The sequence below is a fragment of the Columba livia genome, chromosome 2, assembly GCF_036013475.1.
Source record: "Columba livia isolate bColLiv1 breed racing homer chromosome 2, bColLiv1.pat.W.v2, whole genome shotgun sequence".
NCBI classification, from domain to species: Eukaryota; Metazoa; Chordata; class Aves; order Columbiformes; family Columbidae; genus Columba; species Columba livia.
In genome coordinates this window covers 59,800,902-59,872,990 of record NC_088603.1, presented here as the reverse complement: position 1 = coordinate 59,872,990, position 72,089 = coordinate 59,800,902, and the positions used below count along the sequence as shown (strand labels likewise).

Here is a 72,089-nt window from a genome sequence, read left to right as displayed (position 1 = left end):
CCTGTAAATACTCAACCCTGTCATCACCTCATCATGATTGTTATCATGACAATCAAAACACTCCCCTAACATACAGGGCCACCCCACCTCCTTCCTTGCCTGTGCCTTCTGAAGAGTTCATAGCCACCCAGTGCAGCACTCCAGTTGTGGCAGTCATCCCACCATGTTTCCATGGTGGTAACTCTGTCATACTTCTTCTGCTGCGTAATGGCTCCCAGTTCCTCCTGTTTGGTGCCCATGCTGTGTGCATTGGTATAGATTGGTATAGATATTGGCATTTCAGTTTGGCTATTGATCCCACCACCTTTTAGTGGTGAGAAGCCCTAATTCCTTTGCTGCCATTCTCAGGTATTTCCATGGTTTCTAACACATCTATAACCCTTGTATCTCTTCTACCACATGGCTCTCCATTGCTTACCTCCACTGAGACTGCAGACCGAAGGGCCTCACTAGCACCCCATCCCTCAAATCCCAGCATGACACCCATGGGTTTGTCTCTATTGTGCTTAGTTTTCTCCCCTTCCCCTTCAAAACTAGTTTGAAGCTCTTTTAATGAGCCCTGCTAACTCCTGTGCAAGATCCTTTGCCCCCTTTGAAACAGGTGCATCCAATTTGTTGCTAGCAGCGCAAATGTCATGTAAACTGACCCATGATCAAAAAAACCCAAGTTTTGCCAGTGACACCAGTCCCACAGCCAGGTATTGATCTGCTGGGTCTTCCTGTATCTTTCCTCATCATACCCTGCAGCTGGGGCGACAGAGGAGAATGCAACTTGCACTCCTGATCCCTTAACCAGTCATCCCCAAGGCCTTGAAGTCCCTCTTGATTGCCCTTGTATTTCCCATTGCAACCTCATTGCTGCCTACCTGAAAAATTAGTAGAGGATAATAATCTGAGTGCCTTACTAGGGCATGAAGTTTTTTCTTCATGTCTTTAACCCTGGTCCCAGGGAGGCAGCAGACTTCCATAAGAAGTGGGTCTGGTCTGCGTATAGAGCCTTCTGTTCCCTTTAGAAGGGAGTCTCCTATGACCACAACCCACTTTTTTTTTTTTTAATAGCAGCTGTTTTCAGGTAGGGTGCAGATCAACTTTATCCTTTGCAGCACCTCCAACTTAGTTGAACCATCTTCCTCAATATTGTTGTTTGATTCTACTTGCAGAGCCTCATATGAACCTTAGAGTTCATTTTCAGCTCAGTTGCTCTTAAGCATAGCTAGAGAGACAGATAGCTCCTATATATTGTAGGAAAGATCACAGCATGGCTCTTCTGCCAGTTTTGCCATTTCCAAAACTCAGGAGTGTGAATGTTAAGAGGACAGGTACTTAGAATTTTGGCGCTTGCTATTCCAAGAGCAGTGGCTACTACCTCCACACCACATTTTCCCCCTGCCACGGCAGCAAGCCCAACATGTATAGATCTTCAGGAAGTTTGTCCAGGTTTCCATTTCAGCTCTGGTCACTCCCCTTCCCATAACAAGGGCAACCATACCAGAGCTGCACTCTAGTCCAGCATCCTTGCCTCAGAAAAATTTGGTTTTTCTTGCACTGCAGACAAATTTTGAGCAGCCCTTCAACTCATTAGCTTTCTTCCACTTTTGCTATCATATCTCAACACCTGTGGATGCAATGACTTCTTACGCTGGCACATGTGTGCAGGGACAATTGGCTGCCAGGTGCCACAACCTTTGAAATAGGTCTCCCTTTCCCTGAGGACTAGTTCTCAATGCAGGATCTGACTGACTCTAAATATGTCCTGAAAGCATTAACATGGAAATAGTGCTTCCCTTTTTATGTTTTGAAGTTTTAACTTTGGGCAGTTTAAGCATTTGAACCAAGCCAGATATCAAATACTTTCAAATGGAAAGAACCACACCGTTACCTTTGGATCCAAATTTTATGCAGTACAGATGCAACTGTTGTTCTAATTCTCAGACATATTCTAAAAGTATGTTAATGATTTGACTGTGGTGTTCTAATAAGACTGATTCTGGTTTTGAGTGCAATTGCAGAGCATGATTCACTCAATTCTGATACTTCCTAGACTAATCCAGTTATTTGTGCTCATACAAAATTACAGAAACTCTGAAATTTATTAGATTGTGCCTTGAGCAACATACATACATGTGCCCCAGGAGGAAGGTATTAAATGAGAAGTCCTCTTACTAGAGCAAAGGAATAAATTTCTAAAAAATACAGAATCAAGTAGCTGAGAAAATTCTCAGACACAGAAAATTTAGAGGTAGATACATGTATCCACACTATATCTGAAATATTTTTTTTGTTATAGCTAGAATATCAACACCAAATTCTTAAATGACATCATTTGCTTTTCTTGTGGTTTTGTGTTGTGTTTTTTTTTAATAACCCTTCCTTCCTACATAGTTGAAGACTTCATTTTGTATACCTCCATAAACCAAGCCTGAAAAAAGGTAAATAAAATTAGCCAATTAATTTAATCCAAGATTTTTCCTAGACAAATATAATTTTGGGGTACCTACACCATTTGGATACATCCAGGAAATTAACTGAAAGCTTACACTTGAAATGAGGAGTAGAATCACAGAATCACCACGATTGGAAGGTACCTCTGGATACCGTCTAGCCCAACCCTCTTGCTCAAACCTCAATCGTCTAGAGCAGGCTGCCCAGGACCACATACACGTTGTTAGATAACAGTTTAGATGTACTTACTTTAAAGTCTTGGTTGACAATAGATCAGAATTTACAGATAAAAAGCATGATCTTTTCTAAAAAGTTAACTTATTAACTTAAAACACGGACACTGAAAATAGGATTTTACTTTAGTTTTAACAGTCACTACAATTCTTAAATAGAATGCATCTAATGAATGTCCAAGAACTACTAATTAGAAAGCACAAAGTAATTGGTCAAGATTCCTTCCATTTTAAAATTAGGCTTCCATATTAAAATCAGATTCTAATGCAGCCATGCTTTTGTTTTGCCAGGTGCATGAGGCAACTTTGAAGCTGCAAGAAGGAGAGAATTCATACTTATTTTCACTGTCAGGCTTAGGTATTCTTCTTTAATGAGATCACATGCACACACATTTTTTATGTCAAAAAACAGAGATTGTGTTGTATTTCTTACCATATATATCTGGACTATGGCAATAGCATGAGTTCTCTACTTGTGAAGAGAGCTGCATTAAGCACTCTCTATGCACTACTGAAAGTGCAATCATTAATTACAGCAGCTGTTCAACACAGATGTGTGTTCTCTACAGAGGATCAGGAAGACAGTGTTTCTAATTTTAAAGACTGGAAATTTGGAGCAATAAACAATAAATGCAACATGTCTGATCAAATCCTTGAATAGGAGAGGATATGTAATTTAGGACATATGCTTGGATTCAAATAGAAGATACTACTCAGAAAAAGAGGATTTTCCTATGTCAGTTTGATTTCTGTACTAACCTTAAGTAGTAATGATTGTCTAAGATGAGGTTATACAGACAATCTTCCATTCTCTTCAGTGAACAATTCAGATAGAGTCTAAGTAAGAAGGCCTCAAAATAGTCTTGTTTTGAATGTATCATGCAGCTTGATGCAGACAGATGACTTCATGTACTGCTCGAAGGAGACTAATCAGATTTCCACCACAGCACAAAAGCTAAATCAAAAGCCACTACAGACTCTGTGTCATGAGACATCCACGTTTACTGCAAATTCATTTCTCACCTGCAGCAAAGTAATCACTTTATGGTGTCACACTTTTACTGGAAAAAGGAAAATGTGAAAAACAGTTATATGAAATCATGCCACCTAGGTAGAAACATGATAGAAACCTCTAGAGATGTATCTGAAAGTATATGCTTTTTTACTGTAAGAAAGTTAATGGAATGTTTTCTTACACAGTCTGCTCCTCACATAACCCAGAATAAGTTGTCTTGTCCTGAGGGTCTGGGCTAAATTATCAGAGCGTTATTTGGTCTTTTGCATAGATGTCTTTGCTGGTCATCTATAAAATAAACTCAACATAAAAGGAAAGCACTCTTGCTTCTGGTTAGTATTTTCTTTCACTAGTTCTTCCAACACAATTATACCTTATATTTTGCAAGGAGTTTCATTTTGTATTTAAAGAAAAAGAGAGAGATGAATACGTATTTGCACGGCATTGCTTTGCTTCCAGAAGTAACAGCAATAATTATAATTCAGTCACACATTACAGCAGGAATATAGTAATTTCATTACTCTGTATCAGGTGGTGCCTGACTAAGAATTACGTCACCCCGTCTATGACTTAAACATTATTTTAATTCAGAAGACTTTGTTCCTGTTCATATATTTGTTGAAAAAGAACAACAGCACTGCAAATGCTTATTTTGCAGTATTTGTTCAAGAGAACAATGGTCTTGAAGGTAACGTACTATCTATAAAACTTGGTTATACCACAGGGAGCAATAAAAAATAAAGTAGTTGTTTGAGTCTGATAGGGCACTTAATACATTGAAATAATGATTCTTTTGTTTCTGTACTTCCCTGATAACTTCATTAGGACACAAACTTCTCCCTTGTGGTAGAATAGCATAGACACCCATTGGGAGCCCAGTGCCAAGTACAAGTCTGGCTTTTGAGGAGACCACACTATCAGACATACAGAAGAACTGAGTAATTCAAATAGGGGTTCAATCAAATGGAATTTCGATATCCTTATCTGTAGTACTATAGTTAAGACACTGAATAAAACTGAAGTAATTCAATTTTACTGGAGGTTTAATCCCTTTAGAATTGCTTTTTATACTAAAATAGGGGCTTTATTTCTTTTCTGTGTCCTAAAAGAAAACAAGTTTGTTATTAGCCTCTGCAAGTATTGATTTCCTTTTCTTTTTGACAAGTTTTCTTACAGCCACATAGCTGTCCTTTCCATTTTAATGAAACCTATTGGAAATTTTATTGTGGCAATGCCCTGTTGTATCGTTACACGTAAAAATTTTTTGCTGCTTTTGTTCTGAACCTCATGGCATTTATAGGTCAGCTATAAACATTTGTTGTGCAATCTCCACAATCACTCAAGTGACTGAATAACTATGGGATGCTGCTTGTGCATGTGCTGCAGTTAAGTCCATTCAGAAAGTCTGGAAGCTTCACAACGGACATACATATGAACATGTTTCCTTCTTGGAACAAAAATAAACAACTAGACACAAGTTCAGAGGGATCAGAGGTCATCCCTTTTCATCCAGAACCACATATTAACCATGTAATAAAAACTAGGTATTTTGTTGCAACCAAGGTCTTCAGTCATTTAAAAATATTTTGGCAGAATTTGTCCCATTCAGGATCATATAGTCATTGTGAGACTTTTGCATAATCTTCCTGTAAACCACTGAGCAAAGCTGTTACTTCATTTACATTGTAAGCTTCTATAAATTGCAATATTTTCCCTGTCTTCATTAATATATTTTTCCATTGCTTTTACATTGCTACCATATGGTTTTATAATCCACAGTGAGATGGCATGTGCTACATTCTTCATTACCTCTGTAATGTAACAGGTTTGATCTGGATTTCTCTTGGTGTTCTTAACTCAGGCTCTCTCCATTGCTGCTCTCTGACAATGTTGTTTGTATGTGTACTTACTATAATGTAAACACTTATAGCCATACACTTGCAATGCAACCTTGCATTCCCCACTTCTTATAGGTTGCTGAATTCTTTCCCTAATAAACTGTATTCTAAAGTAGAGAGTCAGCAATTTATGACAAGGGTACATAGGTCTGTGGCCTCCTCATCTCTTCTGACTTTATATATACCCATCTCATATTCTCAGCAAACCATGGAGGTAATCAGTTTTGAATACTGGCCTGCAGATTAGATAGTAGTATAGTAACACAGTGAGAAAGCTCGAGCAAAAAGACATTATTCTGGAACATCTGAGTATCACTCAACCAAAAAAACCCTGTGATTTTTAACGACTGATACAATCAGATTTTTTTTCTTCATACAATGACTTGAACTTACTAACCCTTTAGATCCTTTTCCAAGCTTCACTCTGTAAAATGTTGAGTGTGTTTGAATAGATATCAAATAACAGAATGCTATTCTAAAGTCAGATAAAAGTGAGATAACTAATCACTGCACAGAACTGTTTTTTAATACAGATCTTACCCTAAACTGATACTATGATTCCTGCATTCAGCGTTTGACTATGAATTAAAAAATGAAATTAACCCAGTGTACAAGTAATGGTATTTCTTCCTGTTTCTAGAAACTCAGCATGAGATTTGTAAATAAAAATGCAATGTTTCCTCTCCCCATGTGACTACTAAGAACTATGAGTATAGTCAGGTTCTACAGTTCCATTTAAAATGAGCAGAACACAAAGCCATACATAGTGCTTGCATCCATATACTCAGCAACCACAGAAAAGTTTTCCAGAACATTGTATTTTAAGATGTATTTCTCTTTGCAGACTGTGACAGAACTGCAGTTGATCTATACTGCAGAAGTCTGAGTACAGTTATTTAAAGCTTAGCTTTACAGCTAGTTCCGCTCATCTATGAACTGAAAAATAAGACAGCTGTTTTATAGCATTTTCCAAAAGAGAATTGGTTCCAAAGCAGAGATACTGTAAACTCCCTGTGAACAGTGAAATATAGTCAAATTACATTTGGATACAGTTTTTTCCTTACAAATCTCATAGGAAATTATAGTTTGCAGATAGGAAGTAAATGTCTCAATTAGATTTGATCTAAGGGGTCAAGAGCAAGGTTTTTATGCAAAGAGCAACTGAAAAGAATTACTAAGATTATAACTAAGATTTTTTTGTTTTTCTCTTCATTCTTATGTTTCACACACACATTCAAGGTGCTCTAATTCATCAAGTAATCATGACTTTACAGGGTTGTTTTATTTACTATTATACAGAAGAAATGCAGTATTTCTTATTAACATGATATCCTCTGGACATGCTAAATAATATGCTTGTTAATCATATAATGAATCAAAATACGCACATGGAACTGATCTTTTCAAAAATTGCTCAACTGCTGTCTTCACAGATTCAGATAAATCATCTTTTGTCATAAGAGAAGTCACTGTGCACACCCATTCATAGTAGTCAGCCAAGTCATATGCTAGAACCCCTACAACTGAGAAGCTGTCAAACAGTTGCATCAAAAATACCTCAGGATTATTTTAAGTGGAAGACCTCAGAACTCTACAAAAAACTAATCAGAATCTTTCAAATGCTCTTTCTCATGACTACCCTAATTTACTTTGTTTTGGTATCACCAGTGGTTAGAGTGGCAGCAACAGCTTCTCTTTCCTCAACTACATTCTTCAGCTTTCTAATTTCTCAAGACCCCGCTAGACCTACTGTTTACAAACAGAGAAGGGCTGGTGGGAGATGTAGTGGTTGGAGGCCGCCTGGGGCATAGCGACCATGAAATAATAGAATTCTCAATACTCAGAGATGCAGGGAGAACCATTAACAAAACCTCTACGCTGGACTTCCGGAGGGCAGATTTTTGCCTATTCAGAAGTCTAGTTCAAAGCATACCCTGGGAAACAATGCTTAAAAACAAGGGGGCCCAGGAGGGTTGGACATGCTTCAAGCAGGTGGTTTTGAGTGCACAGGAACAGGCTATACCAGTGTGCCAAAAGGCTAGCCGGCGGGGAAGACAACCGGCTTGGCTAAACAGGGAGATTTTGAATGAAATCAGAAATAAAAAGAGACTTTACCGACTGTGGAAAAAAGGGCTGGCTACTTATGAAGAATTTATGGAAATAGCTAGATCATGCAGAAAAAAGATCAGGGAAACAAAAGTGCAGTTTGAAGTTAACTTGGCCAATTCTGTCAGGGATAATAAAAAGTCCTTCTTCAAATATGTTAATAACAAAAGGACAGGCAAGGAAAACCTCCATTCTCTGTTGGACTCTGAAGGAAATATAGTTAACAAAGATGAGGAGAAAGCTGAGGTACTTAATACCTACTTTGCCTCAGTTTTTACCAGTAATACAGGTGGCCCTCAGGACAACTCATCTCTGGAGGTGGTTGGCAGAGATAGAAAGCCAAATAGGCCCCTTGTATTCCAGGAGGAAGTAGTTGGTGATTTACTGAGCCATCTGGATCCTCACAAGTCTATGGGACCAGATGGGATCCATCCTAGGGTGATGAGGGAGCTAGCAGAAGAACTTGCCGAGCCGCTCTCCATCATCTTCCAACAGTCCTGGCTCACTGGGGAGGTCCCATATGATTGGAAATTGGCCAACGTTACCCCAGTCCACAAAAAGGGCTGCAGAGCTGACCCTGGCAACTACAGGCCTGTCAGCCTGACCTCGGTGCCTGGCAGGGTTATGGAGCAGATCATCCTGAATGGAATCACACAGCACCTTCAGGATGGACAAGGGATCAGACCCAGCCAGCATGGGTTTAGGAGGGGCAGGTCCTGTCTGACCAACCTGATCTCCTTTTATGATCAGGTGACTCACCTGGTAGATGAGGGGAAAGCTGTGGATGTGGTCTATCTGGACTTCAGCAAGGCCTTTGACACTGTCTCCCATAACATACTCTTGCAAAAGCTGGTAGCCCATGGCTTGGACAAGTGTACTCTACGCTGGGTTAAGAACTGGCTGGAGGGCCGGGCCCAGAGAGTGCTGGTGAATGGGGCTGCATCCAGCTGGCGGCCAGTCACTAGTGGTGTTCCCCAGGGGTCAGTGTTGGGTCCCATCCTGTTTAACATCTTTATTGATGATTTAGATGAGGGGATTGAGACCATCATCAGCAAATTTGCTGATGACACCAAGCTGGGAGGGAGTGTCAGCCTGCTGGAAGGCAGGAGGGCTCTGCAGAGGGATCTGGATAGACTGGAAAAATGGGCTGATTCCAATGGGATGAAGTTCAATAAGGCCAAATGCCGGGTGCTGCACTTTGGTCACAACAACCCCCTGCAGCGCTACAGGCTGGGCGCAGAGTGGCTGGAGAGCAGTCAGACAGAAAGGGACCTGGGGGTACTAATTGACAGGAAGCTCAACATGAGCCAACAGTGTGCCCAGGTGGCCAAGAAGGCCAACGGTATCCTGTCCTGTATCAAAAACAACGTGGTCAGCAGGACAAAGGAAGTGATCCCTCCCCTGTACTCTGCATTGGTGAGGCCACACCTGGAGTATTGTGTTCAGTTCTGGGCCCCTCAGTTCAGGAAAGACATTGAAGTGCTGGAGCGGGTCCAGAGAAGAGCAACACGACTGGTGAAGGGACTTGAACATAAGACCTATGAGGAGAGGCTGAGGGAGCTGGGGTTGTTTAGTCTAGAGAAGAGGAGGCTTAGAGGTGACCTCATCACTCTCTATAACTACCTGAAGGGAAGTTATAGCCAGGTGGGGATTGGTCTCTTCTCCCAGGCAGTTAGCAATAGGACAAGGGGGCATGGGCTTAAACTCTACCAGGGGAAATTTAGGCTGGATATTAGAAAGAAATTCTTTACAGAGAGAGTGATCAGGCATTGGAATGGCCTGCCCAGGGAGGTAGTGGACTCGCCGTCCCTAGAGGTTTTTAAACTGAGATTGGACATGGCACTTAGTGCCATGATCTAGTAAACGGACTAGAGTTGGACCAAGGGTTGGACTCGATGATCTCTGAGGTCTCTTCCAACCCAGTCGATTCTGTGATTCTGTGATTCTGTGATTCTGTATTAGAATTTAATTTACCAGTTCCACCAAAAGTAATGGTCTGAATAACAAGGAGATGCACTCTTCCTTCACAAATGTCTGTGACAAATGAGATGACAAAACTCTGAGCTGCACAGTAAATACCTACAGTACAACACGCAGTAATTCACCTGCCCTACCATTTACTGTTCTTCATATTTTACTAGGCTGGGCCAACCCTTTACTCATATATTCAAAATTGTTTACAGTATTTCAACAAAAGGGTATCATTTGTAGTCATCCCAACTTTGGCAAGAATAAAGCCTATTGCTTAATGCAGAAAGTACTTAAGACTAGTTAGAGGTCGGAGTAGTTAGAGGTCAAATAAGTAGTAGCTACCCAACTCATCCTATCCCCATTTCTAGGATTTCTGGCACCTCAGTTACTCTGCAAACATATCCAAGCTTTTTGGAAATCACCTGACTTGTAACCTGCTCATTGTGTAGGAATAAATTTCAAACTGGGTTGGCAAAGTGGACTTATATTGTCAGCCTGTGAAGAGCTCAAAACTAGGAAGGTATCTATTCTCCTAATAGACCTTAGCCGGCTACTTCACAGCTGCCTCAAGCTTGTATGTGTCCAGGAGAAATATTTTTTTTTTGCTGTCAGTAGCTTTATCTTTGGAAAAGTAGGGCAATGTTGGAGGTTGTACTTGCTAAAAGCTCTTCTTCCTTTCTCTACTCTTTCCTTTTCCCCTCACAGAAACCACTTTGGATGCTTAGCTCTGGCAACGAGACAAACCAGCTCCTTTAGGAAAAATTTCATTTCCTAATACAATCCTCTCTGCGCTAAATGGTACCTTACTGTTTTCTACTCCAAGATCATACTCAGCAAAGCCAGTACTTCTCCTGAAATGCCTTCTCAATCTCCAGCAGGCAATATGTGGATTCAAGAAACCAAATGAAAGTTGAAAGTTATACATCAAGAACAAGAAGCACACACAAAATCGTCTGTTGGTCCTCCAAAGCCACTCTCTGCAGCAAATATTTATTTAGGTTTCAAGGCAGAAACCTATATGGTCTCCAAATATAACAAGGACTCCTGTATCACAGTATCACAGTATGTTTGGGATTGGAAGGGACCTCAAAAGATCAATCTAGTCCAATCACCCTGCTGGAGCAGGAACGCCTAGGTGAGGTCACACAGGAACATGTCCAGGCGGGTTTTGAATGTCTCCAGAGAAGGAGACTCCACAACCTCCCTGGGCAGCCTGTTCCAGTGCTCTGTCACCCTCACTGAGAAGAAGTTTCTTCTCAAATTTAAGCGGAACCTCTTGTGTTCCAGCTTGATCCCATTACCCCTTGTCCTATCATTGTTTGCCACCGAGAAGAGCCTGGCTCCATCCTCATGGCACTCACCCTTTATATATTTATAAACATTGATAAGGTCCCCCCTTAGTCTCCTCTTCTCCAAACTAAAGCGACCCAGCTCCCACAGCCTTTCTTCATAAGGGAGGTGCTCCACTCCCTTAATCATCTTTGTTGCCCTACGCTGGACCCTCTCCAGCAGTTCCCTGTCCTTCTGGAACTGAGGGGCCCAGAACTGGACACAATATTCCAGATGTGGTCTCACCAGGGCGGAGTAGAGGGGAAGGAGAACCTCCCTCGATCTACTAACCACCCCCCTTCTAATACACCCCAGGATGCCATTGGCCTTCCTGGCCACAAGGGCACAGTGCTGGCTCATGGTCATCCTGTTGTCCACCATGACCCCCAGGTCCCTTTCCCCTACACTGCTCTCTAATATGTAATTTCCCAACTTATACTGGAACCTGGGGTTGTTCCTGCCCAGATGCAGGACTCTACACTTTCCCTTGTTAAATTTCATCAGGTTATTCCCCGCCCAACTCTCCAGCCTGTCCAGGTCCCGCTGGATGGCAGCACAGCCTTCTGGCGTGTCAGCCACCCCTCCCAGCTTAGTGTCATCAGCAAACTTGCTGATAGTACACTCTATTCCCTCGTCTAAATTGTTAATGAATATATTGAATAATATTGGCCCCAGTACTGACCCCTGAGGCACTCCACTAGATACTGGCCTCCAACTAGACTCCGCACCATTGACTACCACTCTCTGGCTTCTCTCCTTAAGCCAGTTTGCAACCCACCTCACTACTCTATTGTCTAGACCACACCTCCTCAACTTAGCTGTGAGGATGCTGTGGGAGACTGTGTCAAAGGCTTTACTGAAGTCAAGGTAGACCACATCCACTCCTCTGCCATCATCCATCCATCTTGTTACATGTATACTTCGATACCACTAATGTTGTTGATTTCCATACAGTAAGTAAATGTTTTTTACCATCACTAGAATCTTGATATCAACAACTTCTTGGGACAGTTCCATAATTTAACCATATTTCATGTGAAGAAATTCACTAGATTAGAATTTTGTATATATTAAATCTATCTAGTATTTCCAACTTACGTGTTGCACACTAGGGAAAATGTGGGTAATAAAAAAATCTAATTGAAAAATCCAAGACTTCTCACAGCACCTACTGTATTTCATACAAAACCTGTGATGTATTCCTTGACACAGTGGTTCAAAAAACTTGGGCACAAATATGAATGGATATCTTCCTACCAACAATGTGAATATACATCCTTCTTACTGAAAGAAACTGTATTTTGAACAAAATTAAGCAAATTACCACTGTTTTAATTACCACCAAATCTACTGTGTGCTTTTGTTTCCGTTCAGTTAAGATTACTGATCTATGACAACCTCAGAATTCATAAGGATCAACTCCCAAAACATATCACTGTATAACTCTCATATTTGATCACTAATAAACATTCCCCAGTAAAATGAATTTATTCTTGGTGTCATTGTACTGTGCACCTGTCTGGTACTCCAGGTTATGTACCTGGGAACTGGCAAAAATCTTGTGCAGATTTTTATTTTAAAATAATAATAATAGGGACACAAATAATTAATTGCCTTTTTTTTTTTGTGCAAATTTCCATCCACTCACAGTTGCATCACCTTGATTCACAAACATCTCATAATTCTCTGGTATTTGTAACTGTGAGTTTGTTGTATATATATACACATACATCTGTAGCGCACCAGAATTCTAATTTCTGGCTGTGGTTTTAGCTAAGTAACAGTAGATCATGCTTCGCAGTAGCCATACCAGTTTACCTGAATGACATGAAAGCAGGCAAGCACGATAAATGTTCTCTGCCCACTTTTTATTTTTTTCCTTTATGTAAGAAAAAATTTTGGAAGAGTAATCAAATATCTTCACAGAGCATCTAAGAGAATTTGTATGCTTCTAATAACACCTGCACTGACGAGTGACTCCCGCTGTCCAGATCTGAAAAGTCAATAGAAAGTGGCAGGCTCCCCATTCAGATTATTTGCCATGGGTGTATAAACTGAGTGTCATTCTTAATATGACACCTTTTTGAGAGAGGATCGACTCACTCTCCCGAGCTTCATCATTATGTTATACACATTAGAGAAAAGTAGCTTTCAGGCACTACAGTGATTAATGGGGCTAACATATCCATCAGGCCAAGCCTCCATCCTGGTCCATATGGACAAACTGGAAACCTGGGGAGTACCTGATTGGCAATTTAATATCAATCCAAAGAGTCAAAACAAGGGTAGAGGCATAGTACATTCACATTAAGCAACAGCGCAGTGATTTGACATTCAGAAGAAATCAACCCGAAAAAGCCTAGGTTTGGGTATGGTCAGAGTGAGTGCTGCTCGGATTCTGCATTTTCTTTGTTCACCCACAAAAATACAAGCCTGCTGAAATAAAATGACCTAACTTTCCTATAAATTACATTATAAGCCAGCTGAAGTAAAAGTGAGCCTACACCACCAAGTCAGGCTCTTATGAAGTGCATTGTCCTTGTCATCTGCTTAGATTACTCATCGTCAAGCTAATGCTAGCCTCAAAATAAGAACATAAATTGAGCAGGGTAGTCACTGCATGCTTCTGATCCACTGCAGCAGCCAGAAACCCCACTAACTCCTAAAGAGAGAAACACATAACTCAATGATAAAAATATTTCCATTTTCTTAATTTCTCAGGCACTTTTTTCACTGCAGAGAGTGGATGTAAGACAGAGGAGGCTGATCATATGACCCTGGGAGTTACTGAAATGATTGCTCTGGTAAGAGGAGTCTCTGGTGGGATCCTCATGAATAATGTGCATCGGTGACATTAGCAGCAGTCATTAACTTTTGGCCTACATCATCAGCCTCAGGAAACATGTGTCTTGCAACAGTCATCATAGTTACTGCTAATTTCAGATTTAAGCAACTATGTGCTAAAAAGCTTCCACTGTTGTCATTCTGCATTCATTGCTACTGAAACTGTCAGACAAAAATTGTGTTTTCCTGCTGCTCCAAGCAGCAGAATGAAAATGACAGAAGACCAATGATAATGTTAATCATAGAGGGGAAATACATTGGCATCTTTCAAATATATGTGGCTGTTCTTTAACAGGCATAGGCTCTTTATTTCTCACTTCTAGTCCATTTACTGTTGTAAAAGATTAACTGCAAAGAAAAGAAAAATAACAGCAAACAATGACCCAAATGGACTGAACCCTGAATGTATTTCCCATTGATTTTTAACTCCCTGTGTTTTTAATTGTTAGGCTGTTGTAAATATGTTCTATGCACTCAATTCTATTTAAGTAACTTGTGATCATTCATGCTTTTATTCTCATAACACCCCTTTGAGATTATTCCCTTTTCAGACAGGGCACAGAAGAACAAAGGACTAAGTTGCTTTGGAACATAATTAATGTTCTCTATCGTTTAGATGTTTACTCTGTAGCTGAGGCTGCAGTGGGACTGTCACTAGGATCATTTGATGGTTTCTGAGAGCATTTCCGACCATTAACCTGACCAAAACCCCATGTCTCCCTTGGAATGTGATGAAAATAAGATTAGAAAGCCTGATTTCATGTAGCTATCTACACACTAGAAATAAAAACTTTCAAAGAAAAAAATACCCCACCCTGAAAGATTCAGACAGAATTCAGATATCTTGTAATGGCAATCTTAAAGAGTAATTCCAGCTACACTGCTGATAGCCCTGAAGGTTCCCAAAAAAAGCCAATAATATGCTTAGTAGTCTTGTCTATACAAATGTACTCTGAAGAAACTCTACATCTTCTCCACTCCCTTGTTTCAAGCTGTCTCCAGCCCAGCAGTCAGGTCCTTGCATTAGTAAGGCTCTACGCACAAGGCAATACAACAAGGCACATCTCTCAAAGACAAATACAGTATTGTATTAATGCGGCTCAAAACACTTTAGAGCACAGTTATCTTTCACAAGTGAGCTTTAAAGCAGATTGGTGCCTGTCTGCTACCTGTGACCACCCTGGATCCAGAAAGATGGTATTTTCCCACCTCCATTCCCTAAGCGTCTTTGCCCAGTTGGTGTTGATATGTCCATTATGCACCATTACTGTTTGCCTCCTTTCCAAATTTTCTGCTGAGAGTTATATGGTAGTAGCCCCAGTGCTCCAGAGCCTCTAGTACTCTCAGTCCTCAGTACCTCAAATTCCCTATTATACAAAAAATCCGCTTTTCTTATCAAATTCACAGAGCTATCTTTGGGTGTCAGCTGATTTTTGCGAAGTTCTGTTAGAGCAGCAGAAACACAGATTCTTTAACTAAAATTCAGTAGCTTGTGCTGTGTCCTGAAGTACTTCTCAGTATTAAGGTAACACTGCATGCTCTTAGGTGTTTCTGTCCAAGCACCTACAGAGGTCTATTCTTATTGTATTCAGAAGCAACGGCACTCGTTAATTGTCCTTATCCTCACAACACATCCATGAGGTAAAAAAACACAACTTTTTGTTTTCCTTGTGGAAATCAGACACTGCAAATTCAATATCTTTCATTCTCTGGGAATGAAGTACCCTCATACCTTTGATGATTACAGCTTAAGCAGAATAATGTCCAGTATTGCAGTGTTACCTACATGTTGTCTTGCTGCCTTTCAAAATTCATACTTTGCATCAGGTTCCAAAAGAGCAAAGAACAACGTATTGGAGCAGGTAGAGACCTGCTGCAAGAATCCAAGGATGACATTTAGACAGGTAGAGGCACCACCTACACCAGCCAAAGAAGGGGATGATCCTGAATCTCATTCCTCAAGGTAGCAAATAAGAATGTCAGGAAGAAGGGGGGTTGGCCACAACTGACCTGCAGAAATTACTAAGCCAGACTCTTCCCAGTTCAAAAACTGTGCAAAGGCTAAAGGCCTGTTTTCAGATCTCCACTTAGCATTACCAGGATTGTAGGTTCCATCTACGGTTCAATCAAGCAATGCTGGATTTTGCATCTGGAATGGAGTCATGCCAGGCAGGAGAGGTGTGGTTGGAGAGTAGCCCTGCAGAAAGCAGCACGGGGGTGCCGGCTGACAGGATGCCCAACACGTCTCAGCAGTGTGTGTCCTGACAGCCAAAAGAGGAAACTGCATTCCCTGGTGCATTAAACACTACATAACCAGCTGGTCCAATCCCACTGATTATCCCACTAATTATTATGCCTTTTCCTTTCCCCTTTGCAAAGGCCTCCCACAAGGCAAACACATGCTGAAGTAATGCATCCTGAAATAATTCACGATAGCTGTACTAATCCTATTTCTGTACAGTGGGGTATCACAGGACAGGAATACAATCCCATAAATCAGGATCTACAATTTAAAAAGGATATCAAGGTATTTGGATGCATCCAGAGGAGGGCAGCAAAGCTGGGCAAGGGAACGGAAGCCTAGCCCTGCGAGGAACAGCTGAGAATTTGGGGTTTGTCTGTTTTGGAGAGAAGGAAGCTGAGGGGCAAACTCACTGCTCTCTCCAGCTTTCTGAGGAAGCGCAGAGAGCAAAATGAGGACTAATACCAACCACAGACAAATGTCGAAGTGTGTGGTAACATGGGGTATGTTCCAAAGAAGGGCACAAAGCAGTGACAAACACACTTTTTGCCTTACAAAACCTGCTCTGGTGTACTTCTTGGCCAGTGATGCAGGACAAGGGTTCTTGTGCCTGCCCTGCGCTTGTGTTGCATGCAGGTAGAGCTGAAAAGTGGCAGCTCCGGATGGTGCAGCCAGCCCTGAGCCCTTCCAAGCACAGGCTATTCTGCAGAAGCAAGAAGCCCTTAGGAAATGGAACCCAGAGAAGAACAGAGCTCACCCCTGCTACAAACTTGAAAGAGAGCCCAAGAGCACTAGTGGAGCCTTCAAGGTGCAAGAGCAGCAGGCAAGAGTGGAGCCGAAAGCATCAAGAGGAGCTCTGACAAGGGGCTGTGCTCAGTGCTGCAGAGGACAAGAAGCAACCCCTGGGAGTCACGCTTGGGGCCCACCCAGAGAGTTTAGAAAGCTTCCTCCCCCACAGATGCAGGGCACGAGGGCTACCTTTGTGGAGTACAAAAAGCAATCACCCACCAAAATGGCCCAAAGGAACCCTGGCAAGGGACTATGCTCTGTGCTGCAGAGGAAGGCAAAAAACCTGCAGAGATGCTTCCTAGCTCACTGTGGTGGACAAAAAGCCTTCTTCCCCCCAGTTGCAGGGCACATGAGGCTGCCTTCACGGTGCATGAGCAGCAGGTAGTAATAAAACTAAATGGGAGCAGAGGAGCCCTGACAAGGGGTCATGCTCAATGCTGCAGAGGAAGGCAAAAAACTCCCAGGGACCAGTGCCAATCTGCCAATTCTTTCCTGACCCCAGCACTGGTAATCAGCTGTTCCCTGGGGACATAAGGAAGACCTGGCTCCTCATCGCCCAGGCTGATCACACTACCCAGGAGATGCCCAAACCCTGTCCTCCCTCAACATGGAGCCATCTCAGGGGCTACAGAGCGACCAACTGCCCCCAGCTTGATCTGTCTTTGGGGAGAGAAGCCTTCCCATACCTGGCAGGACAGCAGTGGCTGCTCCAGATGGGACCCCTAGCAACATCTCTGCATCCCATTACTTACAGCTGGTGCCCGTGGCTCTGCAGGGGATGAGGACAATGAGCTCTGCAGTGCTCCTCTTGCCACTGCTCTCCACCTGAAAAGGATTTCTGTCCCTTAGATGAGGTTTGAAGTTGGCCCTTCCTGGGGAACTGACCTTGCAACAGCGAACTTCCAGCAGCCTTGTCCAGCTTCCTGCAGTCTTCATTCTCAGCCCCCACCAAGTGATTCCACCAGTTCCTCAAGGACTTGCTCTCAGATGTCTTCAGGCTGCCCCCGGGCCAGCTCTGGCAGCGGAGATGGGAAGATGGTCCCTTTTATCCTGTGCCTGGGCATTGTGACTGCTGCGTTGCCGGGTGGTTGCACTGTGACATGGGGGTGACAGGGCCTCCCCAGCACAGCCCTGCCCACCACCAAGCTTCAGAGTTAGGACTTTGGGGTGCTGCCCCCAGACAGCCCCTGTGCTGTCCCTGCCCTAGGTGACCAGGCACTGGGCACAGCTGCTGGGCAGCTCTGTACATTAATCTGTACATTCAGACTGTGCAAAAAAGGGCACTTATACCTTAGACATTCCTTTGGCTGTGGGCATGCCAGAGGTGAGTGAAAGGCATTTGGTTCCCTTTGCATAAACTTTGCAGAGACACAGACAGCATGCAGCATTTTCTCCCAATTCCTTACGGATGCACCAAGGAACATATGCTACTAGCCTGCTTATGGTGAGGTTGTCCTCTTGGAATGAGAACCTGAATTGTTTTGTGTTCTCGACCATCTTCTTCCTTGCGCTTCAGTAGCTCTTCTCCTTCACCCTTGTTATCTTTCTTGAAAGTGATGGCAGCCTTCTCAGCCTTTGTCTTGCTCTTGCTACTAACCATCTTATTTCTTCTGTTAACTCTTTGCTGAAGCTCTTGTAACCCACGGGAATACATACTTTCCCAGTTGTTTCTGAGTGCAAGAAATCCCACAAGTGGCAGCAATTAAGCAATGTCAGCTAACTGCTTAGCAACCCTGTCACTTCTCTCATGGCCTAAGCATATCACTTGGGATCAACTACTGCTCAAATTCTAGGAGGGATTTTCTTTCTATTCGAATCTCTGCCTATTTTCCTCTGAGATCCTGTTGTAAAATAGAATTAATTTGGAAATAGAAAGCAAGCCAGATTCTTCGTCCCAGATGTGATTTTCCTGGCAATTGAAACAGCCTTTGGGGTAAAGACAGCAAGCTCCATGCACTAGACAGTAACAACTAACTCTCACTAACACATAGTACGAGTCAGGTCAAAAGATCCAAGAGTTACCATTCTGGTTCCTTATTAATGCACACAGCTGTTAAGAACCGGACACTGTTCGCTTTCTTCCTTAAACACCCTAAATATTCCTCCAGATTTAGCCACTGGAGCTGCATTAAATTAGCAGCGTTGCTTCCCACGCACTGTTCTCTACCCTTCTATCTAGTACACCAGAAGAATAGTGGAAGATCACACTTTGAATGGAGAAGACGAACAAAACAATATTCAATTTTCACATCCAAAGCACACAGCAGTGACAGAATCCCTCCTCCTTCTGCCACAGCACATGAAGGAAAATCCACTGTCTTTTATTCTTAGAATCTTACATTTCTTAGACTCTTTGAAAAGTTCACACTAGATTTTAATTTCAAATTAAACCAGATCTGGCATTTGTTTAAAGACCACAATGCATATCTAGCAGTATGATGTCATCAGGTGGCAGTTTCTTCTCAGTTTAGTACCTAGGCCAATCTGTTTTATATTGAATTAGGGTGGCTGATATCTCTTGGATCAGATGAACACCGTTTCAAATGAGCAAGAACTGGTCAAGAATTTGCACCAAATATGGCAATTAGATTGAAATAGACGTGCTTTTGAAAAAGTCTAAATTTTTCTATGTGATTTCCAAACCCAAGTTTTGAAATTTGCTTTGAAGCTTGTTTAAATTTAAGTAAAACAACAGAATCACAGAATGTTAGGGATTGGAAGGAACCTCAAAAGATCATCTAGTCCAATCCCCCTGCCAGAACAGGAACACTTAGATGAGGCTGCACAGGAATGTGTCCAGGCGGGTAACACTACATGCAGAAAAGAAAATTATTTGGTTTTGGCCACACAAAATGCTTAACTAAACAATCTTTCGGATAAAATGAATGGGTTGTGTTTTTTTTTTTTTTTTACTTCACCACTGGTTTTGGTGGGCCAAAACATTTTAATGCAGAAAGTAATAGTTAAGTAGAAAACTAAACCAAAATCCTTAGTACTTATGTAAATTCTTTATGAAGAGCAATTTTATGCTAGCATCTAAAGAATGAAAAAGTATCTTTGGAAAAAACATACAGGGAACACCTTAGAAAATTAATTATTCTAACACCAGGATAATGAAAAAACAAGCCAATGCCTTCAACCCTTGTGAAAGGATATGAAAACAAACCAGTACAGCTACAGGTGTTATTTATCTAACTTCATATAAACAATTATTGTAAGGGGAACACTGCTAATTTGATCCAAGCTTAGAAACACTTCACACACAGACAAACCTAAATCTCAAACACTGGGCCAGGATTTTAAAGGAGAAAAATCTAACTAGCAGAGACATGGAACACCATTACTTGGCCATTCAACCTGTATTTTTTTAATGTGCATAAGGTATGAAAAAGAGTCACTTGTAACAGCAATTGCTCACTTGTAATAGAAGAGCATTTGACTGAAATGCATTTTGTAAAATGACAGAAAATAAAGGTGTACAACACAAACATGGACGTTGTTTTACTTTGGGCATATGATATTTATTTAAATTGTTACATAGGAATAGCTTTATACAATAAGATTTCTGAGTAGAATTTTTTCTCTTTCCTCCTGTGTCTGTTCCAATCTTTAATGTTCATACTTTAGTTCCCAAACTCTACATGGGATGAAGAATTATTTATGTACAAACTTGAACTCTGAAAGGCACCTCAATCAGCATGACACCTTTATATTTATTTGTAGGATATCCCTTGCACAAAGAGAAGTGAGAGCGGGGAGTATACAGTGAACGCAAGTCATTTAGAACAGTCATTATAGAATAGGAAAAACAAAAAGTCTGGCATATGAAAGTTCCTTAGTATATTTATAATCAAACATTTTTTTTCTCACATTTTCCTGCTCTGTAAAATAAGACCTGTATATCTTCCCAGAGTTTGTTTGCAAGACATACAATTCCAAATAGCCATGCTTAAAAGCATTTTATAAACTGTTTTATAACGTGGCATGATAATTTCCCTGTGGAGATAGTCACTGGACACATAAATTGTTTCTTTGCCAGGACAATACTTCGAGTTCTTGATAATGTTCCTTATTAGCTTCCAGGAAAAGCTGCCACTTGGTTACATCTATGTTCAGTTCCTTTGCCAGTCATCTATCCAAGCCACAAGGTTCACAGATGAAAACCTCGAGTGTCCTGCACAAAAACCCAATAGATATCATGTCCTCCGCAGTCAGTGTTACACCATGCATACATACACGAGCTGCCTGTGAATTCCGTGATGATGAGGCCTGATGGAAGCAGAGAGCTTTGCACCAGTAATGTTGACAACCAAGCTCAGAAACAGTGACTTTCAGCAGCAGACAGTCTTTGTTCTCAGAAGCCTTGTCTCTGTCTCAGTATCTCACAAGTTCCATTTCAGCAGATTTGAAATACTTATGTTGAGTTTCGCCATTCATCCTCCTTTCTTAAGAGTTTTTGTAAGAAGGAAATGGAGAAAAAGAAAGTCCAGAGGAACAACTTACACCAGGATATCACTTCTCTTGCTACACCATACTACCAGGGTTATCATGGCACATGTCAACATGACTGGGATCAAGATGAGCGTTATGAGAATTTCATCCGGTGGATCTTCCCAGTGAACCTTTTCTGAAGTACAGTTTGAAAAAAACTGTTTATGAATTCCAGTAATAAAGCCTTCTGTGAGGGGATTTGGCCAAAAGCAACTCGCATTCTTGGCTTCATGTTCTGTACACTGAGTAAAGTTGTCATAATACCTAGGAGAAGAAAATGAAGAGAAGTTTAAATAGAACACATGCATAGTACACTTAGAGAGAGCGACACAGGGAGCCATACAAAATCTATAAGAGTGGGTCTATCATGTAGATACTCTGCTGAAGGATCTTTAATGGAGGCTGTGGGTACCAAATCCTGCCCAGTGGAGACAGGATAACTGACTCACACGTACTCATACGACTGAGAGACTTCATGTGAAATACTGAGATCATGGATGGATGGTGGTCAAAACCCGGTATTTTGGATGCTGTTACTATAGCCAGGACCTCCTAATGCTACTTAAGTAGAATAAGAACCTCCTCACTAGAGACATCTACGCTATCTTTAAAAAACATACACACAAATGTGCCAAGAACAAGACATTCTGAGCAAAAGATGGATAATTCGTACCTCATCTGTCATTGGGCATGATGATGTGGCAAAACTGATGATGTGACTCTGGGACTGAGCAACAACATTCATTACTGTGTAACAATTTCAATTCTGTTGTACCCCCAGGCAGCAAGAAGAGAATGGGAAAATAAATACACAGAAAGTTAGCTTTTGACAGTCTTTATCTTCTTCTCATCTCCAGCAAATGCCTAGCAGGAAAAGAAAAAATCCTAATTACACATGTTCGCAATGCTCACGAAAGACTGGAAACCCCTTGTAATTCCTAACACTTCAACACAGCATGTGCTGAAATTTGCCTGTCCAAGGAAAACTTATATTTATGAGAACTGGCCACCCCTCAGGAAAAAAAAAAAAAAAAAGAAAGAAAAAAAAATAAGAAAAAATAAAAGCCTAAATGAGTAATTGCATGGGTTTTGTGGTGTTATCATAAGCCAAGGAAATTCAGGAAGTGAATGGAGCATGGGGGAGGAGATCAGAAATTAAGAAGATGAAGAGTGTCTGGTCAGTACATGAATAGCATAAGACATAAGGAAGCCGAATTATAATCTGCTGCATTTTTAAATATTTTTTTCAGTCCTGCGTGACTCAATAAACTCACTTCAAAGGTAAATTAAATATAGAAATGAGAGAGCAAGAAACCACATGACACCCCAAGGAACAGCATCCTGCTCTATTAGCTAAAGGCCTTTCCTTCCTTTTCAGTACATATAAATACAGTAACTCCTGATGAATGACTCATTCTGATATTAAGTACTACAGGTGACTAATGCTGACTCAATCCTTTGCTGTGAAGTAGTGGAGGAGAGATACTCCATGTCTGGGTCAAGACTGAAGACCATTGTCTATCACCTGCCTTTCAGAGGAAATGCCTGCCTGCCCATGCTACAAGCACATAGGTTGAGAATACAGGCTGCTGCTGAGCATCTGTGTTCTCAGAAGAAGAAAAGGCTTCACACAATGGTCCTTCTGCAACCTCCTCACACTCCTCAAGGAGTCTGAGCTGATGCTGCTTTATTCATAACCAAATACACTGGATGATCTGACAAATCTACACCCAGATACTCTGGCACACAGATGCACATATGCACAATGTATGTATATTTTAAGCAAAGCAGCTAGAAAGGAAGCTTTTGTGACAATGTCAGCAGCTACAGGGAAACAACAGGAAATAAGCTAAAAATAAAATAGAAATCTTAGTGTTTGTTATTTTACTAGGGTCATTCTTCCATGTGACCTAGTAGCATCCATTCTTTGTGTCCTTGGACTAAATTAGAAGCTGAAGATGTCTAGCTGAATATGGGAGCGACAGTCCCTGAGGACCTGAAGAATAATACATCTAAAGGCATGCCCACAAGGTTTAAACAGACTACAATGCAGAGACAGTGGAGCTAGCATCCAGTTGCCCAGACAGGTCAGTGTCCTCTGGCACAGACACCAGGCAGGGCTTCAGAGAGCATCGGACTCCGCTCCAGCCCTGCTCTAGGCCACGCTCTGGTGAGCAAGCTGTTCCCATCAACGGTTGCTTCAGCTCCCTGCTGCTACAGCCACCTCAGTTTGCCCATCTCTTCATCCAGAATGACAAAAACAACAACCTGAGCAGACTTCATGTAAAAGTAATTATATAAAACCTTTCTTTTTTTTTTCCTAGGTGTAAAATCCTATAGGAAGTCCAGTGTTCTTGCAATAATTATGTAGGGTTTTTCATAAATGTTAGATGGTGTAAACAAAAAACATTTCCCACTCATTTTGCATTTCAAGTACAACATAGCTAGAAAAATCTGGTTAAAAGTTGACAAAAGGCCAGATAAAACTAATTAGGGAATTATGTTGTATTGGAAAGCCTGAATCCCTAAGAGCCAAACTAGAATAAAAATGTTGTCTTAATAGTTTGAATTCTTATAATTTTCCCTTAATAGCCTTTCTCTCAAGAAAAAAAAAAAAGCAGCTATCCACACGATAACTGTTTTTTCACACAATTGTGAGAAGGTGGATAAACAAGCCTCAGCTAATTGAGAATTACATGTCTGCCAGTAAAGTTCAATTCAGTTAAATATTTATGTAACTTAGCAATTTAGAGTTTATGCACAGCAACAGAAAGTTCATGTAATGAAAGTCCTCTGCATGGTACTAAGTAACAGCTGCCTTGGAAGGGAGCAACTCATTAATATGGCACAGCCATTTTGCAATTGATCAATTTATTTGCAACTTGTTGGGCTTTTTTAAGACAGAGGTAGGGGTTAATAGTTATTTGTTTCCAATTCAATTCTCCCATGCTTAATTTTCCTATGCCTTACATAATTCTCTTTAATCAAATGGTAAAGGCTAGAGTAGGAAACCTTTTCATTCTGTATAATAAAATTACTATCACAAAGATGCCCTAGCCTGTGACTGGAGGTACTTCAACACAAATGCATAAAAATTACATGCTTTGTGAAAGGAAGGAATAAGAAATGACATTTTCTGCTTACTCCCAGAACAAGTAATGGGAGCACAGTACAGTAGCACAAGCTCCTTCACCTCTCATATTATAAAGAGGTATGGAAAGGTTATTCTCTGTGCTCAGTCACATTTTCATCTCTTTCAGGTTAGCTACAAGGACCATAGTTAGCTAATACTCAGAAAAGGTAAAATCACTGGGAGCAAGGTCAAAAGCTTTCTGAACAGTGGGATGAAGAATTAATGCATCTATGAGTTTCAACTATGTTCAGAAGGCCAGTACCAAACCCAAAAAACTAAGCATATTCTAAGCACCAAAATTCATATAAAGATATGCTTTCTCCTGATATGCTCAGGAGAACCATTTTAAGTTTTATTGAGGAACCACCTACTTGGTTATAGAACCACAGAATATCCTGAGTTGGAAAGGACAGACAAGGACCACCAAATCCAACTCCTGCCCTGCATATGACAACCCCACAGTTCACACCACATGTCTGAGGGTGTTGTCCAGTCTCTTCTTGAACACTGTCAGGCCTGGGACTGTAACACCTCCCTGAGGAGCCTGTTCCAGTGCTCCACAACCCTCTGGGGGAAGAACCTTTTCCTGATGTCCAACCTAAACCTCCCCTGGCACATCTTCCTGCCATTCCCTCGGGTTCTGTCATTGGTCACCAGAGAGAAGAGATCAGCACCTGCCCCTCCTCCTCCCCTTGTGAGGAAGCCATAGCCACCACGAGGTCTCAGTCTCCTCTAGGCTGAACAAACCAAGTGACTTTAGCCACTCCTCATACCACTTCCCCTCCAAACCCTTCACCAACTTTGTAGCCCTCTTCTGGACACTCTCCAGTATCTTTATATCCTTTTCATAGTGTGGCGCCCAGAACTGCACACAGTGCTTCAGGTGAGGCCACACCAGTGCAGAGCAGAGCGGGACAATCACCTCCCTCGCCTGGCTGGCAATGCTGTGCTGGATGCATCCAGGACACGGTTGCCCCTCTTGGCTGCCAGGGCACACTGCTGGCTCATGTTCAAGTTGCCATGGACCAGAACCCCCAGATCCTTCTCCAAGGAGCCGCTTCCCAGCATCTCACCCCCAGTCTGTATGTACAGTCAGGGTTGCCGTGACCCAGGTGCAAAATCAAACACTTGCCCTTGTTGAACTTCACGCGGCTGATGATTGCCCAGTTCTCCAATTTGTCCATATCCCTTTGCAGGGCCTCTCTGCCCTCAAGAGTGTCAACAGCTCCTCCCAATTTTGTGTCATTGGCGAACTTACTTAGTATTCTCTCAAGTCCTGAGTCTAAGTCATTTATGAAGACATTGAAGAGTGCTGGCCCTAAGATGGATCCCTGCAGAACCTGCTAGTGACTGTTTGCCAGCCTGACATAACCCCATTTACTAGAACCCTTTGAGCCCAGCCCGTCAGCAAACTGTTCACCCGCTGCATTTTATGTTTATCCAGATGGCCACATGGCATATTATTGAAAATACTTTCAGAGAACATGAAAAATACTTAATTCATCTTTGGAGCAATCTCTGAGCTGTGACACATTTGTCTTGAAAGACAATTTTCAATATTCTAGAACAATACTTTCAGAGCACAAACATGTTTTCTCCAGTACTTTATGTTTCCACTAAGATAATAACAATCATGTGGTTAGTTTTTCTCAAAAGTGTGGGAAATTTTATTTTGTGATTTATTTTACTCATGAGAAAACACATTTATAGATATTTACCAAGAACCTGGACAACAGGCAGTTATTATTAGGAATACTAATGCACACATTTGCCTTAATGGGACACTGCTTCATGGAGTGTCCCTTCAAACTACTTAGACAGCTGAACGTCTCACCCATCTCAGGGTACTCAGTTGCCTACCACTCAGGCACTGTTCAGTATAAGTGGGGGCTTGAATCTCAACCATAGTTTCCTACAGGAAGGAATGTGATAAATTATTGCTCTTCTTCCACAATAACAATGAACAAAAAAACTGCAGAGATGTCTGGTTTACAAATACACGAAAAAAATACAACTCCCTCCTCCAAGAAAACAAATAGATTGTTTCATTAAGAGTTTCAACAAATTAGAACTTTCTGAAGAAAAATTGTTCTTCCAAAAAATCCCAAACAATTCTCAAAAAGCAGAGTGCTATATGTCATATTACTGAAGACAAACTCTTGAAGACATTCACTGGTTGCAGCCAATAGACCCAGCAGCAGTTCCAGTAGGAGAATTTTGCCACCTCTCCAGAACTCATAGATAGACTACTCCAGAGACACTCTGCACACATGCAGTCAAGGATGTTCAGCCATTGCTTAATGAGATGGGTCATAAATTAAAAAAATAATAATAATAATAATTTAAAAAAATCATTGCACTTTCACTGTCCCATTTTACATAAATCTGCTTCATGTTTAGTGATAAAATTATAGAAGGGTATAGCAGGGTATGTACATTATGAGTTATTTTTTGTTATTTTGAGTTCATTAAGTATTTGGAAAATACAGGGAATATTCTCTCTAGAATAAATGAGTCTTGATGTAAATCAGTTACTATATATTCAAGGGACACTTGCTCCTTCTGCTGCTCTACAAACTTGGACTGGAATCTAGAGGAGCTGTTCCAGGATACTACAAGTTATATGATGTACTTTAATAAAGATGTTTTAAAACTTCCCCCCCCCGCCCCCCCATATGGTTCAACCAAGAAATTTCTTTATACACAGTCATGTATTAAATTAGAGTTCAAAGTGAATGATCATCCTTGCAACCTCTACCCAGTCTGGAACGAGAAATGCAGACATAATAATTATAAATATAATGTGATGAGAAAGGCTCTTTTTACAGCATTTCCAGATGAAGTGGAGGCAGGAAGTACCTCACAAAAAAAACAAGCCTATTCTTGTGTGAAATGCAGCCAGATTTTGTAGAACCGGGTGTAACAGTCTGGATGAACTTCAAATAATGATCCAAACTTTAAGACTATTATCTCCTGAGATTTTACTATCACGTTAAAAGTCAAACTTTAGTTTTATAATCAGCTACGAGCCTACAAATACAGTGGAATCTTTTTGAGCTTTTTTCATTCAACATCTCTCCAATCATACTTGTGGCTGTATCTCACCATTTCTTTAACCCCGTATCTTCTGCCAAGAGGAGTACTCCCACAGACACACTTCTACCACCCTAATCAGATCTGATCTGTTGTACATCTCCAATATAAAATTCAGCCAGAAGAAAATAATGCACTACAAAACATAAGGAAGCAAATGAATATGTGGGGGAGGGAAGGCAAAAAAACCCTTGCTGGCTTAATGACAACATTATTTAGTTCACTCTCATGTCAGTAAATACTAGGCATTGTGACAGATTTACTCACTTAGGTTGAAAATAATAAATACATTCTGGTGTCCTCTGAACTAACTACAGATCACCACCCTTGGCTTCACATCAACAGCTGTCTGAAAAATGAAAAATGTTTGAATAAACCTAACTGAAAACGCTAAAATGCACAACTATTACTAAATTGTTATTAATTTCCTAAAGATACAGCAAGAAAACATAAAGAGCAACTGTAGATGTAAGCAAATAGTTTATATACCCAATAGCCACCTCTGATAAGCAACAAAAACTACTACATTAAGCAAATGTAGAACGAGGGAAATCCAGCCTGACACACAGTGTTATGTTATGAAGATCTGAAATTTAGTAGCACAGGAATTTTACTAAGCCGGAAGCTTCTACTAGCAAGTGAGCTTTGCCTTCCACCATTCCTGAATTATATTTTAACGATTACTCTGTTGCAAACTCAGCCCATTTTTGGGGAACACCAATTCAAAAGGGAAGTGTTCTCTGAAGCCATTATTTACTAGCGTATCATGTCTACAGGAGCCAGTTTCAAAACTCTCTTGAATTAAGACAGAAATCAGAAGAGCAAGCAAAGGCAAATACCACAAAAAATTAAGCAAATGTATCCAACTTCTTATATGCACCACAATTCCTAAAGTAGCCGTTCCCATCAGTGACAATGTGTGGAAAAAGGTGTATTTAATATACTGAAGAAAAGCCTGTGCTGGGTCTCAGAGGCTGTCAGCCACCTCAAAAACTTCCCACCTCTCCAGCCAAGAGAGAAACAGAGATACAGGGAATGTTCTGCAGAGGGCACACGAAAATGCAGGCTGCAAGACCAGCACATGGAACTGGCACCCTGCAATCCAAATACTGAAATGCTCCGCAAATGTCTGGCTTGTAAAGGTTCATTCATATAATGTGTCTTCCAGATAAGAGTTTGGTTTGCTCCTTAGAGATGATTACAACATTTCAGTATTACTCTGCTCTATGCAGTGATCTGGCTCAAGAGATGTGGCTTCCATATAGTTTGTCTAAACCATTATTTACTAGGATATCGCATGAACTATGAATTATCTCAGAATACATTATTTAATCATGAACTCATCAGGGACAAAGTCTCAAATGAAGAAGGTTAACTTCGCCAAATAAATCTTTCCAGAGCTAACTTTCAGAGTAGCAATGAAGAAACACATGCTATCTAAGTGGTGAACATGAATTCTCCTCTAAGTTGCCAAAACTGAGGCAAATCCCTTCCACCAGTTTGACACAACAGATATTAAATTGCTATGTTAATTAACACACATATCAGACACTTTGCATTTCTGGCTTAAAATTGTACATTTCTTAGTCATAAGAATAGGGTCATCTGTAACTGCTTTTAAATCATCACAGCTCAGTTTCTAAAGTTGACTGGAATTACAGCTTTGATGATAGCGCAGCTACCACAGTTACAACCACAGCTCATTTCTGTGTAAGCTCATCAGACATAGTAGGGTTGCTTGTTAACAAGTTCCTTGCAGATGTCGCGGCGTCTGCAGCGGAAACCCCACTATCTCAGTTCAGAGTGATGTTAACATGTAACAGTGCGAACAGAACTGAGGGATTCAGTACTATTTTAGGAAGTCTGATGCCTTCTCTCTGCCCTGGTCCAACACCAGCAGCTATTGTAGTAACACTGACATTTGATGGAATACAGAGAGAAAGGAAAGAAGGGCTATTTTTTATTCACTGAAAGTCAAAAGAAAGCAGGAAAATTTTTAAAACAGACTTTAGTGCTGTGAGCTAAAAAAGACACCTCCAATTCCCAAACCTTGAGAAAAAAGCTTAACCACAAAATGGTACTTGGAAAGAGAATGAGACTATATGTGGAAGAGAAAGAGGATTAATTAAAAATGTACCTTTTTACTATGCTGTACCTTTCATTTTAGAAAACTGTGATATTATAGCTGATGAAGATAACAGTAATTCCAGTGTATTTTCTCACTTTTCCTGTTTTCTTCTGTCTTCTGTGAAGGCTTGTTTGGGACATATTTGTTTATTATTTTGCACATAATTTTATGAGCAGAGCTTAAGTGTGTATTGTGGGTCTGGAGAGGCACAAGCCATTATGAGATCTACAACAATTGTTTACCAACAGGTTTTTAAAACTAGTGAAATCCCTAAAGACAGTCACTAAAAGCCCCTGAAATTGTGTGTAACATTTTGCAGCCAGTAGAAAATAGATAACCGGGCACACGAGTTCTCTGGGAGGTATATATAAATCCTCTTTCTTTCCTGTTTGTTTGGTGACTAGTAAATGTTCTGCAGCTGAATTTCAGCTGCAACCATTCAAGAACTATTTGGGAATTCGGGTCATGTAGCCAAAAAGCAAGGCCAGTTTAACTTGGCACAGATGACAAGGTTTCTACACTTTGCTGTATTCCTCCTCCAGCACCACAACATTCACTCTTCATGAACCGGTTTCTGAATCATCACACTGCACAGCACGACGCTTGAGGACCACAAGAAACTGTGGTGGTTTGCTCTGCAGATGCTCACGAAGAAGAGGTATTGACAACCCAGTCTATATGTGCTCATCAGTTTGACTCCTCTGTTCCTTATTTGTCCCTCTGTAAAATGAGGCTAAAGTAGCATTGTCCAACCTTGCAAAATTACTGTGTAATAAGACTATACAGTCTCTAACGACTACTGTAAAATGGACCACATGTGTCATATACAAATAGTTGGCACCCAATTTAGATGCCCAGAGACTTCCCAAGTACATAGCAATCCCTGTGTTCTTTGATTTATTGTCTTTCAAGTGTTAAAATGAAGCCACAGTAGCTGTATCTGTTTCCCCATTCTCAATCTCGTTTGCTATGGTGCTCAAACTGTAGGTAGCAGCTTAAGCAAAGCAAACCTTCCCTTCACAATTTATGCCAGAAAAATGTGTCATATTTTTCATATCACTTTGCAACATCTGTACTTCAAAAACCCACACATGTAAGTATCCCTGCAGTGACAGTGAGAGACCACCGAAAAATGAATAAACAAATAAAAACAGCATGGATGACTGTATAGTTTTGGTTTCAAAATTAGAGGGCTGTTATGAAATGCTAGCTAAAATAAAACAACTGATTTCTAAATAAGGGATGGTAACACAAAAAGAAGGTGCAAGACCGCTATTCCAGACACTGACTTGTATATTCAAACATTTTAGTGGTTTGTGGTTTTTACCAATGGATACAGGCAAAAAAAAAAAAAAAAAATGCTAATAATGCCTACATGTCATCTAATACCTTTCATTCATTAATTTGCATTGTTTTCTAGATGAGAAACCTCAACCATAACATGGAATCACAATTTTCCCACAGCGGAGTAGTTCATGGCAGAACCAGGAATAGAGCCTGGGTCTGCTGAGCTCAGCATACAACCCCCACTGCTTACAACTACTCCAATTTTTATCCTGCAGCTATGGTACTTAACAACACTCTCCTTGTGAAACCTCCACTGTTTGAGCTACACACACACACAAACAATATGCCTACATATGACTTAATTCCTTAGGAAACCAGGCCAGAAAGCAGCCTCTTTTTTAGAGAAAAGCTCAGTCTTTGGAGACTATTTGGACAACAAAGCACCAGGTACACCAGAACCTGACATAGAAGAATGGAAGGATGCCATGAATTTCTGTTTGCTCTGCATTTGACTGACATACACAGGAAAAGAAAATGTTGTCCATACTGAACTCAGGGACAGAAAAAAAAAAAAAACAAAAAAACACACACAGTTACAACTGAGCAATTATCTCAGAATACACAGAAAATTGCAACAGCCTGAAAGGGATTCATGAGTGACGGAAACCTGAGCTGCTCATTTGCAAATATGGAATATATGAACTACCACCTTGAATTCAAAGTATTAAAGACACCCCATACCTCAGTCCTGAGCACATGCAAGAAGCTCTGCTCCAAGAGAGTACACAATAAATACATGATAAAGCTCCAGAGAGCTTTGATATAAATTTCAGTTTCATTTATGCTACTGAAGACGGCAACACAGTTCCCAGGTTAGGGGGACCTCAGTTACAAACTAATTCTTCATAGCTATCCACCTCCTCTCTCCCTTTGTTTCCACAAGCAAGCCTCAGCACACAAGCCAGATCAGCTCCCTGACATGCTTCAACAGCGCTCTAACAACAGGGTTTGAGAAGATAAAGCTTCTGGAGCATTGCACAGCAAGTGAACCACACCACAATACCAGAGGTCAGACACAAAATGAAGGTGGCACTCATTACACCTTGCTTTCGTCTCGCTTCATTCCCCTGCAAATGCATCAAGTTTGTATTTTTCACCCAAAGATCAAACCCCTGTCTACATTCAACAAACAGCTCACCAATTTTATGTTCTGCGAAGGTCCTGCAAAGCTCACTAAAATAAATTTACGTTACATAGACTTGCATTTCCTGACAACTTGAAATCACACCTTTGAGACACGCTGCAAACAAGTCCATAAAGGTGAGGAGGTAAAACAGTTTAAACAACACTTTTGTGACTACTTTAAACTTGATTTTCACACCTACTGTTTCTCCCTTCCACAGTTTCTCATTAAAATGATGACCTTGTCAAAGATATTTGATGTCTGGGAAAATGTATGTTTCATAGCAGAAAATAATAAGTCAGGAAATAAATAATTCCATTTAACAATAGAACGGATGTTTGAGTTGAGTTGAGCCACACCAAAGAAATCTCAGTGTTCCTTATATACATGGAACCAGGAATGTTCTTGAGAGACCAATAGCATTTATGTGCCCTAAAGAAGCTGATTCTTCAGAATAAACTCATGACACTGATTCCAGTCTTTAACACAGAAAATGCATGGATACCTGGTAATAGTTTACTCCCTAGTGAGAGGGAGGTTTTTTGCTCCTGGTAATACTTGTGCACCTGGCTTGCTGTCACCTATGGAATCTCATCGCCATCAACTCATCTGTGATGACTCATCACCTCTCTAGGTACTGCAAAAATGGAACATGGTCCTGACAGACAAAAAGCAGGGTTTCTACTTACTGATGGATAGCTAGGTTCTTCTGTGCTTTCAAAACACGCCACACTTCTCACAAGATACGTTCTGCAAGCTTGTTTCTCCTTAGATTATAAGAAGTACCAGTGTGGTGGGTGTTACCAACTGATACTGTCTTCTCTCCAAGTTCCATTGGCTTTTTTTACCCACCCACAAGGCAGAAGTAAGTTTTGGTCAAAGTCATACTGTGCTGCTAGCTTTAAAGTAAGCAAAATTACGCATAGGAGCAGTTTAAAAGACAGAAACCTGCATCAGCAGCAGAGTTGGCAGTTTGTCTGGGGCCCTGGTTAGAGTCAACTGTCTTGAATAACTAAGTCTCAACAGCAAAACAAATGCATTCAAAACCACAAAGACATTTTCTCTAACATTGCAGGCCCCAGCAAAACTCCTGCCGATTTGCAAGCAAGATGTACTCCTTTCCATCGAACTCTGCAGCAATGAACTAGCCTCTAATCTAAGAATTAATCCTACTACTAAACCAAACATATCAATACTACTATTATTAATCTATTTCAAAATGCAGATGAACATCTTAGATGAGCATGGATTATAACTGATTTACTGGCAAGCAAATGTGGGAGTGGTCACTGCTAAGCTGAAGCAAATGTGCTGCTTAACTTAGGTCTAATGAAACATAGTGTTCCCATAGGAACACAGTTCCTCCTCCAGCCAAATCACTGAACATACTGAGAAATCCTAACCCTTAACTTCAGCAACAGGAAAAACAAAATTACAGCTAAACCACAGGCCTAGAATGGAATTCCTCAACAGTAATGTTTTATTGCCATTTATATAATCACTTCCAGACCCAGATAAAGGAGGTGACATCGTAGTGGGAACAGCATTCAAAATCCTCCCTGTAAACAGCCTACCTAATGTTAAAAAACTCCTACCTTCAGTACCATAAAGTGGTAAGGGACTGAACTGTATTAATCTGGCTAAGCAGCAAGATAATAATTTCTCACTAATCATTCCCTGGAAAGAACTTAGGTAACTCTAACACAGTGGCTTTCCCTGTAATCATAATTATAAAACATCAGTCTGTAAACTTTATTTCTATGGTAAATGAATCACAAATAAAAAGATGCTTTTTCAATCTGTAGATCAGTAAGACACTAAATCAACACAGTGCAATACCACTGTAACTTTCAATTAGCCAGCCTGAATATTAGAAACAGTTTATCCTTGCCTACATGCACCTCAGAACAAACTCATGTACCTTGTTTTTGCAGACAGCTTTGCTTAGTTCCATCCTCCTGTGAAGTGAAGTAGTATTGTTCCGAATTTACCTTGTTCTAAAGTAAGGCAGCTGAGCTAGCATTATACTGCAGCTGGTGCCGGAGGTTTTGTGTGGACACAACCACCACAAGAGTCCTTTCCTTCCGAATCTCAAAGAACAGGCCCCTACTCAGCTCCAAAATGCAATAATTCATATGAATGAGAAGAAAACAACTTTGCTCTCACTTGAAGAATGGGCATCTCACTTGCAGAACTGTAGCCAATAGTAAACATCACAATTTGTTAGTAAACATATTTTCATGCTTCTGTAAGGGGAGCCATGTTTTCAGCAATACTCAGAAATGAAGAATAGCAAGACCCACATCATCTAGACAAATGGTAAGTGCCCCTGTTGATCAATTCTTATCCCATTTATATTCAAAGCAATATCACTGGAAGTCTAAGGGATGCCATAGCAACATTTTTACAAGATTACTGAGCTTCACTGTTCCAAGGTTTCTATAGGTCCTCCAGCCTCTTTCAAGAAAAAAAAAAAAAAAGCTGACCGTAAATGAATCTAATAACCAAGGGAAAGGGGGCTTGACATGTTCCTTAATTATCCTAAAGTAAGCAGAGCCAGAGACAACAAAATTAAAGGACCCTGAACAATGTCTGTGAATGCTAAATTTGGAGTTCTTATTGTTACAATGCAGTTGTTTTCCTTCCTGGAGTATTCTGACTGCACAAAGCACTACCTGTGTGTTGAAAACCTCAGTTGTGTCAAGTTTACAAATTGGCTGGTAACACTGCATCCTCAAATACCACCCCCCACCTCCCCATCGTTAATAAACTCTTACGTTTGCCACTTATTTCCTGCTCAGCATTGCTCTTTACTTCCCAGTTGAAACGACATAACAGGTGGCTGTGGACTTTCCATACACAAACAGGTATTTGTTTGCAAACAGTCAGTAGAGGAAATAATACACCTTAATAGTGTGCTGAAAGGAGAAATTGTACAAAAGCACAAAATAGCTCAGTGACTCAGAGAATTTAATTGCATAAAACATCCTAAGTGAAGACAGTTATCTTGATACAAGGGCATTATATTGAACAATTCAATACTGTTCAGCAGGGATTTTTCTTTAAGAAAAATAAACAAAAAAACACACTTCCCCCAAAAAGTCCACCTAATTAATTTGTATTAGGGTATTATTTTGAAGCAGAATGGGTCTGAATGCTAAATTTTGTAAAAGCCCTAAGTACTTCCAAACCTGTGTGACATAACATGAGTTTTGAGGAAAATAAATATTTCATAAGGACAGTTCTCTTAAAAAAATAATGTTCTACCTGTGCTTTACTGCCTCTAGAATGGGAAAATTTTACCAGTAGAAAATATCTTCAGTGCATGCGAACAATAAATTTTCAGTTTAGCAGCAAGGACATGCTTGTCAGGTTAGATTTCAAAGCAAAATCCTGCATGGATTCTGCATGCTTAGAAACTAGGCTGCCTTTACAGTCAGTGGAGACACTGGAATAATTGGAGGGCGTGATGGATATTCCATGATATATGATCTCTTTCTAAGACACCTTCCTTAAGTTTCCACTGAGCAGGGAGTCCAGGATAACTACTACATTGGACAGATTAATCCAACACCTGCTCCATGTAGCAAAAAAAAAAGCAACCTAGTCAAGAATTACACTCAAATACACCACTGTCAGTGATGGAGAAACATACAACCAATATGCTATCCTTGTATCTATGTAAGCTCAACTCCTTTCAAAAAGTATAACCATCACCGTTGGTTTGCAAAATCTTCCCTCCAGTCAGCCCAAGTGCAAATGCACTTGGTGCATGCATGTATTCAAATTAGTCACTAGCATCAGCTACCTGTTGAGGCAATTCTGCTTTCTCCCAAACACATCAGTCGCTTTGTTCATTCAATTTCTGAAGTTTGGTATGAATAATGGCTTGAAAACACTTTTCTCAAAATGTTTCAACTCTGTGCTAAAACCATTTTTCCACCACTGTTCCCAAAATGAAAGGCTCACCCACCTTCACTCCAATCCTCCAACACCGAGGGATGAGCCAGAGTCAGGAGGGAAAAGCCAGTCCCCACCTCAGAACTGCTCTGAACTAGTCATTCACAGCACACTGTGCCATCTCAGCAGCTCAAGGCTTTTCTTTCCATCTAGATGAAACAAGCTGACATGCAAGCAGAGCAAATGTGGCTCTAATCTAGTTCAGTACTACATAGCCAGGCCTCCAGACAGCTATTCAAAACAGACACTTGTGAACATAGTCACTTTTCTGACCAACAGACTGGAAGTCAGGGGAAAAGAAGTATCAGATGAGCCTTCCTTATTCATTCCAGCTTATATCTACAAACAACTGCTTCAGATTTGATTTTTTAAAGGATATTAAAGTGTCCCTTCCTGAGTGGAAGCTTTTATTAGATTCCACTTAGGCTAAAGTAGCCCAGGCCTTTTGTAACACCACAGCATCATTTCTTAAAGTGGAAACAGGGGAGAAAAATTTGACAAGCACCCACTGCAGCATGTGTACAGGTTGTAAAAGAATTTTTTAAAAAATTCACTTGCTTTCATGTTGAACTTTCCATCATAATTTCAATACCCCTCCTTATTTAATTTTTATGAGCATGCCAAGAATGTAGATTTTTTTTTTTTTCTGGTAATGTAAGGAAAATAGGTTTTATGTACACCAATAAAATTCTTGTAATTACAAAATCCATTTGCTTTGGGAGGAGAGTGGTAGTTGTTTTCTGTTCCAAGCAGAATACAAACAACGGGAGTCAAAAATCAGGCAACTAATTGCACATCTTAAACCTCAGATCACATCATCTACTATTTAACGAATAAGTGATTTTTGTGGTTTTGAATAATAAATATATTCTTTAAAATGGCAATCTGCCCATGAACAGTTCACAAATGAGACTGAAACTGATGAAAAATTAACCACAGAATCAGAGGAATAGTAACAACATTAGAAAAGCATGTATGGTATAGCATATAAATCTGATAAGGGAAGCACCAGGTATGGAAAAGTCCTGCCTAACTACTATTCAAGTATACCATTATGTTCCAACATTACTTCCATGGTACAGCCTATACACCATTGAATGTGGATTTTTTCCTTTCTTAATCTTCCCTTCTTACTCATGGAGGTAACGACACCTGCCCTCTCCTTAAATAACTTCTTCTTGTGCTTTACAGCTTTCTCAGTCTCTTCTGACATTTCATACAGACAATGGAAGCAAATGGTAGACCCAAAGGACCCAACTCCTTCTCCACAACTGTTTATGTAAGACCTGAGTATTGCAACATTCACTGGAGTTGCTTAAGGACAAGTCAGCAGCATCCTAAGCAGGTGCAAAAAATTCTATGGCAAGAGATTTCGGATGACATTTAGCAAGACTGGCTGCAGATCAGACATGGAGGGACCAAGCATCTTGAGGGTGTCACCTGAAGGAGGCAGCTGGTTCTCAGCTTTTGGCTCTGCTGACGTTACTTCCTTGGGTCCTGCGAAGCTCTACATCAATTTTAGAAAGAACAGTGTAATTTGGTGCATCACTTGTGAAAGCTCACAAACCCTTGCCATAAGAAAGCTATTATGGGGTTTGTTAATTTTTAAGCACTCTGACTAGCCAAACAGTGGCTTTACTTTCTAAGCCTTTATCTAATTCCTCTTTGGGTGATGAAAACACTGTCTGATTTCCACAATGTCAGTAAAAAAACCCAACTTTTTCCCATGCACAGCAATAGTCAAAAGCAGAAACAATCTTACATTTTTGTACCTGTTTTTCATAGGTAGTAACACTAATACCTTACACCTGTATATGACATGTCAGTCTGGATATGTATTAGGTATATGTATTCCCCAGTAACATGATGCAAAAAGCCGTGATAGATTACAGTGCAACAGTCAAAACTCAGGTGGAAGAAGGATGTTTATGTAATGTGGAAAAAGGGACAGACTACACGGGAAGAATACAAGGAGGCTATTAGAGTATGTAGGGATGTGGTGAGGAAGGCCAAGCTCCACTTGGAAGAAAATCTCACCAGGCAAGTTAAAGACAACAAGAAAGGGTTCTTCAGGTATATCAAGAGCAAAAGGAAGGCTAGGGAAAATGTAGGTCCGCTGCTGAATGCGGAGGTTGCCCTCGTGATGGATGATTCAGAGAAGGCAGAGTTATTGAATGTCTTCGCTTCTGACTTCGCTGCTAAAACTGGCCTTCAGGTATTCCAGACCCTGGAGGTAGATGAGAAAGTCTGGCAAAAGGAAGACTTTACCTTGGTTGAGGAACATCAGGTTAGAGATCATTTAGACCAACGGTACATCCACAAAACCATGGGCCCCAATGGGATACACCCACGAGTGCTGAGAGAGTTGGCAGGTGTTATTGCAAAGCCACTATCATCTTTGAAAGGTCTTGGAGAACAGGAGAGGTGCCTGAGGACTGGAAGAAAGCAAACGTCACTCCAGTCTTCAAAAAGGGCAAGAAGAATACCCAGGAAACTACAGGCCAGTCAGCCTCACCTCCATCCCTGGAAAAGTGATGGAACAACTTATTTTGGATGTCATCTCCAAGCCTGCGGAGGAAAAGAAGGTTATCAGGAGTAGTCAACATGGGTTCACCAAAGGGAAGTCATGTTTGACCAACCTGATATGACTGGCTGGGTAGACGAGGAAGGAGCAGTGGATGTTGTCTACCTTGACTTCAGCAAGGCTTTTGACACTGTCTCTCACAACATCCTCATAGGCAAGCTCGGGTAGTGTGGGCTGGATGAATGCACAGGGAGATGGATCACGAACTGGCTGGATGGCAGAGTTCAGAGTGTTGTCATCAACGGTGCAGAGTCTGGTTTGAGGTCTGTAGTTACTGTTGTACCCCAGGGGTCAGTGTTAGGTCCAGTCCTTTTCAACCTGTTCATCAATGACCTGAATGAAGAGACTGAGTGCACCCTCAGCAAGTTTGCTGATGATACCAGACTGATAATACCACACCAGAAGGCTGTGCTCCCATTCACCGAGACCTGGACCGGCTGGAGGACTGGGCAGAGAAGAACCTAATGAAGTTTAACAAGGGCAAGTGCAGGGTCCTGCATCTGGGAAGGAATAAGCCCAGGCACCAGTATAGGCTAGGGGTGGACCTGCTGGAAAGCAGCACTACAGAGGACTTGGGAGTTCTGGCTGACAACAAGTTAACCATGAGTCAACAATGTGCCCTTGTGGCCAAGAAGGCCAACAGTATCCTGGGGTGCATTAAGAAGTTGAAGGATGTCATCCTTCCCCTCTACCCTGGCCTGTTGAGGTCACATCTGGAGTACTGCATCCAGTTCTGGGCTTCCCCGTTTAAGAAGGATAAGGAGGGAGTCCAGCAGTAGGCTACAAAGATGATTAGGAGCCTAGAGCATGTTTCTTATGAGGAGAGACTGAGAGAGCTGGGTCTGTTCAGCCCATAGAAGAGATGGCTGAGTGGCGACCTCATCAAACATATTTATAAATATCTCAAGTCTCTGGGACCAGACTCCTTCCAGTGGTGTCCAACAACAGGATGAGGCATAATGGACACAGGCAGAAGCACAGAAGGTTACATCTGGATATGAGGAAAAACTTTACTTTGAGGGAGCCAGAGCACTGGAACAGGCTGCCCAGAGGGGTTGTGGACTCTCTTTTTCTGGAGACATTCAAAATCTGCCTGGACACATTCCTGTGTAACCTCATCTGAGTGTTCCTTCTCTGGCAGGGGGATTGGACTAGATGATTTCCAGAGGTCCCTTCCAACCATAACCATTCTGCAATTCTGTAACAAATTATAGATTACATAGACCATCATAAGATCGATCTGCTTCTTAAGCTACCTTCTTACAGATAAAAATCAGACTCAGAGCACCAGTGATAACTCCCAGTCCCACAGGCTTCATAACAGGAGCAGACACAGAACAGAGTTCTAGATGCCCAAATCTCCATTTTAACGTGTCCCTTCACAAAATCCATCTATGTTATGAACTGATAATCAACTTAATATGAAATGGTACATTTTAGCAGTCATTGAAATGTATGAAGGACATTTGTAGACCCAAGAGAAATGTAAAACATCAATTTCATGAAAGCTGAAAAGAATTGTTCACCTATGCACTACACCAGGGCAACCTTTGTCTTTCCACCCATTACACAGTCAGCTTTTATCATAGAAAAGATATTTAATTTTACAAAACAAATGTACCTCTATTATTTTTCATAAACACAACAGTAATATCATACACTGCCATCAAGTTTATCAGTGCAACTAGTAAGTTCTGTGTCTGTCCTTTGCAAATTATACAATAGGCTTAAGAAGATTACTAACGTCTTTAAGAATGCAGAACACTGCATGTCTTGTGTTATATGTACTTTCTAACATTGAATTATAGACTGTTTTGCAAGGGTAAATACAAATGCCAGAGCCTTGACAATTAGCTGTGTAAACTATTTTTTTAAAAGTATAATTATGTAATAAGCTTCTGTAACTGAAACAGGACCCTGATTACAGAACAAATTGATCGTATTATCTACTTATATATATATCAACTTACCAGATGTCTGCGGGAAATACAACACAGAAGAGAAGAAACAGTCTAAGAGGTTGCTGGAGTATAAGACAACTTCATGACACAGCTAATCAGTGAGCCAACTAGGGAAAACACCCCACTGGGCCTGTTTCTTGTGAACAGAGAAGGACTCCTGGGTAATGTGATGGCTGGAGGTCACCTTGAGTATAGAGATCACAAAATCACTGAGTTTTCTATTCTTGGAGAAGTAAGGTGAATGGTCTGTTGGAAAAGGACCTGGGGGTGTTTGTTGACAGCTGGCTGAACATGAGTCAACAGTGTGCCCAGGTGGCCAAAAAGACCAACAGCATCCTGGCTTGTATCCAGAACAGTATGGCCAGCAGGACTAGGGAAGTGTACTTGTACTCAGTGCTGATAAGGCCACACCTCTAATACTGCATTCAGTTTTAGGCCCCTCACTACAAGAAAGACAATGAGGCAGTGTTTAACCTGGAGAAGAGGAGCCTCAGGGAGACCTTATTGCTCTCTGCAACTACCTGAAAGGAGGTTGTAGCATGGAAGGTGTTGGTCTCTTGTCCCAAGTAGCAAGTTATAAGACAAGAAGAAATGGCCTCAAGTTGCACCAGGGGAGGTTTAGATTGGATATTAGGAAAAAGGTTGCCAAGCATTGGAACAGGCTGCCCAGGGCAACAGCTGAGTCACCATCCCTGGGGGTGTTTAGAAATCTACAGACAAGGTTCTGAGGGACATGGTTTAATGCCAGTTAGGTTAATGGTTAGGCTCTATGATCTTGAGAGTCTCTTCCAACCAAAATGATTCTGTGATTTTATCTATGATTCTATTAATTGATATACCTCTTCGTGCTGTCAACAGTTAACCACATGACTAACAGCACATGTAGCCTGAAGCAAGAAAATATTTTTTTTTTAATCTCTGCTGAGTTAATCTGGGTTACTACACGTCCATGGTTGATCCATTCCGAAAAGAAGAATGTAGCAACAGTCTTGCAAATCAAAACAGAAGAACCACAAAAGCTTTTCTTAAGTATTCATTTGCATAACATATTTATCTTCTTTCACATTTTCACTGCCTCTAAAAATATGCTACAATATTTGTATTGCATAATTGATATCAGTCTATCAGTTATGCTATATTTATTTTACCACCAACTAACTTTAGACAGAAATCTTCAGTTTTGCTTATTTTGAAATACAATCTTCAACAATAAGCTCCATGAAGATCACTTTCTATTACTGATCTTGCACAGCAAAATTCAAAGAAGACATGAAAGGGTATATCAGCTGCCAGTCATTAGATTTAACAGTGGAGTGATTTCTAATATCACAGCTAAATTGCTTAATTTTTGCAAATTATTTTAGTCATTCGGATTATTGTCGTCTTATACGTTGAACTATTTGTTGTTTGACTTGGTAAAGTAAGCACTGACATACCAATCACACCTTGTGGGTGCAAGCTGCTGGTCACTAGTCCAATGCATCTACTGTGGTACATGTCAATGTGACTCACAGCTAAAATGGCTAAAATATTGTAACCGACATTTTCTGATGACCTTAACTTCACCAGCGTTGAAAACGCTTTCATAACTTTAAGAAGTAATTAGCAATATTTATATTGGTGATTTACATTTGGCAAGTGCCAGATTTCACTCTTTGTGAAAACGACGCATGACAAATAAATGTTACAGATATTAAAACTTGCTGAAAAGTGCATTTGAAAAACTGAAATCTGATATTAAAAACTGAAGAGTTTTCAGCTATCGGTAACTAAATGGATTTTTTTCCCTATTTAGTAGCAAGCTTAGAAGATCCCTCTCTTTTCTTCTCACAGTGGTAAGAACTTCCATAAAGATTTGCAAAATTATCAGTAAACTGAAGAACAGGAAGGTCTGAGATGTTAAAAACCTTGAAGAGATAGAGAACAGGCTGCTAAAGCACACTATTTTGGCATGATACAATCATCATCATTTTCTCAAAGGCAGATCCAGCATCCCAAGTGGTTTAAAAAGAAAGAAACAGTTATCCTTGATGGAGAATTAACTCCAATCATCCTCTATTCTCCCTGTTCCTCAGCAATGGTATCCCTGTGTTGAAGGTTTTGTAGACTGCAAATACAACATGCGTTGTTGTATAAATAACAAATAACATTGTTTTACTTCACCACATCTGAGCTTTTGGAAGTTTGTGTATTGAATTAAACAGCCTCCCGAAAAAACTTCTCCTTATCCTGTTCATTCGACCTGTTTACTGGTTTCAAGGAAGCTCTTCAAAGCTCTTTGTAAAAAGCAAGATTTTTCATTGTCTAAAATAAAAACCCAAGAAATCTCATCAGATGAAAAGCTGACAAGGTTTTGCTAGTTTGTAGCACAGCTATTTCAACAATATGTTGCAGAACAAAGTGATGGCCTTGCATTTACAAGCAAAAGGGTCTGCAGGTCTTGACAGAATTTATAAAGGCCAGTGTCCTTAATACATCATTAAAATTCAGAAGTCATACTTCGAATAATTCATTAAAAATTCAATGTTCATGAATGTTTTTCACTAACTTTCTGCATCTGCATCTGTCTGGCCACAGCAGACACAGATTTACCAGCACATTGCCATAACTTTGCACTAAAAGAAAGAAAACATATTAGAAATGAGTGTCCAAAACCACATAGCTTATTCAGCCCCCCTTCTGGAATTATCAAATACATATTCCATTTTCACAGCCATGAATTGTATAAGATGTCCTTCCTTCTCCTATGTGGTAAAGGATAAATATTATAACTGCATGAAGTGACCATGCTTCAGCCTCAGCATCTATCAGAAGGAAAGCAATTATGCAGTAATGAAGTACTCTTGTGTGATGTGGAATCCTGGTCTCTGAAATCAAATGAATTCACGTTTCTCAGGACGTACACTCATCTGCACAACGTAAAACAAACCTAATATATTTCATATGAAAGTAATGGAGATTCACCTGAATGTGAGTTCCTTTTAAAGATTGTTCCAATACAGTCTCATTCAAGGAAAAGCTGTGCCTTTGCATTAACTTCACAGAGGCTTTGTGGCTAGAACAGCAGACCCAAACAGCAGGTTAAAATACACAGCCCAGCATCTCGCAATCTGGTAAAACTTAAAAAATTGGAAATAAAAGAACCTTACAATTTATAAAATAATGGATGGCAAACATTATTTCTGCAATGAAAAATTGCTATTGTCAGCTACCAGCATGATGGCAACACAACTGCTCAAATATTACATTCTTTTCTATTGTTTTACTTGCTCACGCCTAACCAATTTCCAAGCTGCTTTTCTCTGCTTTTGAAAAGAAAGGCTTAAGTCACAAAAGGAAAATAATAGGTTCTCGGGGGTAATTGTTACTAGCCTAGTTTTGCCACTGCTGTCTTGACCTCAAGGAGTTTAAGAAGGATTTTTTAACACAGAAGTATCATAAGTTTTTATATACTAAGACAATGAAAGAAAAAGACAGGTAGAAAGGATGAAATATCAGTATTATATACATTTCACTGAGAGCTTAAAAAAAACAAAACAAAACAAGCAAACAAAAAAAACCTCACAGCAACCATATCTGTATTAGAAACCCAAAGGAAGACCATCCTACTAAGGAAAAGGAAATGCTAGCATCTACCACAGCAATCCTTGCTTTTCTATATTGCACCAACCACTTAATGGTAAATAAATTACACTGACATGTGGCCCCATAAAGTGCAGGTTTCTTTAACCTTCCTTCATAGAGACACTAAGCTGAGAAAGAATATTTTCTTCTACAAAATTTGGACTGACAAATCTGGGAGGAGTTAAAGCAGGCTAAATAAGGAATTTTGGCTCCCTCCCTCAGTAGATCTTTGGGAAAAAAGGGAATTACTCTTAAGACACAGACAGAACATTACACAAAAACACTGCAGAAGATAACCTGGAGATCAGGCAACAATGCAATGAGCTTGTTGTGCAATTCATTGTTGTGCAAACACAACTGTGATTTGCAGCACTCTACCATAACTTTGTCCAAGGTAAAGCATAACCAATGTCTCGTCTGCCTACCAGTATATAAATCCTGACACAAATACAGACACACACACCCCTATGTTGCACAACTGAGGATGAGTGGGAGTCCCTTTAATCAGTACTATTCTGGATCTAAAATCACATCTGTGCTGGCTGCTCAAAGGTCCAGCTCCAGCCAGCCCCAGTTTGTCTTTCATGTAACAAAATCACATGTGAAAATCCAGAACTGGGACTTTCCTGATAATGTTGAAAAGAATGAGCCAAAAATGTTTGCTTTGTAATTGTGAGACACATTACTGTGGAAAAGAATTAGCTCACACGAACCAGCGCCTCACTTCAGCTGCAAAACAAACCCAGTAGTTTGTCTGAGATTTTCACAGTACATGCCTCTTCTACAGATGTTTTGATATTAACAGCTGGATATAATCACCAATCGGCAGCTAAATCAGACTTCCTGCAGCAGTCAATGGGGAAGACCAAAAAAAACTTACACAATCAACCTAGAAAATGACTCATTTTGGAGGGCTCTTACACACTCAGCCAAGCAGAGGTTATTAGCACCAAGCTTTAAAAACAGGGGGCATACAATTTCATCTTGGATTGCACATTTCTTCCACAAATTGTTTTCCCATTGATCTTAATGTCATCTGGCTCTCTTTATTATTTTACCGTTTTTTTTAAAATTAGGCACTTTTATGATTAGCTTAGTTTACTTGAGCCAATTGTAACAGGCAAACTCTCACTGACTTTAAAATTGAGCAACAGCTTTAGAAGTAGTTTTCCAGAAGATGACATCAAATTTGGCTCTAGTCATACACATCTTCTTTCCTTAATTCCTTTTTCAAATCTTCAACATCTGTACAGAACACAATTGGACTCCATCATGTTTCAATGGGACTGAAGCTTCTTGCTTCTGTTTATAGAATTCATTTTTGATGAAAGAGTTCTGGGAAAACTACACTGGGACTGTACAGAAAATAAAACTGTTGTTCAGCATGGGGACAGACCTTGGACCATGCTCACAACAAAGCAGGGAATTCCACCCGATACACAAATCTTTGCAATCAATCAGCTTCAGAGATACACTTAAAGAAAAATATTGCCTTCTCCTATTCTGCTAAGGGCTCAAATTTAAAACTTCAGAAAAATGAGAATTGTAACATTTTCTAGGTGCCACAAACCACTGCTAGAGAGCCACTGCCTCACAGTAAGTTAGGGGCTCTCTGGGCCATGAAGAGGTTTGATGAGGAAATTGGAGGAAGAAGTCTCTTACAATCAATTCTTTTTCCAAAACAGAAAAGCCAGACAGACCTCAATTGCATTACATGCACCACTTTGCTAGGACTCTTTTCCAAAACACAAACTTCTATTTCACACTCAGCCTTTCGATCTACAGCTACTACTTGGCTGGCAAACAGAGAATAACAGACTGCCTTACACTGAAACAGATGACACTTGACCAGATGAAGGATAACAATCAAATTCTACATTTCAGTCCAACAACAAATAAATGCTACCAAGGCTGGTCTGTCCCCTCAGAAAATGTTTAGAGGACTCAAACACTCGAAATTACATGTCACCACTATCTTTTGGATTATCAACTGTTATTTCATTTATTTAGCTGCAGTTGCAAAATATTAATATAATACAGAAATATAATGTTATGTAATGCACAAATATACAATATATGTTATTATAAATATCTATAAAATAACAGAAATAGTACACATTAATAATAAAAAGCTTCCTGTGATTCCCAGTATTTTGTCGAACAAAAAATATATTTGCTTTTGTTAACTCCCCATAGCTTTCACCCAGACTTCAGTCTTTGCTTGTTCATTTGCCATGTATCATAATTTCCTGTCATTTAAACCACCGAGTCACATTTTCAACTTCAGGGCTCCCTGTGAATAGCCTAAAAGCAAAACTGTGAACAGCTCATCCCCTCCTCTTTTGTCAATGAATGTCTCCAGCGGTTTTTTGAAGTTTTTACCTCTGTGGCAAGGTGTTTCTGGTTGTCCTTCATATTTCACTATCTAAGCAAGAACCACTGAAATCCACCACATCTAAATTACTTAAAATATTTTTAAATGTCACTTAGATCCCTCATAATATTTAAGCTTTCAAATATCTTTGAACAATCTGACCCAGAGTATTTGTATCCTAATTTCTGTATGAATCACCACAGGAAAATGTGAAAACTAACACGTAAACTTTCTCCTGATAGTACTTCTGTAAAACTTTACCTGAAATTTTACAGGTTTTATGTGATCATTATACATTTCCAGCAATATCAAGATCAGCTGTGGAGCCTAAAACTCTTATATTGGTTTCCAGTACCAGCTGCCACACAAGTCTCTCTAAAGTCAGTTAAAAGGCTGCTTTTGAAGAATGCAAGTTTGTTAATAATAAAGACATAAGTAATGGAGCTGTCAGAAAATCTTACCATATAATTAAGTTACAGCGTATTGAAGTCACTGAAATCTCTCTCACAACTGTTTGACAAAACAGTGAAGCAATGCCGATAAGCGCTATTTGCAGTCCCATAACCAAGGGCAGCCATTTGTAACTGAAAAGCGCCATGCAGAAATTACTGTTTGAAGAAACAGCTTTCTTCATACAAAACTCTCAGTTTTAACCCACTACCTGATTCAAGTTGGCTGATTTTTACAGCTGGAGGCTAGACGCAAAATCATGGTAAACTAATACCACCAGGTTTAAATACCTGAATTTCAAGGGACCATGGCTAGAAATACCTTGTTTTCATTAATTTGTCAGTATACTCCAAATAAAGAAATGTGTCATTCCCATCTGTCAGGGTTTCTCCAATGAGCTGGAAAAAATTAACCTATATACTTCTTATATAAAGCATGATGTCAAATCACAATGTCTGTTCTCAAAAGAGTAAAATTCTTAATGTGCTGTTTCTTCAGTGCCACAAACCCCTAAGTTAAGGTTGTAATCAGACTGTTAATGCTTGATTAACACCTGATTCAAGAAATTAATTCCAAAACAAATTTCAGCCTCTACTCTCTCCTAAGCTGGACCTTGAAATATAACTGTACATTATGTAACAATGGGAAAGATTTTTCTTTTGGAAGAGGCCAGAATTATTCTTCTGGTACTGCACATGAGGAAAAATGAACAAAGCCTCAGACTGACCAATTTCTTCAAATAAAAGAAATATCCATTGATAGGCAGGAATTTTCTTGAACAGGGAATGAAAGTGACACCACATGAGAAGCTCAACTGGAAAGAATAAAAGCAAGGTAGACCCTTAATTCTAATTGAAAATCAGGAGAACTTGGAGACTGCAATTAGCTTCAAACCTTGGAAAAACCTTGCACTGAAATATTTAAACTCTTAAAGAAAGCTGCCTGCTTCTTCACCTGCATTAATAAAGGCATAATTTAATATTTTGACTCCTGTAGACACCTTTCTCTGCTCTAAGTAGTCCCATTAGTTGAGGACACTTATCAATATGAACAAGATATAAGCAAAGAACTCTGGTATGTGATTGTAATATGATCGTAATATGATCAAATGGAGCAAAATTACAAGGCTTCCTTCAAAATAAGCAAAATAATTTAGTGATCGTCCCCCTGTACGTGGTGCTGGTGAGGCCACACCTCAAATACTGTGTTCACTTTTGGGTCCCTCACTACATGAAAGACATTGAGGTGCTGCAGCAAGTCCGGAGAAGAGCAACAAAGATGGTGAGGGGTCTGGAGCACAATTCTAATGAGGAGCATCTGAAAGAACTCTGGTTGTATGGAGGAAAGGAGGCTGAGCGTTCTCTACAAATACCTGAAAGGAGGTTGCAGCATGGAGAGTGTTGGTCTCTTCTCTCAAGTAGTAAGTGACAGGACAAGAGGAAATGGCCTCAGGTTCCCTCAAGGGGAGGTTTAGATTGGATATTATGAAAAAGTTCTTCATGGAAAGGGTTGTCAAGCATTCAAACAGGCTGCCCAGGGAAGTAGTTGAGTCACCATTCCTGGACATGTTTAAAAGATGGTGTAGTGACACTGTTAGGTTAACAGTTGGTCTCAATGATCTAGAGGGTCTCTTCCAACCAAAATGATTCTATGATTCTATGAACTTATACCTAGATGAGTTTCAAAATTAAAATTATTGCCTCATAATGGATAGATACTTGTTAAATAAATTCAGCAACACCTGCATTGCAAGGATGTTCTTTTCCTTTGTATACACACATTTCTTTGTCAGGCTTGAATGCTGTCCTGGTTTTGCTAAAAACAAGTTTCTCTTTTAGTGAATTTGCCTGTCAGCTAAAGCCTTCATATTAACTGCATTTTCCTGGAGAACCAGACACATGTTTTGGTAAACCTAGCAATACAATGCAAACTTATTGATAAGCATGGATGGACATCTCGCAAGAGGGGCGACGAGAAGAAAGAGACCAAGAAACTGACCAACTGGGTATAACATTCCATTCACGTGAATACTTCATATAAAGTGGGAGATCACGAGGATCTCGTCCCTTTTTCCTTTTGCCTTTTCCCTGCTGCTTATGGCCGACATTAGAAGAGGACCTTGCTAGTCGTCCCTGCGAACTGAGGCCTAGTGAGAGACTGAATCCAGCTCCGATTGCCTGCAGAGTCTAATCCAGGATTTCAGGTGCCGGCTCTGCAGTTGCTGAGACTTTCAAGATTGGTTTTGTATATTTTGTATTATTTTCTCTATTCTTATTAGTAGCATTAGTAAAACATCTTTAATTTTTTCCAACTCTCTTCACTCTGTGCTTCTTTTCCTCCCAACTGCCTCTCCTTAGTGAAAAGGGGGGAGAGGGAGGGGGAGGTGTGGGAGGGGGAGAGGGGGTTAACAATACATCTGCCAGGGTTTTATTGTCACCCCGCAATCTTAACCCTCGACAAATGCAATTTCTTCAAGCTTGATAAGAAGGGCTTACGTCCTATTGCACTTACCCATGGTTGGCGAGAGTTGCATGAGCGCATCTTTCTCTCCCGTGCCATGAGTGTTGAGAATCTATGTTTCAAAAGGTTGCAAGATTGTAAAGTCATCTAGGGTGTGCAAATAAAAGTGCTAAGAAGAAATAGCCTCTCAGATGTTAATATGCTGTCGAATTATGAAATATTATCAACAAGCGGGACATGTCAACATGGGTGTCAGCAGTAAGAGAAACATTGGGGAACTGCTGCAACACAGCACAGCAGTCCAACATTTCGTTATCTATTGTGCATATCGGTGATCAGCAAGTTAAAATCTTGCATAAGATGACTGCCAAATCTTGCATCACCTGAGGCGACACTAAATAGGACACAAGACCAACAATCATATGAGACAAGAAGATATCTAAATAATGCTGTGACAAGTCTGGTGACAGCTAGCTTGTGGCTACCTTGCCTCAGGAGCAGCCCCCAAAACAGCATCAGTGCACTTTCAAATCCAGGAAGATATTCTGCCTCATGCAGAGCTAATTCACTTGAGTCTCAATTTCTGAAGTGCTGAACACCTGCGGTTTCCTCTGATTTCAGTTGGTGTGGAGGGTACTTGGTGCTCCCGAAAACCAACCATTATGCACAAGCAGATGCGCTCTGAAGTAGCAGATGCTCCACAAAGCTGACAAGGCCACTCTGCTCCTCCAGAGCAGAGTTTGAAGTATACAGCTTTATAGAGAGATGTTTAAATACCTCCAGCAACCACAGAACAGGAATAGAAATAAGAAAATAATAATGCTACCCTCGCTACTGTCAGTCTTGCTGTATTTTAGACATCCAGACAAAACATGTGGTGCTCACTCACTCCATGTTATCTGGCAGGCAAAGAAACAAACTGCAGCAGTTTCAATGGGAGAAATCATTTTACATCTGGACAGAAACTATTTCACACAAGAGATGTATTTCTGAAACAGTGTAAGAGAAAATGTTCCTGTTATCTTACTGAAAAAAGGAAATCAGAGGAGGGAAGTTCATTGCTTCCACCAGAGAAAACAGAATAGTGGGATTCTAAAAGCACATCACTTTAGTGGTTTCACACACACACACGAAAAAAAAGATTCAAGTAACATTTGCCTAAAGTGGACAGAAATATCAGTTAGATATAAACACAACTGTCTGAGGTAAAAACAGCAGCAGATAGTACTGATTAGTCCATTGCTTAATTTTCACCAAAGTGCTCTATTTTGTGCACTCTTTAAGAGGGCACTCCCTGTTCCCATATTGCAGGTACTTAAGAGCTACAACTTAGCACTCTGCATCTGGCAACAACACATAGGAGGACTTCAGTTTACCTGTAACACAAATGTTTTGCATGCATTAGGGATATATTAGGGATGTAGGTATTATGGTGTTCTTGATATATTAGGTGATCCTTTTTTTAAAGGACAAACACCACTATAACGTGAGAACTGTCAAAACCAAAACTAACTCTTACATGATAAATTCTGTCAGGTTGCACCATTTTTTAGAGTCCACTTTCTTCATCATGTCTTCAAAGAACTTTCCACAGGCAGGCAATTTTTCTAACATGAGAGATTCATTGCAGACATTAGTCCGTTGACATGCACCTAGGTAAAAATCAGAAAGCACCTTAAATCTCAAACACTGAAACACAAGAAGCATGAACAGATAACTCACAAACTCCTTCACATGATTCTGCTTGCCACCTACCTTGTTTCAAACCTAAAATTCAACTTTCTAAACAATTTTGTATGTAAAATATACCTTTACATAAATCTATTAAAAACATAACTTAGTATCAAATACTATACATTACCATATACAGCAGGGACTGCATACAGTCGGTATTACATTTGGCCCTTTGAAGGCAACCACGAGGCTGATCTGGCCCCCGGTGAAAATGAGTTTGACACCCCTGATATACAGCATCATCTTTTAGACCTAGCATAAAGGAACCTACCTAGTCACTTTTCTAATCTTCTGTCTTCTGCTCATACTAACCTACTACTGCCCATTTGCATTTACAGTTAAAAGGTAACTGGAATTACTGATCATATACTTCGGTGTAGAAAACACTTCTCAAGCCTATATAGATGTGTCTCATTGAACTAACCATATAATTGTAAATGAACAGGGATGTCAGAAACATTTGTACATCTAACCAGCTAAAGGGCTCAAAAATCCCACCGTCAAAATTAAGCTTTCTTTAATATATATTAGAGGAATTATCTACCATTATGTGATGCTGATGTTACAAGGATACAGCTACTTGCAAAGAAAAGAGTGAACCTTGACTTCAGCAAGCCTCTATCTTTTGCAGTCTATAATGAAAAATCCACAATATTTAGAGTAAAAGGTTTTTCTCATCCAGCCCATGCCTGCATTGGAACACAAAAATAGTACTTTGATACTTTTTATGAAATAAAAATTCTGACAAAAAAAAAAAATCTATTACGACTAACTAAAGCATTTGATTTTGATAAGGCTGAAACACTTTGTTTTGATTAAGTTGTTAAATACGTCTTTATAATTGCCACTATTTTGATTGCTCTTCTATATACAAAATGCATGCATTTTGTAGAACATTAAAATTACCTACAAGTATATGTATGTCAATATACTTAATACAAATGCCTAAATTATATCAATCAGAAAAAAAAAGTGTGATTTCTTCTTTTTACAACACCACAAATCTGAGAAAAGCATTTACATGAACAAAACTGCAACCTCAACAAATCATTCAGGACATGTCAGGCAACACTCCAAAGAGCTCTGGAGGAACAGCCAAAAAGAACAGACCACTTTGTCTTTTTTTAATCATAGAAAAAAGAAATCTAAGCAGAATCAGCTCTTACAGCTTTTTCCTTCTTCATTTTCACTTATACCCTGTTTACACCAGGGAGAGGAGATACTTCTTTTCCTTCTATTAGCTACTTTGAGAGAAGGATCCCATCACTGTTGAAAGAGACAGCAGTTCTAATTTTACATGATGACAGCCAAAGACACTGCCAGGTGAAGTAAAAGGTGTGCCAGCCTTCTCTTTAAGAGAGGTCAGGTGCAGCCCTCACTCTCAACAGGACACTGTTCCTCACTGTTTAGCCCAAAAAACTTACGGCAAGATGAACGGTTTCAGGCTTCACGTCATGACCGAGCCATCAATCAGAATCTTGAACACCTCCATTTGAAATGGGGCATGTGCACTTGAGCCTGTTTTACAATCACCTTAAGTATCTCCCCTACAAAGGAGATGGCCCCTCTGGGGCCCAGACAGGAGTGCCTTGCAATTTAACTGAAGTTTTTGCAGCTGACTCTTTTGTTGGGGAAGTCAATGACTTAGTGATGCCATGTGTCAAACAAGAGACAGTCATCACATCTGACCAAAGAAACACTTTGCTTTCACGTACTTTCCAACAGCAGCAGGCCCGTAACTGAAAGGCCTACACCACACCTGAGACCCCAAGCCTACTATTTCACAGGACTACAAACCTCTCCAGGTGTACATCTGATTCACTGGGACCTGACCCTATCTCCTTCGTCACATGTGATTGTCAGAGCTCTCAGAGCTCAAACTAAGCCTCTATCCATGTCACACACACAAAAAAAAAAAAAAATAATAATAATAATAAATAAATAAAAAAATCACAATGACAATTAATCACCATTGACAGAAATTATAAAGTTATGAAACAAGGACAGTGTAATTTCATCCTTGGGAAGTTAACATGATAGCATGGACCTTGCTTATTCAAGTGTCCCCACCAATTCATCAGGCAGCAGCAGCAGTTATAAGTTATACTTCCCACAGCTAGATCTGTAGATGAACACTAAAGCTGGGCAGAATTCAAAACCAGATATGAAAATTTCATAGCTGACAAATCCTGCACTGATCTTTTGACAAAAGTTAGGCAAAGCTGCTTCCCTGGCAGAGTATTTTCTATTATGTCATATGCATTGACAAATTATTCCAGCTCCTTCTCAATGGGGTGTTTAAATGGATTTTCCATGGCCTTGGTATTTCTGGTTGGTTCTCTTTAGAGATTCAGTATGTTGCAGGGTTATATAAAAAGCTCTGACAGAATCATTCAACAGGAATAATGTGATGACATAGGGCTTTCTATCTAAATCCCCAGCCAAAGGGGTTCAAAATTATGAAACATACTCCAATTTTACCATCACTATTGAGATTGACTTTTACATAACACTACAACACTCTGCTCATAAAGCCAATGGACAAGACAAGTTGTAAAAAATGCATGTCAGCTAGTTAATTGAAATGAGATAGGATGAAAGTGCTTCTCAAACAGCTGCCATTAACAAAACAGAAACAAAAGTTTGAATTTTAGAAGTAAAGCTCACCTGTGAATCCAAGCGTCATAACACCATTAACTAGGGGTGGGGGGAAAAAGAGAGATGAGTTAGATATCTCCATATTATTATATAAGAGAACTAGTACAGATACAAGTAAACTTGAGCATAACTTAGGTTTCAACAAAATATTCAAAATGTTCATTCAAACATTAGTTTCAGTTTTATTAAAGTGTGTGTCAAGAATGGCAAAATGAATATTTAGAGAATATTATCTTTTTAAATTCATTTTATCTGTCCTTTTAATGGCTGAGTCATGCAGACTTGTTATGGGTCTGTCCACACCACTCTTTCCTGTAGTTTCCAACATTAGGGATTAGAGACAGGGTTATTTTTACTTTTAGCTCCTTGAGGGTGAAAAAGTTGGAGACAATAATGAATTCACTCAAAATGTAGGTGAACTGCACATCATAAGGAAAAAAAAACAAACAAACACCTTTTTGCTAGTAAAATTAAGCAAGCATGGAATTAGAAATAAGTGTATTCTGTTCATTTAGAAATTTAATACTGTTTTCATTATCTCCACCTTTTGCACAATGAAGTCATACATTTCAAAAAATATTATGTTCAAAACCCAAAAGTTTCTCAAGCAGGCATTACACTAACACAGGTATTTCAGAAAAGCATCTAAATGGAAACAGACTATTCTAGAAGGAGTCTTCTGATCAATGACTTGCAGTACATCCAGATGGATTAAATTAACAGAAGCCTGCTATGTTCCCACAGCTCCAGCCACACTTAGGATTTTGCAGATATAGCTAAGAGTGATATGGCTTCAATTATTTTTGGAAAAAAAAAAATGCTGACAAATCTGTATAGTCTTTATCTTGCATTAGAAACAAAATTAGTAATTTCACACAGATGGGTGCCTCCTGCTCCTTCTTTATACCCTACACATCACTCCAGTAAAATGAATCAAGATATATGTAGCAGAATATCAGTCCCAATCATCTGGATCGAGACTGTGGTGTTCACTGAGATATGCCAAGCTCTCAACTGACTTAACTGCAAATTGTTGTGTACATATATCTGAAGAATTTATATCCTTCTAAGGAACATATTTTTTTCTTCCAGAGAAGCATTAATCTCTTAGTTACTAATGAGCCAGAATGTACTGAAACTGTGAATGGCAGAAATCTGTTACATCTAGACTCAGAGAGCCAAAACTCCACTACAGTCTCTGATGGCTGTATCTCTTTCACAAATAAAGCACTTATCTTTCCAAGCCATTAGCTTTTATGCTAGTAAATATACTAGAGACTCTGAGTAGGATTTTCTTTAATCCTCACTTGAAAATGTGCCTTATCAACTGCAGAAAACAGAAGATCAAATTAAAAGCACACTTTTTATGAGGAAGCCAAACTTACTCATCCTGAGGAAACAGTCTAGACGCACATAGGTGCCCTAGATGCTTCCATTGAGGACCACAGACTGCACCTCCAACTCTTATTCCATCGATTCCTACCACTGATCTCTGGATCCTTCATATCTATTGCTGCAGTAATCCTTATGAGATCACAGTGAGGCAAATAAAACAGGATTTACCATGAGAGAGACCCCGTAAGAGGAAAACAACACGTCCATGTTTTACAGGCAAGAGCCTGAGTGACTACCCCAGTGTCAGGCAGGGACACTGTGACAAACCAAATACCCAATAAAGGCTCACAGGTTTGTGCTCACAAATCCCCCTGCTCACAGGAAAATGTGCTTTTTGCTTTTTCTGACCTGCTTATAACAAAGTAACACAGGATTTTTTTCACCTATCCTCAACCAAAAGCATCCAGATACCTTCAGAGAAGGAACAATTGAGACCAGCACGTGCTATCCCCAACCCTCTTTGCTGTCTTTACTCCCAGATATGCAACTCATAATAAAGATTTAATCAGGAGACTACAGCTTGTTGGCCATGACATTTTACACAAAATGTATAATCTTTCCAGCAGCTCTTTTAAGAAGGGCATGTTCAGCTTATTCCTTGAAAGGCAGATGCCGTCTCATCTCATTAGAAGATACACAGAAGAAACAAAGTAGGTCGAAGCGCTGGAAGATGTTGCTGTGATTCCAAAACAGACAGTTGACATATACTCCCACCTGAACCAACATTTAAGGGAGGGAAAAGGAGGTTCAGTTTAACTGTACCAGCTGCCTACAGGTTAAATCATGTTAATAATGGCCACAGCAATGGCCTTTAGCTTTATTTTCTCTATACAGCGTAGCCACATGTAGGATTGCCCCTAGCATGAGTGGAATCAGATGCAAAGGGACCAACCAGCTCAGGATCAGAGCAAGAGATGAAGATAAGCAAAATAGGATTAAGTAATAGAATATGAGAAAACCAAGAAAAAAAATAAAATAAAACTTTTCATTAACAACTTCAAAATCTTGTATATGAAAAAAAAAAAAAAAATCTGATCCTAAGCCTTCACTGCAGCCTCTTACTATCTACTCTCTACCCTCCTTTTGTAAACAGGGCATCAGATCTATGTTGGAAGTTATGCACTAAAGAAACACCTGTTTCTCTGCATAATTTGAAGTTTTATTGATAGCAGCATGTTACTGTGCAAGAACTCTTTCGACACACAGCCCATGAAAGCAATTAAAACCACAGTTTGAAATGGCAACTGCTGCTCCACAGTCACGCACCTATGATTTGTTGGAAACATAGGAGAGAGATTAATGCTCTATTAATATCATTTTGTCATACTGATCAAATCTCATTACCCACAATTGTTTTAAAAATCTGATTTTAAATACTGAACAAATCAATCTTACAGAGGTCTACCAATGTTTCTTCAGATATTTAAATGTTAAATAAAGTTAACGGTTGCATAGGTGGTATTAAAGATCATATTAAATTCACCAGTCTTTGATGTAAACCTCAAGTTGTACCATTACAGGCTTTCTCACAGGAATGCACAAACACTTCAGAATATCTAATGCATAAGAAACTCCATAGAAGTAACTTAACCTATGCTCTGACACCATGTCAAGAAGCATCCTACTGCAGAAAAACACTGGTTACAGCTGGGGTAGGTTTTCTTTATTATCTGTCTTCCTGGGCATTAACAAGCTCAAGTGCCTTATTTCACTAGGGTCTGTATGAATACAGAAGCAAAAGACCAGCTAACACAGGCATCACATGACTGTCTTCCAAAGACTTCTCTAAAAGGCCGCTATGGGAGCAAGTCAAATGTATGTGGCCAAGACACCTCAGACTCAGAGGCTGAGCAATCCTGAAACTTTATGGGCAACCTATAAGGTCTTACCAAGGTCTGAGCCCTCCTGCTTTGAACAAGACTGCAAGACAAGGCAGTTTCTTCAAACATATTTCAAACACACCTTTTTCCCTGGAAACCCTGCATACCTAATTTCAACCAAATACTGTCAGCAAGCATTTCTTAAAGGCACATGAAGGTACATCTCTCTGTTCCAATTTTGCATCGCATTAGGGCACACAGTTTTTTATCTCCAGGTCAAGCACAGTGCTGGCAGGAAGGGCAGAGGTGGCCCAAGGTAGGATATGGCCATGGAGCTGGGAGTGCAGAAACTGGTCCTGACTGTAAGAGAAACAGGTGAAAGAACTTACCATTTCTGTCCTTTCAGCTAAAACCCAAGGTTTGCTATCCCAGCTGTTGGGAGAAAAGGGGCTGATCCTCAGGTAGTATAAAAGAGCACTCACTGCATTTTGACCATCTTAGTCTGCTAAGGAGCTGACACACACATTGACTTACCAGACATGATAACCACATTACTGAAACAGATTTGGCTGAACACTTGCAGTGCCACCACCTGCAAGTCAGCGAAAATAGTCTTAACACAGATAGCTTCCTACAGGGCTGTGGAAGCTTGAAGCAATGTATTTCTCAACAGCCATACCTGACACCTTGCTCAACTGCCTTAGGGAGCTGGCTGGTCCTCCCCCTTCTGCTGCCTGTCCTTAAGGATCCTTACTGCTCTTATCCTTACTACTCTTAAAGGCCTACTTCACAGCCCTAAAACCTGCACCTCCAGGCTATTTTTTAAATGATAAATGGCTTATTTGAGCCCAGTTCTTATTCCAGTTAATCACACCAGGGTGTTAAAGCCTCCACAGAAATATCAAAGTGATAATTTAGCATGAAATTGCTATATACATAGGCAAAGCATAAACTTGTGCTATGAATAACTCCAAAACACATTCAGGGGGTGGGGGGTGGAAACTATGATGACTGGCGATGAGCTGGGGTGACACCAGTGCTTATACCCCAAGCAGGCAGAGCCACAGACAGGAAACAGGCCTCCATCAATGGCTCCCGCATGGCAGAGGATGAATGCAGGCAGAAGCAGCTGGAGATACGGCCAGAGATGGGATGGGAGATAGGGCAACCCAGTAGCCAGGTATAGAGCACACACAAGAAAACAGCCAGTAACCCAGGACTACTTATGGAGTAGCTCAGGGCACGCAGGCCCATACACAGAGGTGAGGGGGACCCAGTTCAGGGCACTGTTAATGCACAGACAGTCCTGACAGCACATCAGCAAGCAGCCAGCAGAGTGCAGCCTTCCACCCAGGCCTAATGAACATGATTCAAAAGCTGGTCCAGCTGGATACCTTTACCTGCTACACAGTGAAATGCATGCATATATTTATGGGGGAAATGAAACATACCTTCTCAGGTGGCCCACTCTCAGAGAGAAAGCAAATATGAATGACCATACTATTTCAAATCTAGAAGTTGTTGCAAAAGCACAAAAAGGAAAAATAATGCTATTGGTACAAAAACTAAAGCCCTACCTGCCCATCTTTAAATAACCCTCCCTACAATATATGTGGCTCAGAAGGTCATCTTTTGTTCTCAGTGACTAACTGTCCCTTGGACACTTCTCTTTATAAGAGGAGCAGGACGGGGTCGAGAGAGAACAGGATGCAAGGATGTCACATAGTGACATAGTTTCACATAGTGTGAAAGCAGCTGAGGAAATCAGGCAACTGAAGTTCACAGAGCCAGGCAATGACAGGAACACAAAACACAGGAAGGATGCCAGGAAGAAACAGAAGCTTGCAATAAATATAGTACTTGAAAGAAGTGTTACACCAGCATTCAAAACCGGCCCAGAAAAAAATGTGCCTCAGCACATGGAGAGGCAGAAGCAAGGTGAATCTGTGTGTTGGCAGGTTGGATTAATTTGTCCTGAGGTCCAAGAAGTTATCTAGAGAGCTAGTATAACACAGAAGTCAGTTTTGCATTATACCCTGCTTTGATGCTTTATCTTTTTAATACTTTTTTTTTTCTTGTGTCAACTATATGGAAGATGCATGTAAGCCATGGGAATGTAACATTCACTAAAAGCACAGTTCAGTGCTGTACTTTATCATAGCTTGGGGCATTATGCTATTGCTTTTGAATTGGTAAGGCAATTTCAGACAGTTAACAATTTTGGACATTAGAAACTTCTTCCTGCATAGCAAGAAAAGCATGAAATGAAGTAATTTAAGCTTTTTCATTTCATCAGTGCAAATCAACAGGGAGCATTACTGAGGGCATCAACTGTTCAGTTTCATGTTCATTCAGAGTTCTCCAGCTTTCCAGTGACTGCAAAGAAATGTGATGATTATTCTGAACTCATACTTCAATTGGGAATTTTTCAGAGCAGGAACACAAATGATTATGCTTTACATTCCTTTGTGAAGTTCTTAAATCACTGCTGACAGCATACAAATAATACTTCACAATTTCTAAACAGCCTGTGTCTACTTCCAGAGGTGTTGCATGGGTTTTCTGCTACTTTATTTGAAGCCAGTATGTCTTATTTAAAGACATGTACATATATGGAGTATTTTTAATATAGATAGTATTTTAAACTTTATTGTATATCATTAACAATTTATTTCTTAAATAAATATTTCACTTTATTATACCAGTTCAACAACATACTTAGGGAGGGGATTACTTAGCAATCAACCAAACACTAAGATCTGTATTGTAATAGAAGTTGCACAACAACCCAAAATGCCACATAATGTTTTCTTCACCTCTTTTCTATCCCATTGTGGTTTTGATTAAACACTCTTAACTAAAGTATAAAATTGTATTTTCTACAGCCACTGACTTTCAGACAGTGGATGAACTAAATATTCCAACAGTAGAATCAGTTGCTTGAAGTAAACTCTCTTCACACTCTTTTAGAAGAGTGATATAGACAAATGCATTTCTTGAAAGAAATCCCAACACAAGATCCTTCCAGAGAGTAAAAGTGGAGATTAATAGGAGAAGTCCCTTTGTTTCTAGAGTAGAAAGTTGTGGCATTAGCAAGTGTTTAAAGATGACACTCAAAAACAATGCCAGGACCATAATCTGATTTAAGGTGGCTGGAAGAGAGTTCCAGAGGGCTACGTTCCTCAGGAAGTGCTGCTGTCTACAGCCACAAGAGACAAGCAGAACAGCTTTCCTAACAAACCCAAACCATCTCTGGCTGAATTCACTTCTGTGTCTGTTCCCTAGGACGTCAGGAAAAGATTGCTATTTGGGATTTATCTACAGGCTTTCCAAACGCTTCATGCTCCTCATTGTCATTTCTGCCTGTGAAATGTGCTCTTCCGGGTCATAGGATACTGTGGTTGTCATACAGATGTACAATCTCTAAACCAAGCAGAGCATAGCTCTTAATAATTTATTATTACAGATATGTAAGCTTCTAGCTAGAGGAGGTGAAAATCTTTTCTTCACCCCTTAAACATCTGCACTTCTTCAGGTTCATTATAGCCTAGTGATGTACTGCTCCTGCAGTCTCCGTTTTACATCAAAGTCACAAGCAGAAACCAACTTCATGCCAAGTACAGTGTGATTGCAGAAGTGGTCCTGTGCCAGGACCTCTGTCTCACCACTACCTCCTTCTCTCAGAAAATGTTACCAAAGCAACTGAAGAACATGACAATTTCTCTCTGCCTAAAAGATGAACGCAAAATGTTTCTGCTCTGTAAGTCATAGGAAAGTTACATCAACAAATGAGGCAGCATAGTTGAGATTTATTCCCCCCAAAAGGCCAAACAACTTGCAATCACTGTGTAGAGACACACACTGCCAAGTCTGCATGCAAACTGTGGTCGCCACCGAAGTCCATCATCCACATCCAGGACCTCAGTCTGACACTGTATCACCTGATCACCTGGAAGCACAGGTTTGATCTAATGGGTGCTCATTATTGTAACCCAGCTGCCTGACATTAGTGTAAAAGGCAGGAAAACACAAAAGAAAATGTAATGTGACATAAGCTTTCCCTATAATAAGGAAACAGGAGGTCAGCACTATACTGACGTTAAAGTACCTATGCACCTGTGAATGAGCCTAAAAAAACCTGTCCCTCAAGGCAAATAAAGACTCTAATCTGCTTTTGTTGAGTAGCCTGAAAGAAAAGCCAACCAAACTTTTTTTTTTCTTTTTTTTTTTCTTTACATAATCTTGGGAAGGGGAAATGACCTTTGAAGGTTTCGTAGACAAGGGTCACGGCACACTCTCTCCTGAGGAAGTGTTTAAAACCATGGGATACTTGAAGACATTAGACATTAAGTTTTTTCTTCCCTTGACAGGTAGAATATTTTAATCAAGATACTGCCCTCATAAAAAGCCTAATAATTTTCTTCCTTTTTTGACCAGACAGCAAAAATCCCCAACCTGCACATCCACCTTCATGCTACGTGTACTTCTCTCGCAGATTCCTAGTGACGTTACATAGTGTGTCAAGTCATTATATCAACATAATGTCAATGGAGTCATGCCTTCAGCAAACTCTATATGTACCATAAAATAGTAAGCTGGCTGGACCAAACGTGAGTTGTTTTCCTTCAGTAGCCCAGCTTGCCTACCGGTGCTCCAGAGCTCTGGATGCTCAACTATACAATCACAGATTATTTAAAATGGTATTTTGCCATGAAGAACTCACGAGAACAATAAAACACTAACAAAATCTCAGAGCTCTGCATGTCTGCTTATACTGCTATATATGTACCTGCTTATAGCAGGTGTGCATGGCTCTTCACAATAGCATCCTGCATGATACCTGCGCATTGTAATTTTCCCTGGATGGATACCCATTCAGAAAACATTGCACAACAGCAGATTGGCATTATTTATGCCAATCCTGGAGTAAATCGTAACTCTCAGCGGACCTGAGTAGCAGAACTAAACCCCAGAGGAGCACAAACTCCCAGGTACCCTCTCTCATGGCACAATGCCTAGCAAGCATAGCAGGGCCCCTCGGGCTGCTCAGGTATAACCCAGTGCTTCTCAGTTCACACTTTCTGTATCTTTTTTCGCTTAATATTTCTTAACACAGTTCTTCTGCTTTGTTTTTCAAATAGCATGTGCCACTTAAAGGAGTAAGAAGATACAAGAGTGAAAGGTTTAAATTTCTTCCTTCTGTCCACCATCTACAGTCTTCATACATTAACACTGTCTTGTAAATTGACTGCAATCACTCCTGAGTAACAGAAGAAAAGCACTTACTAGTAAGCATTTCATAAAACAACTTACAGAAACAAAGGTATACATAACCTCGGTGCCAGGGAAGGTCATGGAACAGATCATCCTGAGTGACAGCACACAGCACATACAAAAGAACCATGAAATCAGGCCCAGTCAACATTGCTTTATGAAAGCCAGGTCCTGCTTTACCAACCTGATCTCCTTCTATGACAAGGCGACCCACCTAATAGATGAGGGAAAGGCTGTGGATGTTGTGTACTTAGACTTCAGTAAAGCCTTCGACACCATATCCCACAGCATTCTCCTGGAGAAACTGGCAGCTCATGGCCTGGATGGGTGAACTCTGCGATGGATAAAGAACTGGCTGGAGGGCCAGGTCCAAAGAGTTGTGGTGAACAGAGCCAGTTGGTGGCTGGTCATGAGCGGAGTTCTCCAGGGCTCAGTTCTGTTTAATCTCTTTATCAATTATCTGGATGAGGGGATTGAGTGCACCCTTAGTAAATTTGCAGATGACACCAAATTGGGTGGGAGTGTTGATCTGCTGGAGGGTAGGAAGGCTCTACAGAGGGATCTGGGGTGGCTGGATAGTTGGGCTGAGGCTAATTGCATGAGGTTTAACAAGGACAAGTGCTGGGTCCTGCACTTGAGTCATAACAACCCCAGGCAGCACTACAGGCTTGGGGAAAAGTGGCTGGAAATCTGCCTGGGGGAAAAGGATCTGGGCGTGTTAACTGACAGGTGGCTGAATATAAGCCAGCAGTGTGCCCAGGTGACCAAAGAGGCCAAGAGCATCCTGGCTTGTATCAGCAATAGTGTGGCCAGCAGGACTAGAGAAGTGATCATACCACTGTACTCAGTGCTGGTGAGGCCACAACTTGAATCCTGCGTTCAGTTTTGGGCTCCTCATCATAAGAAAGGCATTAGGTACTAGAGAGAGTACAGAGGAGAGCAATGAAGCTGGTGAGGGACCAGCAGCACAAGTCTTACGAGGAGCAGTTGAAGGAGCTGGGGCTGTTTAGCCTGGAGGGGAGAAGGCTGAGGGGAGACCTTATCGCTCTCTGCAATTCCCTGAAAGGAGGTTGTAGCATGGAGGGTGTTGGTCTCTTCTTCCAGGTAGCAAGTGATAGGACAAGAGGAAATGGCCTCAACTTGTGCCAGGGGAGGTTAATATTGGATATTAAGAAAAAATTCTTCATGGAAAGTGTTGTCAGGTATTAGAACAGGCTGTCCAGGGAAGTGGTGGAGTCACCATCCCTGGAGGTGTTTAGAAGGTGTTTAGATGAGGTTCTTAGGGACATGGTTTAGTGCTAGTTAGGTTATGGTTGAACTCTGTAATCTTGACAGCCTATTCCAACTGAAATGATTCTATGATTCTATAATATTACAAGACAGTAAAACCTTTAAATTGAAGTTTTCTTTACAGCCATTAATAATCTCTGTCCTGTTTTTCTTTCACGTCAATATTTTATTACGAAAATTTAAAGAGAGGGTAATATGTATGACCTTGTTTTTTCAACCAGGCCAAGACCAAAAACACATTTCAGCAACAACAGATCAGCAGTGCTCACATTTACATGAGAAAACAAAGAATGTGCCAGTTAACAAGTATGGAAAAACATAAAAAGTAAACACCGGATGGAAAAATATGAAACCCTATTTATTTTTGAGATAAGAGTATTGCTAGTGCACAAAAGAAATCATGCATCACTATTTGTGGAACCAGCTTGAAACAGTAAAAATTACCAACCCTGAAGAGCAGGCTCCTAAGAAGATCTTCAGACCTTCACATTTTTGAGGCCTGGGATGGTTGATGTGCGGCCTCAAGTCCCCTGCTGCACAGCCACCCTATTGTGGTAACTATCCAAACCCTCTTTGCAGGGTTTTTTTCCCCAAGTTTTTTACCCTATCTATAATAAAAATGCCTTCAATACCTTGAGAATAAAGCAAAAGCTCCTTTTGGGGGTTAGACAAATAAACATCTGCATAAAGCCAGCTGCAAACAAATTCATGTCTTGCTATTATTGTGTGGCTAACACTCCTCAGCTAACAGTTCTCTTTTGTAACCAGGACTTTAATAGTGGCATTAGAGCTGACTGCTTAGTTTTGCATAAAACCAACTTTCCTGCATTGCTATGGGAACCTCTTTATAACTCTTTACTGATGACCTGAGGAATAAATTATGTGCTTTAACTCACCCCAGCTTAAAGAAAAGAGCACTCCATACACCTCCAGCCACTTCATTGCATATTCAGATCTTTCAGCCCAAAAAAGAGGAATTAAAATGTAACTGTAGACATAATCTGATGAATATTAGTTATTCTCTACTGATCCATAGAACACAAGGGTTTGTTAAACTCAAACACCATCAGTGAAGCTGCAAAACACTCTGTCTAAATCTGACTGCTTTCACAGTCACTGAGATGTTCTTGAGCTGACATTTTCCATGGTTTTGTTCCCACGCTGAGGTAAACTTTTTTTTCACCCTGAAGTCTGAGGAAAATCCTACTCAGGATTTTTGAGTCAGGCAAGAATTCAGTAGAAAGGGAAGTAGGGAAGAATGAGGACTTCCCTCCCTCTCATTTTGCAAATGCATCAACAATTCTTTTCCTCACAAACATCTTTATTTTAAAAGCTCCAAAGCCAGAAGGAACCCCTCAGAGCATCCAGATCTACTACTTTTGTAACACAAGATAAACAAAGTCTTCCAATAATTTCTGCACCAAACCAATAACATCTACTCAAATGACAGGATATTCTTCCATAAACATCTCCAGTGTAGACTTTGAGACTGCAAGTGATGGAGAATCCCCCACTTCCTATATGAGGTGTTTATTTTAGATTACTTCTGCCAACAATTTTTATTTATTTGAAAATATTTTTTATCATTCATTGCATTATAATCTTTGAAGTAGCTGGAAGGAAAAGAAAACCCAAATATGTCTAAGGCATATTGCTTAAAAAAACTCAGAATGCAACAGCCAAAATCTTCAGCAGACCAGTATAGGATCAAACACCCCTCCAGTGTTATAATGCATATTCTACATGTTCTGTATTGCCCTACCAGAAAGGTAAGAAAAAGACGAGTTAGAACCTACTTTAATTAAAATTCTTGGGATGAAGACACTCTTAGAGGTGTTTAAAAGTCATATATATATGAGGCTCTTAGGAGCATGATTGTGCTAGATTTAGGTTATGGTTGGACTCGATGATCTTAAGGTTCTCTTCCAACTGAAATTATTCTATGATATATACAGTCACATTAAAATAATGTCACTTTTTGTATTTCTATTTTACAGTTTATCTCAATGCAAGCCTGGCTGTGAAGAGACTCTTATTTAAGAAAAAAAAAAAAAAAAAGAAAAAAAAAACAGGATGTTTTCATAAAACACAAAATAATACTTCTATTCTGAAATAAGATGGCTCATGCAACAGCTTTCACTAAAATAAAAAGGTGTGAATTAGAACAGGTTTCATTAAGTTTGTGAAAATTCATCTCTTTACAAGCCCTAAATGAGAACAGAGTTTGTTTACTTCATAGATCTCTGACAAGTAATAATTTCAATAGGAAAGACACAGATGGTAGCAAATGTTGTTTTGTAACGGACGCCATCACTGTATTTATTTCCTTGGTAGGAGAAACTGCAATTTCATTTGTTTGCCTCCAATACAAGGCATGAATCATTTTTATTTTAAGTAGAGAGGTGGGAGAAACTAAAACAAACTGTACAAAAATCACCGGTGCTGAAATGTTTAAATACAACTTAATGGGCAAAATTGCCCTTGAGCTGACCCAGCTATGCTCAAGACCCTTTCCCTAAAATCTCATGGTTTGCATTCTCTACCTATAGCAGTACTTGTCTATCTCAATATATATTTCTAGCTCCAGTTAACAGCCTGTGACGCTTTGTTTCACATGTTTGGCTGAAACAAACCTAAAAGCTAAGGCTTCAGACCTCAAAGGCATTTAAAAACCTTAACTACTACGTAGATAGGAAAACCTTCCTTAATTTAAGAGCAAGAGTTTACTAGCTAAATGCTTTCCAGGACTGGGTCTCATTGGTGCAAACCAGGTTCAGAAAGGCTATTTTCTTCCTTCACACCTTCAATCCAGAGTTACCTTCAAACACCGAGTGCCATTCCTCCTATCTGCTGGAACCAAGCCAGCTGGAGATGGCATTTGATGCTCTGTGCTACCACCTGCAGTCTGCTCACATACACCACAAACAACTGAACTCAACATAAGGCAGTTTGTCCTGTTAAGTGCACAGAATATTAACCTGTCTCATGCTTGTCGGTGCACACCCCAGGGAAAAGGCAAACACTGTCCCAAGAAAGGGATCAGGAAGCACAGAAAGGGTGAAGGATGGTGGGAAGGATGTCTGGATCAAACAGCAAGTCGGAATAGAGGTCGCATTTATACTTGGTGCTTTGCCTTTTTTTTTTTTTAATGGTGTCTGCTAATTGTCCTGTTTGTCTGGCATTGAAAAATCTTGTTTGTGGAAAACAAAGCATCGTTCTTGTTGAGATGTGTTTTTGTTAAAACTCTGTGGTCTGACTCAAAATCAGATGTTCTGCCTTGCAAAGGTTTATTTGTTTTACACGCACACCCACCTGGGTCTATTGAATTCAGGACTCACACAATGGTTTTTCCTTTCTTCATTCCACCCTCTGCAGCTGCAGAACAGCATGATACATTCATACGAAAATAAGAGGGGAAAAAAAAAAACCTTTTTATTTGGATTTCAAACTTTAAATCAATAAAAATGTTTCCCATATGGTTTCTTTTCCTCATTAGAGTCTAGACTCCCCAGGAGTTATGGACACCACGTTTCACCAAGGGGAGCTGGGGACCTTAGAGAATCCAGGCTTCAATACATAACTTTTTCATGATTGTTGCCAGGATAATATACGGTCTTTAAAATAAAAAATAAGAACGGGAGTCCAGTTGCTCACCTTTCGCCAAAATGCTAAGCTTTTCCAACCACTGTGAAACAGGATCACGAAATGGGAACAACTAAGAACAAATGAGAATCACACCATCTCTCTCTCTATGGGTATACATACTGCGAAAGACTCCTCTAAAATTTTAAAAAATATCCAGCTTTACTCTAGTAGCATCTTTCAACTCATATACAAAAAGCAACACTGAAATGCAGACATTCTGTAAAGGATGAAGGAGTAAATGTTTGGTCAGGGATGCTGAAACAGCAACTACTTGGGTAAAAAAACCATACTTGGTCTGCTAAAAGTCTTGGTGAAGCCCTTAAGTTTACTCTTGCCTCAGCTTCCATACATAGAAGTGGAATAAAAGAACCTAGTATTATTGTAAATACGTCATAATTTCTGAAGGCACTTAGATCTTGCAGTAAGTAGATATCTTCTAAGTATCTACAGCTCTGCTAAGCAAAGTAGAGTATTTCACCTGACAGCTAGTGTTTCTAGCTTAGCATCTCACCCCATTCTGGAGGTTATCAGCACTTCACAGGGGAAACAGCAGTGACGACATCCCTGCGTACCAGGTACCGCATGCAGTTCATACATTCCTTTCCCCCCAGTACACACATACAGCCCTCCCCACACAAATCCAGCTTCTCCTGTAAACACTGAGTTTCCAGCAAGCGAATACATTGCCTTTTTTGCCATCCTCGCTAGGGAGGGACAACATAGCAGATGGTTCTACATAGCAATAATGTTTCAGGAGCCCTATACAGAAAGATAGGCAGAAAGTGCTGGTCTGAGGTAAAAGCAGTATGGTCCCACTCCCCACCCAGTCAGCACCGGACAACACTAGATTCAGTGAGAGCTAACCCTGAGGAATCCTGCCAAGTTTTATCTTAATGAGAGAGGTCACATGTCTCTAGTTAATCAAAAGAAGCCATCAGGAAAAAAGGAGAAAGCACATTCAATTCAAGTAAAAATCTTTCTGAAATAACTGATATTAAAAGTGCATTTGTATTACTCAAAGAAGAACTTCAGTCTTCTACCACTTAAGGCTTTCCTTATTAAAAACCTCAATTTCACATCATAAAACTTTGAGGGCTTTTCTACTAGGAAACCAAGCCTCATTTCATTAGTTCTTGATGATATCTATCCTTTCCCATTCCAAGCAAAAGTAATGCATTACCAGTTAACAGATATCCTTAAAATCATTTTCTGGTGTTATTCTATTAAGAAAGCAAGTAGCAGTCAAAAATGCCTAGCACAATTGATCTACCCATATCTCTCCAGTGAAAAATGTGTTGCTGTAGCTTTCTGAGCTACAGAGACATTATCCCTCACATCACTCATTCTCTCAAAATAAACCTCCAGCTTTATAAAAGTCACAATAATGTCAGGATGTCTCCCCATACAAAAAGATTACTCCCTGGTTACCTAAGTTCAAGACTGCATAAATCTTTCACATGTCAAGACAGGTGTTGGTCATTTTTCTGATCCTTTTCAGCTGGGAAATAACAAAAAAATCTGAGTGATTAAGGTAAGATTTTAGCAGACCTCAAGCCATAGAGAATGAGAAAATTTATGCATTTGACACGTCATTCTTATGACAAAAGACAATGCTACTGACCACTGTCAATATAACTATCCATTTAATTGTGGGTCTTTTCATAGTCCAGTTTTACCAGCTTTGTAAAGGGAAGGAGCATAAAGTTAGCAAACAAACTTATAAAGTCCTCAGATAAACCTTCTAAACATAAGACGCCTGATTTTCTTTCCCGTAGTTGTGACTCGTGGGGAATTAACCACATCTCTGGGTTTATTGTTGAGTGAAGATCAGAACTGACTCCTCCCAGTAACTTTTGACCTGACAGCAACACGTTAAATCAGAGACTCCTAAAACAAGCTACCTGACAAGCAAAATCAGTTTTTCTAGCAGTACAGTGTTCTATAAAGTGAAAGATTTGAAGAATATCTGTACTTTTATAACTGCTTGTTTGTAACTCCACCACTCTAACTTCAATCAACTCCTCGCCTGCGGCAGAAAACCTTCCCCAACAGCCAAACCCGCCACCCCAGAAACGGATTTGGGATCCGGGATGCCTGACCAGCGCTGGCAGCCGGTGAAATCGTTGTTCGTGGGGGGGCTGCGCGCCCTGTGCCGTGTTTCGGGGCTCCCCCCCGGCGGTGGTTGAGGGGCGACAGGAGGGGAGCTCGGCTGGACCAGCGGCGCAGATGCTGCGCTCGGCCCCGCCGCCCGGTCCGCGCTTCCGGAGCGGTCCCGCTCTGCACGGGACCCACAGCCCTGCGGAGCGAGCAGCCCCCTCGGCGCGGCTAAACGCACCCGCAAGGCCCTGCCTGCCCGCTCCCCAGCCCTGCCCCGCCGAGAAAACCCCCCTCCCCAAGGGATGCTCTTGCAAAGGGATGGGGGGAAGCTCACACGTCTCCTGAACTTCACTCCCGTGCCCTCGCAGAAACCGCTGCCGTGGGGGGCCGCGCACATGCCCCGAGGATGTTCGGCCGGTCCCCGCCGCCTCCAACCCGTCAGCTGCTGGCGTCCTAGGGCGGTAGCGGCGAGCCCCGCCGAACGCTGCCCGGCCAGCCCCGCCACACTTACCACACAGCAGCAGAACGGGGAGCTGCCGCCGGCGGTAGCCAGGCGCCTCCATCCCGACGCGGGCAGCAGCGGCGGCGAGTGGTGGCGGGGGACGGAGCCCGCATGGGGCAGCCAGTCCGCAATCACACGAAACCCAAACCCGCCTCAGCCCCTCCAACGAGGAGGCTCCTCTTCCATGGCTCCGCGTCCAGCCCCGGGCGGCGGCGGCGGAGGAGGGGAGCAGCTCCCCCGCCCCCGGGCTGCTGCCAGCGCCGGGGGGGGGGGTGGACCCTGCGGGCGGGCGGGCTGCGGGAGGCTGCACCGGGGAGGGGCGGCTGCCGCGGGGGAGGGGAGTGTGTGAGCGGGAAGTGTGCACGTGTGAGTGACAGCCCGGCCCTCCAAAATCCGCAGCGAGACGGATACCTTTCCCACACCAAGACGCTGGGTGGGTGTTTGAGGAGGAAGGACCCTCTCCCCCACGGGGAAGGATCTGGTCCCAAGTGTCTGAGGGGTTTAGGGACCTTTTGCCCCCTGCCCTGGGAGCCAGATAAGCCTAGCAGCCTCTGTTCTCCTGCCACGACTCCCTGTCAGTAGGGGTGAAGGCATGAGGGGCTGGAGGGCCACGTACATTAACTCACCTTGCAGCCCTTTTGTGTTCCTGCTCCGGCAGGGAGATTGGACTGGATGATCTTTCAAAGTCCTTTCCAATCCCTAACATTCTGTGATTTTAGCATGCTTAATATTTATAGCTGAACATGGGCAGCGAGCTAGCCCAGTCCTACACAGCACCAGAGCAGAACATCCAGGAGCCCTAATAAAATGCTTAATGTATTGTTATGTCGCCATTTCATCTCTGCATGGTGCTGTTCAGAGAGTGGTACAGCTCCTCATTTTCATCAATATTTAAAAGGATGTGTTCTGGAGCGCTCTCTCTCTAGGAAATTAGCATCTCCAGCAAGAAACACCCAACTGAGAAGCTGCTAAAGAAGCCTTTTCTCAACTAAAAATAATTGTACTGCTTATTAATAAAGAGCCAGAGTGCATATCTAGCTACATAGACACTCCACCTCAGGAACTGCCTTTCAGCAGAACATTAAATCACTGTCATTGCTAAAGGTCAAATGTACCATAAAACTTTAAATTTCAAAAATACTTTTATGTCATACACAAGAACAAAGTGGACATTTATTTATCAGTCAGGTTGTTCCCATTGACTTCATACACTGGCACAGCAAGGTGCTTTCCAACACTTTTGGGGAGAGGGAGCCCAACACAGCAGCAGCATTACACATTGCACATGCTTCCAACAGCAAACTGCTCAATATACAAACTGTCTGATTTATGCTGTTACTTAGGCTGAAGGAAATGGAAAACTTGGGAAACCACAGAGAAGGCTGGGAATCCACAGAGTTAAAATAGCTCTGCAGACATTTGAGTGTGTCAGAATGAACCTCCTGTCATTTGTGTGCCACTTTTTCCTCTTAGCTGAAAGCAAATCTTGTAAAATAACATACACCATAAATAAACCATAGCTCAGGGAGATTATCTTTCAGCAGAGGGGCTACCACTTCTGCTTTGTAAAGAGCTCTTGCAAGCTGCCCCTGCCAGAAGGAACTAGTGAAGTGACAAGTGTGAAGACACATACACCACAGACTTGCTATAGCATCCTTCCTAACAGTAAGACATTTGATTTTCCTCATAAAATCTGTTATTGGCAATATCTGAAGTTACAATTAGTACTTTCAAGAATTTGGACTGATCTTCAGGTGGGTTAGGACGTAATTGTGCTCTACATGCAATATTATATATTAATATTTATGCAATATACAGTATATAGGCAACATTTTTGTCATGTAAGATATGGAGATAATGCTGACAATTTTTCTTTTAAAACAAACACAGAAGATGTATCTCTTTCAGATGAGAAACTGGCAAATTTTAAGTAAATGTTACTGCTTCCAGCTATCAAGATCCAGAAAGCATTTCCCGTTTTATGCTTGCAGCAGGAAGTATGAGAGTGCAAACAGTGTCTTTGAGGAAGAATGATAGCTAAAATTTATAGGTAAATGCACTAATCTAGAGTGTTATA

The 72,089-nt window shown here is 40.6% G+C and overlaps 1 protein-coding gene across 4 annotated transcripts; it reads right to left on the bottom strand.

The window, feature by feature from the left end:
• Positions 1-20,365: 20,365 nt before the first annotated feature.
• On the bottom strand, positions 20,366-70,307 carry RAMP3 (receptor activity modifying protein 3). Of its 4 annotated transcripts, none has more exons than XM_065052132.1 (4): positions 70,022-70,301; positions 53,999-54,028; positions 51,117-51,249; positions 20,366-21,624 (listed from the first exon to the last, which is right to left on the bottom strand). In XM_065052132.1, the coding sequence occupies exons 1-4, from the start codon at positions 70,071-70,073 to the stop codon at positions 21,369-21,371; spliced, it is 471 nt and encodes a 156-aa protein (XP_064908204.1). In that variant the 5' UTR covers positions 70,074-70,301; the 3' UTR covers positions 20,366-21,368. The 4 variants fall into 4 exon arrangements, with proteins under 4 accessions (XP_064908204.1, XP_064908206.1, XP_064908207.1 ...); XM_065052134.1 differs by lacking the exon at positions 70,022-70,301 and adding an exon at positions 69,845-69,983; XM_065052135.1 differs by lacking the exon at positions 70,022-70,301 and adding an exon at positions 67,081-67,143.
• Between the last annotated feature and the right edge of the window lie 1,782 nt (positions 70,308-72,089).

What these genes read in the sequence shown, in the direction of transcription:
- RAMP3 (XM_065052132.1), bottom strand. Translation starts at nt 70,073, where the DNA reads ATGGAGGCGCCTGGCTACCGCCGGCGGCAGCTCCCCGTTCTGCTGCTG. An exon ending in CCCCGTTCTGCTGCTGTGTG is followed by an intron (nt 54,029 to 70,021) that starts GTAAGTGTGGCG and finishes CCCCACCCCTAG; the next exon opens with TTAATGGTGTTATGACGCTT. An exon ending in TATGACGCTTGGATTCACAG is followed by an intron (nt 51,250 to 53,998) that starts GTGAGCTTTACT and finishes ATTTTTACCTAG; the next exon opens with GTGCATGTCAACGGACTAAT.